The 60,948-nt window shown below is 39.0% G+C and overlaps 1 protein-coding gene across 1 annotated transcript; it reads left to right on the top strand.

The window, feature by feature from the left end:
- The first annotated feature begins 12,597 nt into the window (after positions 1-12,597).
- On the top strand, positions 12,598-55,449 carry LOC148296661 (uncharacterized). Its single transcript, XM_088248596.1, has 4 exons — positions 12,598-12,615; positions 12,711-12,791; positions 12,888-13,265; positions 55,429-55,449. The coding sequence occupies exons 1-4, from the start codon at positions 12,598-12,600 to the stop codon at positions 55,447-55,449; spliced, it is 498 nt and encodes a 165-aa protein (XP_088104722.1).
- The last annotated feature ends 5,499 nt before the right edge of the window (positions 55,450-60,948 follow it).

Below are 60,948 nucleotides of genomic sequence, written 5' to 3'. Positions count from 1 at the left end.
TTTTCTTCAAATTTAGGTTCTTCTTTGTGTTTCTACAGATATAAAATTCATACCCATCCTATTGATGATGCGTCTGTTTCAACTATTTTGTAATTATTATCTAATGGAAATGCTAGAGGCTTAAGCTGAGTTATGTATTGTTTGATATTTTGAACTAATTTAATATCTTCACAATTAAAATATTTTTGACCTATTTTACTAGTTTTACTATGCAATGCTGCAATCTTTCTTCCTAAATCAGGGATAAAACTTCTAGCACAATTTAATAATTCTAAAAATGCTTGTAATTATTTTTTATCTTCTAATTTATTTGGAAATTCTAACACTTTTTTAGCTATATGCTCTTGTAATTGTATAGTTCTTGACTTAGTATACATATCTAAAAATTCTGTCTTGTTTTTCAAGCTCTACTTTATTCCTACTTATAACTATATCATTGTCAATAAATTCTTTCAAAATAATTTCTAAATTTTTTATATCTTCATTTTTATTTTTACTATGAACAAATAAATCATCCACATATATACTACAAAAATTATCATACTTCTTAAAATTTGGTCCATCTTTCTTCGAAAGATCGATGGTGCATTCTTTAATCCAAATGGCATGACAAGCCATTCAAAATTTCCTTCCGGACAAGTGAATGATGTGCATTGGATTGATTCTTTTGCAAGTCTAATTTGCCAAAATCCTGATTTACAATCAAATTTACTAAAATATTTACTTTCTTGAATTTTATTCATAAGTTCATCTTTTTATTTGGTAATTTATAACTATCTTCACAAGTGTTATCAATTAATCTCCTATAATTATACACTATTTGATCGGTGCATATTTATATATCATTTTGTACCCTTCTAACTTATGATTTAATTATGTTTTTGAGTTAAACTTGTGCTTTTAATAAATTTTGTGTTTGTTTCAGTGTAATAAGCTTGAGACTCATTAAATGCATTTTGGAGACAAGTTAGCTCAAAACGGTGTCTGCAGATCAGTCAACTTCACGAATTGGACTGTACTTGCTCAGGATGAACCAGATGCTGAGCCCTATATCATTGGAAAGATGCAGAAGTCTTGTTTCTGGTGCATTTTACGGTTCATGATTCCGAGTCTCCTAGAGGAAGTTATGCAAGTTTTGGCAGCTTAAGATCAAATTTGGCAGCATCTGCGTTACTGGGCCAAAAATGACATTTGAAGGTCTTTTCGATTTTTTCTTGAGTTGGGCTGCATATGCTTGGAAAGATAATTGAAAGGGTTTGAAGATCCAGATTTTTCCAGATTTTTTAGGAGGGAAGATCAAGCCCAAAACAAGCCCACAAGCTGACTGCAAAGCATTGTCATGCATGACATAGCACTACTACAAAAAAGGCAAAAGACGACGGGAATTCACCGTCGTGAATTTGGTTTTCAAACCGTCGTAAAATCGATCGACGTCTTTTGAAAAGTAAAACCACGACGCGAAATCAACGTCGTTGTTATAACAAACAACGTCATTAACAAAAAAACAACCGACGTCTGTATACTGAAAAATGAACCAAAAAATTGTCCTGGAGAAGAATAGACGACCTATTTTATACAACCTCCGTCGTGTAAAAGAATACAATACGTCTTTAAATAAATAAAATATGACGTTATTAAATCATACGACGTCTAATATATTTATATAACCGTCGTGCAATAGTAATGCCACTTCGTTTTTTCCATTAATATTGACGTGGAAATAGCGGTTAGGGTAAATCACCGTCGTTGTTGTAACAAACAACGTCAATTACAAAACAAAACCGACGTCTGTACACTGAAAAATGAACCAAAAAATTGTCCTGGAGAAGAATAGACACTACTACATTTTTCTATTTGCGCGACGATAGTTTGCGCGACGAAGGACAAATCGTCGCATAAAAGATCATCGCGCGACGGATAATCATATGCGTAGCGCAAACAAGAGCGACGAAGAACTTTCGTCGCATAAAAGATCATCGCGCGACGGACAATAATATGCGTAGCGCAGACTAGCGTGACGAAGAAATTTCGTCGTATAAAAGATCATCGCGCGACGGACAATCATATGCGTAGCGCAAAATAGAGCGACCAATAAATTTCGTCGCGCAAAAAGCTTTGCGCGACAGAACAAACAACCGTCGCGTAAAACAAGGGGAAAAAACCGCGAATAAATATTCTGGCGCCTAATTCTTGCGCGACGACTAAACTTGTCGCAAATGACATCTTTGCGTGACAAAACACTATCCGTCGCGCAAGGTACGATATACAAAACCATTAATCCTAAGCCTAAATTTTAATTTTGCCATCTAAATCATATATTTTTCATTGATTTTAGTGAAGATCATCATTCATACCCTTTTAATTATGGGAATGGTAGAGGAGAATCTTGTTGTATGGTTATCAACCTCCATACGAATAAATTTCAGGGTTATCAATTTCCCTACGAAGAGAAGAGCGCGAAATATGTTTTGAAACTAAAAAGTGTTCATTCAACTCTACAAAACTAATTTGAACGATCCAACCGTTAAACGTGTTTGTATATACTGTGAGATTGTATACCCCAAAAATCGCAAATAACAAATATTCAGAGATCTAGAAATGGGACAAAATATTCAAATGTTATAAATGAACACGTTTGCGCGACGACGATGTATTCGTCGCTATAGGATGTTTTGCGCGACGACTAAACTCGTCGCATATGACATCTTTGCGCGACAAAAACTGTTCGTCGCGCAAAGTACGATATACAAAACCATTAATCCTAAACCTTAATTTTAATTTTGCCATCTAAATCATATGTTTTTCATTGATTTTAGTGAAGATCATCATTCATACCCTTTTAATTATGGGAATGGTAGAGGAGAATCTTTTTGTATGGTTATCAACCTCCATACGAATAAATTTCAGGGTTATCAATTTCCCTACGAAGAGAAGAGCGCGAAATATGTTTTGAAACTAAAAAGTGTTCATTCAACTCTACAAAACTAATTTGAACGATCCAACCGTTAAACGTGTTTGTATATACTGTGAGATTGTATACCCCAAAAATCGCAAATAACAAATATTCAGAAATCTAGAAATGGGACAAAATATTCAAATGTTATAAATGAACACGTTTGCGCGACAACTGTTTGCGCGACGACGACTTATTCGTCGCTCTAGGATGTTTTGCGCGACGACTAAACTCGTCGCAAATGACATCTTTGTGCGACAAAAATTGTCCGTCGCGCAAAGTACGATATACAAAACCATTAATCCTAAGCCTTAATTTTAATTTTGCCATCTAAATCATATGTTTTTCATTAATTTTAGTGAAGATCATCATTCATACCCTTTTAATTATGGGAATGGTAGAAAAGAATCTTTTTGTATGGTTATCAACCTCCATACGAATAAATTTCAGGGTTATCAATTTACGTACGAATGTTTTTGTAGGGTTATCAACCTCCATATGTTTTGAAACTAAAAAGTGTTCATTCAACTCTGGAAAACTAATTTCAACGATCCAACCGTTAAACGTGTTTGTATATACTGTGAGATTGTATACCCCAAAAATCGCAAATAACAAATATTCAGAGATCTAGAAATGGGACAAAATATTAAAATGTTATAAATCAACACGTTTGCGCGACAACTGTTGGCGTGACGACTAGTTATTCGTCGCCATATGATGTTTTGCGCGACCAAAAAATCCATACGTCGCGCAAAATAAATTGCGGGAAAACAAACAGTGTTCCAGGTATTTCGCGCCACAACTTTGCGCGACGAAAATAAAGTAGTCGCGCAAGGAGGCTAGCGTGGCTGCGTGCGTGTCAAACTGGACTTTTGCGCGACGGAAATTCTCTATTGCGCGACTAATATCATGTGCGACGAAACGATTTTGGCGTCGCGCAAAGGTGTGATGTCGGCACGTCTTTGCGCGCCAAGCATGTCGATTTTGCGCGACCAAATTTTTTTGTGCGACGAATATCTGTGTTCTTCGGGCAAAGATGTGATGTCGGCAGGACTTTGCGCGTCGCTGAAATGGAATTTGCGCGACTTATTTATTTGCGCGACGAATTAAGCCTTCGTCGCGCAAAGCCGTCTTCTATAACAGATTCATTTTAGCCATTGCATAGGCAAACTGAAAATTCAGTTTTGCCTTTGCTTCTGCCCCTCTCTCTCTCCGTTCTCTCCATTTTCTCAGCTGCAAATCATTTCAGGACATATTGAAGAAGATATTTTATTTGTTTTGTATTTATTTAAAATACCAATTTAATTTCTTTATATATTATTTTTGTGAAATTATATTTGTATTCTGTTGTTAAATTATGCACGGCAATGTACGAAGTTAATTGAAATTAACTTCATACATTTTTTATTGTAAAGCTTAGTTCCCGTTCGAGGTTAGTTGGACCGCGCATGGGTGGGTAAACCACGACTACGGTCCAATTAATTCTTGAATTGTCCCATATTTTGGACAGTTTGGAAATGTATAGTCGTGTCACGTAGTTTACAGCTACAGGATTAGGTTTCGATTGTGGAGATTTCGGTGTCATCTCGGTACGTTCTTCGGGTGGTACGTAGGTATTTGATATCTACTGTACACCTCAAGAACTGTAGCGAGATGCTGCCGAAATTCATCCACGTCGAAATCTAATCTCATGTAGCTGTAAATTACGTGGCATGACTATGCATTTCCGAATGGGATAGGGCCCTTACCGGAGGCATAAGGTGACGTTGTGATTTTCTAAGAATACAACATAATTGTTGTATTGTGATTGTGGTTCCAGGAATTATGAGCAGAAGGTGGATACAGAACCCTAACAGGTGCGCAGACGAATACTTGGATGGAATCGAGGAATTTATTCACTTTGCACGGTCACACAACCCGGGTGCAACTAGAATCAGATGTCCTTGTAGGAGGTGTAACAACATGTTGTGGGATACAATTGAAAATGTTCAATTTCATTTAGTAAGGAATGGAATGATTGAGACATACAGCAGGTGGAACCATCACGGGGAACAATTAGACATTGGTTCGTCTTCAAGGGCCACAAGAGTGGACAATGTTGAACCTATTGTGGATGCTAATGAACAAGTCATGGATATTATACATGATGCTTTTCCATTTGCATCAACCAGCAGCAATCAGGAAGGGGAAGATGACGTGCCTACACCAATGGATAGTGCAGAGTTTGAACAGTATGAAGAACTGTTAAAAAATGCCAACCAAGAGTTATATCCGGGGTGCGAGAGCTTTTCCGTTCTTACGGCGATTGTGGAGCTAATGCACGGAAAAATAAAGTATCGTATGTCGAACCTGTGTTTCGATTACTTTTTGGGGGTTTTCAAGAGAATGCTTCCGACGGACAATTGTTTGCCGAAAGACCACAGACATGCACAGAAGATGTTGAGTGGTCTTGGATTGGGTTATGAAAAAATCCACGCTTGCAAAAACAATTGCATGTTATTCTACAAAGAGTATGAAACATTGGATACATGCTCTATATGCAATGAGTCGAGGTTCAAACAGACGTCTCAGAATAGAATGACTAAGGTTCCACAAAAAGTCATGCGTTATTTGCCCCTGAAGCCAAGATTGCAGCGATTGTATATGTCGACGCATACTGCCACAGACATGAGATGGCATAAGGAAAAACGGGTAGACGATGATGTGATACGGCATCCTGCAGATGGGGAGGCATGGAAAGAGTTCGATCGAACGTTCCCCGAGTTTGCTGCTGATCCCCGAAATGTTAGGTTGGGACTTGCCACTGACGGATTCAATCCGTACGGGGTTCTAAACCAACACCACAGCACTTGGCCGATTTTCGTATTCCCATATAATTTCCCGCCTTGGAAATGCATGAAAAAAGAGTACATGATGATGAATGTTTTGATAACTGAGGATCCTGGCAGGTCAATCGATGTGTACTTAAGGCCATTGGTTGATGAGCTCAAGGATTTATGGACAAACGGTGTGCGTACGTACGATAAATCCACTGGGAAGATGTTCACTTTGCGGGCGGCAGTTATGTGGACTGTGAATAATTTTCCCGCATATGCAATGGTGTCGGGGTGGAGCACAAAGGGTTATATGGCATGCCCTGTATGCAAGGAAGATGTAACTTCTGGTTGGCACGCTGGAAAAGTGTGTTACCTTGGGCATCGAAGATGGTTGCCATGGGACCACGAGTGGCGGGAAAAGGATAAATAGTTCGATGGGAACAAAGAGCGTCGCGCAAGACCTAGAGAATCGTCCGGTGATCAAATCTTGGAACAGCTTAATGGTTTGGATTTTGCTCCGTTTGGGAAAACAGTTAGTCGGACCAGACCTGCTACACATATGAACTGGACGCACAAGTCTATGTTTTTTGAGCTTCCATATTGGTCGAAACTAAAATTGAGGCACAATCTCGACGTTATGCATGTTGAGAAAAATGTGTTTGACACATTGATAGGAACGATTCTAGATATCAAGGAGAAGACAAAGGACACGATAAAAGCTCGTCTTGATTTGGAAAGAATGGGCATACGAAGGGGTTTATGGCTGAAAAGGGGCACTGATAAAGCTATAAGAGATCTTGCATTTTTTTCAATGAAACCGAATGACAGAAAAGAGTTTCTACAGTTTGTCTCGTCTGTTATGTTTCCTGACGGATATGCTTCTAATATCGCACGTTGCGTGAATGTTGACGGGGGTAAATTTACTGGACTCAAGAGCCATGACTGTCATGTGTTTATGCAACGCCTACTTCCTGTGGGGATTCGACACCTATTGCCGGAAGATGTAGTGAAGCCAATCATATTGTTGTCCAGATTTTTTTCCCAACTGAAGGCAAAAACGTTGCGAAAGACAGACATTGATCAGTTGCGCCATGACATTGTCCAAGTCTTATGCAAGTTTGAGATGATATTTCCTCCGGCTTTCTTCACGAGTATGATTCATGTGATGGTTCACTTACCAGAAGAGGCATTGCTTGCTGGTCCAGTCAACTATCGCTGGATGTATCCAATAGAAAGGTATATAATCATCATCATTCGTGTAAGCATCATTATCTCATGCTTCCTACTTGCTAATTTGCATCTTTTCATTTTTTTTTGGCAGGCTACTCGGAGAGCTGAAAAAAAGCGTACGCAACAGAGCGAAGCCCGAAGGATCAATTGTAGAGGCTTGGGTTCAATATGAGGCGCTTACTTTTTGTGGAATGTATTTAAAAGACGTGGACACGGCTTTCAATCGACCTCAGCGCAATAATGACGGAGGTGTGAGAAATGAGCAGCTTTCTGTTTTTGCCCAAAGTGCACGACCCTTTGGAGATCCTGTACGAGGAGAGTCGTTTTCCAAAAATGACATGGAGGTGGCGCATTGGTTCGTATTGAACAATTGTGATGAGATAATGCCATATTTAGATGAGCATGAAGAGATGATGAAGCGAGAACATCCATCGCATTTGTATTCCAAGAAACACCGTGAATTGTTTCCAAAATGGTTTTTGGAATATGTAAGTTATAAGTGTTTTGTAATTGACATATATATTGTAGTATTTCATTTTCTCAAACTAACATGTGAATGTTGTTGTATAATATTAGGTGAATAAGTTGAAATCAGATAATTCCCCCACTTACAGTGAAGAGTTGTATAACTTGGCATTCGGCCCAATTCGAGCTGAATTATTCTCGGGTTGTCATGTTAATGGCGTCAAGTTTTTAGGGACTGCACGAGATGACAAGTTGTGTACGCAAAACAGCGGTGTCCATGTTCCAGGTGGAGGGGAAAGTACGGACATTGATTTCTATGGCAAACTCACAACTGTCATGCACTTGCTTTACAAAGACCGATACCAAGTCATCATGTTTAAGTGTCGATGGTTTGATACAAACCCAAATAGGCAGGGAAGTGTTAAAATCGATCAAGGGTTACTATCTGTGAACATGAACAGAACTTGGTACGATGACGACCCATACATTTTGGCAAACATGGCAAAACAAATTGTCTATGTAGATGACCCTAAAGCAGGGAGCGGGTGGAAAGTTGTTCAGCAGATGGATCACAGGAACGTATATGCTATACCAGAACTAGACCCATCTGACGTCGATGTCGCTGACCAACGGTCAGAATCTTGCATGGAAAATGATTCGGAAACGCTTCGCGATACAAATGTTGTTCAGGAACCATTTTAGCTCGAAGGAGTGTCTTCAAGAGAAATACCAATTCAATCCATTACAATTGACCTCGGTGATCTTCCTAGATACGATGTAGTTATGGAGGAGGAGGAGGAGGAGGAGGAGGATGAGGATGATTGGGAGACTGAAAGTGATGATAGCGAAGACAACGAAGGTTATTATAGTTCGGATGATGAATAATGCAATTTATTTGTTGCTTAATATATTTTAGTATTGGTAATTTCTTGTAATGTAATTACGTTAGTGTAAATATATTGGCAACTCTACTTTTGTTGAATATATGTACTTGTTATATCTAATTTCCAATTATATATGTATGTGGAAAAATAAAACGAAGTTTAAAAAATTTGGATATACTTACTGAGAAGATTAATGTAAAAAGCAATGAACTCAAGTCATTCATACTTTTGTAATTAAATTATTTTACATTTAATTATGGCGTAAATGCAAATTATTACGGTTAGGAAATGAATCTCGTGTCTGAAAAGTTGCACGTCTTCCCAATTGGTCAGCGACATCTCAAATTGAGAAAGAATCTCAATGCTCATGTACTTGAGTTGTACTAAAAAAAAAAAGTACTTTTGTCTAAAACGACCGGTCGTCATTTTTGCGGGACGGAAATCTTCATCCGTAACTGTTTTTGACTTTTGGTCCGCGCAATGTTGTTTGTTTTTCCGTGCTGAATCCAACCGTATAAAGAAATCGAAATTTGAACATACGGTCAGAAAGTTATAGATTAAAAACTGAACAGAGGTCGGAATTGCAAAAAAGGGCCAAAGAATCTGTAAAAAAACGACCGGTCGTCTGACCGGTCTCATTTTTGCGCGACGAATACTATTATAGCGTCGCGCAAGAGGGTTTTGCGGGACGAAATATTTCGTCGCTACAGTTAACAAATATGCAATAATATTTGATTAATAGAAAATAATCTTGCGCGACGAAAATATTTACCCGTCGTAAGAGGAGGTTTTGCGGGACGACGGATTTCGTCGCGGCAGTTAACAAATATGCAACAAATTTTTGAAATAATAGAAAATAATCTTGCGCGACGAAAAACTTTACATGTCGGGCAAAAGACATGTCCCTAAAAATCTCAACTTAGTGCGAAATAACAGAAAGAACCTTGTGCGACGAAGACTATCGTCGCGCAGTTATTTGCGCGACGATGTATACGGCCTCGTCGCAATAATCGTTTAAAAAATAATCAATATAAATTATTTATTATTTTCTGTTTCACTTTGCGCGACGTATATAATCGTCGCGCAAAGTGTGTTTTAAAAAAAAAGTCGAAATTAAACTGTAAATATTTTTAAATGAACATCAAATTCAGTTACTATATTCATACGGGGTCAAGGTTTGTAGACGTAAAAAATCATCAAATTTGGAGTTAAATTAATCGTTCAAATTTGATTTTTCATTTGTAACCGTCGAAAATGTTGGTCCCGTTACATCATGTGTGAGTGTATATTTTTTCTAAATTTTGGCGTGTACGATCTCTGAGTATAAACCAACAACTCTACCGGTTGGATCGTTGAAACTACTTTACTAGAATCCGTGTGTCATGAAAACACTATATTAAAAAGAAATGAATACATTTTGTTTATGTTTGTTAAATAGAACATACAATTTTGTGGTATCCACTATTGTAAATATCTTTAAATGACGATCCAATTCAATCATTGTATTCATATACAGTAAAGGAGTGCACCCGTAAAAAATCATCAAAATCGGAGTTAAAAAAACCGTTAAATCGTGATTCTTAGTTTATAACCGTCGAAAATTTTGATCCCGTAACATCATCTATGAATCTTGCATTTTTCAATTTTGGTGTGCACGATCTCTAAGTATAAACGAACAAGTTTGACGGTTGGATCGGTGAAACACCCATCGTACAATGCGTAGCCCCATTAAAACAACATATTCACTAACATGTTATATTGTTTACTTTTTGTAGTTTGCGCGACTAATATGGCTGATTTGTCACGCAATAAATGATAGCGTGACGTAATGAAATTGCCGTCGCTCAATGTACTTCTCAGGATTTAGGGTTCTGAAAGGGTTTAGGGTTTAGGGTTTATATTGCGCGACGATTTTGTTCATTTCGTCGCGCAAGTTCTCAAATTTTTGGCGGTTATAATCCCGCGTATTAAAAATTTCTTGCGCGACGCCATTTATTTATCCGTTGCGCAAAGTACGAAATTTAACTTTGCACGACCGATGTATTTTCGTCGCGCAAAGACGCAAACATTTAGGGGAAGAAACGCGCAGTTTTGGTGTATCTTCAACCTCTCTCACTCTCTCAGTCTCGACATCAAAAATCGCAGCCTCCATTTCCGATTCGAACCCTAACTCGCAGCCGCTCTCTCTCCTTTCCCTCTATCTCATCCCTCTCTATCCCTCTCTCCTCCGTCCCCACTCATCCCTCTCAGTCCCTCTCTCCCCGGAACCCTCTCATCCCTCGCATATCGTGGCTCCTCCGGCCCGCTCTCTCTCCTCCGTCCCCACTCATCCCTCTCAGTCTCCTCCGTCCCCACTTATCCCTCTCAGTCCCTCTCTTCTCCGTCCCCTCGCATCCCTCTCAGTCCCTCTCTCCTCCGTCCCCTGTCAGTCTGTCGCCTCCCCCGTCTCCGCTCATCCCTGTTAGACGGCGGCCCCCCACTCTCTGTCTCGCTCGCCACCGCCGAACTGCCGTGCTCTCCGGTCTCCCTCGAAACCCAGTTGGTAAATTTCCCAACGCTCCCCGATATTTATTTTTTCAATTTTTAAGTTTTATTTCAGAAATTTTCGGATTAAGTTTGGAATTGTTTTGCTGTTTCAATTTGTATATTTATTTTGTAATTGTTTAAATTGCTGCTTAGTCTGATGGTTGGTTAGGATTTGGATTGGATTTGTATTGCGGCATATTAAGTGTTTAAATTGCTGTTTCAATTTTGTTTTTTTATTGGACTTGTATTTTTTATTTCAGATTTGTTTTTGTATTGAAATTGCATTGTGGTGTACGATTTGTGAATTTTTAGGTGTATTGTTGTTGGATTTCAGATTTGATTGGAGCATTTGCTGCTGTTTTTTGTATTTTGATTAATTTTCGGGGGCTTTAAACTATGTGCTACTAACCAAACTATTTCAAAATTGGGCAGCAATTTGATTTTTCTTTATTATGTGCTTCTGATTTTTGTAAGATCATACATGTTTCTATTTTGTTTGCTTTAAAAAATGTGCTTCTGTTTTTTGCCATATAAAGAATACATGTTTCTGTTTGTTTTTTAAATATTGTATTTGTTGTTCTTTAGGCTTTGAGGTTTTTTTTTATACAAAATAATAATTTTACCCAAGGATGTTTTTTTAATTGTAAGACCTTATCAGATGTCACAACTTATCAGACGTCGTAAGACGGTGATGACTTCACCTAGTTCAGCTCCCCCGACTGCGGTGTCAGCTCCCACTAGTGTAGCACAGTCGCAGGACATGCCAGTTTCTCCCCACGTCTCCCGGGCCCCGGTGTCATCAGAGTCATCAGTGGCGCAACCAGTTAGTGCCAGGCGGCGTCACCGCCCTCCCAGCACGACCGACACCACGTCGCCATCTGCTGCTAGTGCGTCGGGGTCACAACCAAGTAAAGATTTTCCTTCAACTCTAGTTGTTTCAGACCAAGAATGTTAGTAGGATTTGTTATTTAATGTTAATTTTATATTTCTTTGCAGCCAAGAAGAACACCCGAGGACCCTGTCGCCAGTTGATGACGGCCAAAGTCACCCGGGTGAACAACAGTCGTATCAACATCGCATACGACGCGCGACATCGGGCTGCACCAATGGCTGACCAGTACAGCTCGTTGGCCCATGACATTGGATCCGTCGTTCGGACTTATTGCCCGATCAAATGGAAGTCCTGGAGGGTCATGCCTGATCAGGTGCGGATGGAGATGTTAGGACACCTGTCGGTATGTATTTTATACCTTTTCATTGTTTTTCCCTTCAAATTTTATTTCTAATATTTAATGTATGTAATGAATTTATTTTAGACAAACTACAATTTGGAGAACGTCGGCGAAGAGTTGTTAGCCTACATCAACAGACTCTTTGCTGACAGGTACAAGCAGTGGAAGAGCGACCTGCATCACCATTTTCAGGCATATGATGATACGCAGGTTGCTCTTCAAGAGGGTTGCCCTAAGGAGCTTGAGGGCCGGGAGGATAGTTGGCAGTGGCTCTGCGGTCATTTTCAAGAAGCCGATTATGTGGTATTTTTATATATTAAATTGAAACTTATTACATGTTTCTTACTAATGTGTATTTAATTTTTTTTAAATTCACTTTCAACTAATACTTTTTATTTTTTGTATAACAGAAGAAGGCCAAAGCAAATAAGGGCAATAGGCAGAGGAAGACTCTTCTCCACCATTCAGGTTCCAGGCCCTTCTCTTATAGGATGGAGGCGCGGCGCCAGGTAATAATAAAGTCGTTTTTATTTATTTTTTAATATGTCATTAATATTAATTTGTTTTTTTCGTACTAACATTTTTTTTTTCTGCTCAATTTAAGGGGGGGTCCAAATTCCCAGAGATTGACGTATTTGGCGACGTTTATGTTCGACCTGGGAATGAGTTGGCGGAGTCCCTTCATGTAAGTAGCCTTTAATTTAAATTATTATGTAAGCCTTCAAGTTTTTATAGTTATTATATGAATGTTTTAATTCATATTTTATGTTTTGTTCAACAGACGACTATGATTGAGAGGAGCCAGTTGGTTCTTCAGGAGTCCGCCTCCCAGCTTCCTCCCGATACGCCGCTCGAGTCCGTGGTTCCTCCATCGGATGTAGGGTTTCAAATCCTGACTGAAACCTTGGATCAGAGTCTCGGGAGGCGCTCAGGGACATATTGTCGAGGGATGGGGAATGCCAGGCAGCGGCCACCTAGACCCCGTGAATCATCAGAGTCAAATGAAGAGGTGACTGCTTTGAAGACAGAGGTGGCGGACCTCAAGAGTCATTTGTCTCATATTCTACAGTCCCTCGCTCACTCCGGCATTTCAATCCCGCCTTTTACTCCCCCGTCGACCTCCGAGCATGGCAACCACACCTCTCCCCCTGTCAACAATGTCCAGACCTCCGAGCTGCATTTGCCAGACGACAATGTAGATCTTGGAGGGTTGTTTGATTAGATTTTAACATTCTTAATTACATTTTAAATATTTCTATTGTACTAAATACATTATGTTATAACATTTTACATATTTCTCTTTATTACCTTTTTCTAATTGCAATTTCATTTCATTATTTTTTTTTATAAAAAAAAAAACCAAATTTATTTTTTTTACCAAAATAATTCAATTTAATTTTAAATTAAAAATAATATATTTATTTTTTACGCGACGATAGTTTCCGTCGGGCAAAATTTTTTTGAAAATACACAACCGTAAAAATAAATTTTAAAGAATTTATTTTATTTTGTGCGACGAAATAATTTGTCTCTCTAAGTAAATGCGACAAAAATATTTCGTCGCCCAAATGTTTTAAACACGAATCCACTCGTCGCACTATACCTGCGCCACGAACGTTACTCGTCGCGCAGTGTCCTTACAACGACTATATTTCGTCGCGCAAATATTCTAGACACGAATATACTCTCGTCCCTCTGCTTTAGCGCGACGACGGTTTCCGTCGCGCAAATTGTTTTTCAAAATACACAACCGTAAAAATAAATTTTAAAGAATTTATTTTATTTTGCGCGACGAAAGAAGTTGTCTCGCTAAGTACATGCGACAAAACTATTTCGTTGCGCAAATATTTTAATCACGAACACACTCGTCGCACAGTACCGGCGCCACGCATGGTAGTCGTCGCGCAGTGTCCTTACAACGACTATATTTCGTCGCGCAAATATTTTCGACACGAATATGCTCTCGTCCCTGTACTTTAGCGCGACGCTTATGATTCCTCGCGCTATGTTAATGCAACGAATGTATTTTCGTCGCGCAAAACTTTGACCGACGAAAAATCTCATCGTCCCGCGAAATAGTGTGCAACGAAGGTTTACCGTTGCTCATTTTGCGCGACAATTTTAATATGTTCGTCGCGCAAAGTGTATCTTTACGATCTTTGCGCGACATATTTTGCGCGACGAATATTCTGTCGCATTACTATTTGTGCGACACAAATGTACTTTGCGCGACCAAAACTCCTTCGTCGCGCAAATACAAAAATCTAGTAGTGAGACGACCTATTTTATACAACATACGTCGTGTAAAATAATACAATACGTCTTTAAATAAATAAAATATGACGTTATTAAATTATACGACGTCCAATATATTTATATAACCGTCGTGCAATAGTAATGCCACTTCGTTTTTTCCATTAATATTGACGTGGAAATAGCGGTTAGGGTAAATCACCGTCGTTGTTATAATAAATAACGTCATTTACAAAAAAAACCGACGTCTGTATACTGAAAAATGAACCAAAAAATTTTCATTTAGAAGAATAGACGACCTATTTTATACAAACACAGTCGTGTGTATGTATATACTACGTCTTTAAATAAATAAAATACGATGTTATTAATATTTACTACGTCTTATATATTTACATAACCGACGTGGAAAATATGTTAGGCTCATGACTTACGACATATTTATTTCTATAAACGACGTAGTATGTGATATACAACGTCGTGATCATGTAAAAGATAGCCGTGTTTCTCTATTTATACGTCGTCTTTAGTAAAATAATAGTCGTCTAATCCATCCAAGACGTCGTCTTTTGTAACGTTCAGGTTCAATATCTGTCCTTTTAGACGTCGGTATTATTGTACTGAAGTCGTGTTATTTGTAATTACATGTCGGCTCTTTATCCTTCTCCGACGTGATATCGTTAATAACTGTTTCACAATAACGTCGTCTTTTTTCACTTTTAGTTCGCTTTTAGACGTCGGTAAATTCAATGCCGTCGTTGAATGCTCCAAAACGTCGTTTTTTATTGACAATTTTATGACAACAGACGTCTGTTTTTCACAGTTTTATAAGGACCGTCGTTTTATAATACTGAACCAGTATTTTATGTACTGATTGTTTTGTGTCCAAAACCTGCATAATGAAAGTGAAGAAAACACATTACAATTTATTACAAAATTAATGTCATACAGTAGTGCTGTTTAGGGCATAAATAATTTCATAAATTACAAGAGCATCATTCAATCCATATATCTTCACACCCATCTCGAATATTTTGACTCCCAAACTCACCCACTAGTTCATCAAATGTGTCAACATTTGGCATCCCTCTAGTAAATGGCTCACACTCAATTCTCACATCACCTAAGACATCATCACCAATAACATCATCATTATATTCTCTATTAGGCGCTGATAACACTACCGACCAACCATGATGCATCGGGTCGTCAACAAAAAATACTTGTTTGACTTGAGAAGCCAAAACAAATTGGTCATTCCTATGTCCAATTTTACTCAAATCTACAAGGGTAAATCCAAGTTCGTCGACTACAAGGCCGGAAGTACTATCTATCCAATCACACCTAAAGACTGGGATTGTAAACTTTTGGTAGTCAAGGTCCCAAATTTCTTGAATGACACCATAAAAACCCATATTTGAGAGAATTGGGTTTTTATCCTTGGCACTAGCAACTTGCATGGTATGTGCAAGTAAATAAACTCCACTATTTTGAACTGTCCGCACATCATCTTGTGCCTTGATGTTAAATTTAACACCTTTAATAAGATAGCTCCTATATAATGGCACTGCCATGTTTGGACCAGCTGCTAGCCACCTTAAATTTTCTGATACCCCATGATTGCCTCCCTCATCAAGTTCACTTTGAACCTGCAAATTAATCATATCTTAATTCAATCTAACATAGAAAGAAGAAAATTAAAAGTCCAATATGTTATTGAATAACATATACCTTGAAGTGTAGCCATTGAATGAAAGTGCTATTGTGCTTATCTTGCAGCCACTTTGTTCTCTTTCTAAATTTTGGATAAGCGGCCTTGATGTGGATCATATGTTCCCTACATGACACGAAAAATTCAAGCATTACGGTCCCAAACATATAAGATAAACATAAGGAATAATTTAAAATGGAAACTTAAGGAATAAAACTCATACTCGATATAAGGTAGAACTTCCTCCGTATTCTCCAAGACATATAGATGTGCTTGGTTCAACAGGTCCTGATCAACTAAGCTCACTGTGCAACCTGATAATGGCTTTGAAACTCCTATCTTCTGACTTGATCGCACTCCAATTGTACTAATATCAGATAAATGTTCAGTGCAATATTCTACAGCTTCTTCAGCTATATAACGCTCCGCAATGCAACCTTCGGGATGAGTACGGTTCTGAACATACCCCTTTAGAACTTTCATATATCTTTCGAACGGATACATCCATCTAAAATAAACTAGCCCACATAGACGAACTTCTCTGACAAGATGTACTACTAGATGAACCATGATATCGAAGAATGAAGGTGGAAAGTATTTTTCAAGCAAACACAAAGTAACTACTACATCTTCTTCCAACTTGTTTGTACAATATCTGGCCAAGCATTTCCAAGCTAATCCAAGCAAAGGGAAGGGAGTCCCACATCGACAAAACACAAGAGAAGGGGACTCTCCCTTCCCTATAAAAGAAGACCCCTCTCCTTCAAAGGAGGGAGAGGAAGAAAGAGGTTGGGCAGGCTACTAGGGCCTCATGGGCTTACCCATGAGCCCATTTACAAGCCCACGAATCATCGGCCATCAGCCAGATCATCTGCCTTCGGCCATCAGCCTTCGGCATCAGTCTTCAGCCTTCGGCATCTGCCCTCAGCCTTCGGCATCTGCCTTCGGCCTTCGGTATTCTTCCTCTTCCCCTTGGGTCTAACCCTATGTACAATGTATACACACATTATTATAATGAGAACATACTTCTCTGTGGACGTACCCCATTATTCGGGTGAACCACGTACATTTGTCTTCTGTATGCATGCCTATTTATTTACCGAATGCTCCTACATACTAAGGGACCTCATCTTTAAGTTGGCCTAAATACTACCTATCCAGTTTTAGCGCAAACAAATTGGCGCCGTCTGTGGGAAGCGACACAAAACACTATGTCGTTCTCCTTCACGAGTGCTCTCGGCACCCTTTTGAGCCATGCCCTCGGAACCTCCTACAATCTGCCTTCGGCCTTCGGCACCCATCATCATTTGGCGCGTGCGATATCTTCACATCCCCCCAATGATTCGGCATCTGCCTTCGGCCTTCGGCACCCATCATCATTTGGCGCGTGCGATGTTTTCACATCCCCCCAATGATTCGGCATCTGCCTTCGGCCTTCGGCACCCATCATCATTTGGCGCGTGCGATGTCTTCACATCCCTCCAATGATTCGGCATCTGCCTTCGACCTTCGGCACCCATCATCATTTGGCGCGTGCGATGTCTTCACATCCCCCCAATGATTCGGCATCTGCCTTCTGCCTTCGGCACCCATCATCATTTGGCGCGTGCGATGTCTTCACATCCCCCAATGATTCGGCATCTGCCTTCGGCCATCGGCACCCATCATCATTTGGCGCGTGAGATGTATTCACATCCCCCCAATGATTCGGCATCTGCCTTCGGCCTTCGGCACCCATCATCATTCGGCGCGTGCGATGTCTTCACATCCCCCAATGATTCGGCCATCGGCTATCGACCTTTGGCATCGGCCATCAGCCTTCGGCGCCATCAGCCTTCGGCCATCAGCTTCAGCCATCAGCCTTCGGCCATCAGCTTCGGCCATCAGCTTCAGCCTTCGGCCATCAGCTTCAGCCTTCGGCCATCAGCCTTCGGCCATCAGCATCAGCCTTCAGCCATGCCGAACGGCACCTTCTAGGAGACACTTCTCTAGCGCCTTTTCTCAAAGCCATGCCGAACGGCACCTTCCAGGAGACACTTCTCCCTGACGGCGCCATCAGCCTTCGGCCATCAGCTTCAGCCATCAGCCTTCGGCCTTCGGCCATCAGCCATCAGCCTGCTGAAGAATGAGCTGAAGCATTACTTGGCCAGTGCATTAATGACTACAAGTCCCCAATCAAGAAGTACCTCCTTAATCGGGAACTTGGGGGACTCCTGTTTGTACAATATCTGGCCAAGCATTTCCAAGCATTTCCAAGCTAATCCAAGCAAAGGGAAGGGAGTCCCACATCGACAAAACACAAGAGAATGGGACTCTCCCTTCCTATAAAAGAAGACCCCTCTCCTTCAAAGGAGGGAGAGGAAGAAAGAGGTTGGGCAGGCTACTAGGGCCTCATGGGCTTACCCATGAGCCCATTTACAAGCCCACGAATCATCGGCCATCAGCCAGATCATCTGCCTTCGGCCATCAGCCTTCGGCATCTGCCCTCAGCCTTCGGCATCTGCCTTCGGCCTTCGATATTCTTCCTCTTCCCCTTGGGTCTAACCCTATGTACAATGTATACACACATTATTATAATGAGAACATACTTCTCTGTGGACGTAGCCCATTATTCGGGTGAACCACGTACATTTGTCTTCTGTATGCATGCCTATTTATTTACCGAATGCTCCTACATACTAAGGGTCCTCACCTTCAACATCCACCACATCTTTAAGTTGGCCTAAATACTACCTGTCCAGTTTTAGCGCAAACAGATTAATTTGTTGGCACTAAAACTGAACAGATAGAGATGAGTGCAACTTACAAGCGAGATGGACGATCGAGAGATCGATTGAGCGTTGGATGCCGATTCTCCCTGTCCTTGGATGCTGATCCTGAATAGAAAGAAGTCGAGACTCGTAAGGTCTATGGAACCGGTGTGGAACCAGCCTAAGACCCTCCGATGCCGAAGTAAGTTTGTTGTTTTAAGAGCTCTTGCTGTTGACCATATAGAAGTATAAAAGTCAAGCTGAAAAGTCTTACCCATGTATTGTAGTGGAGGGGCCTATTTATAGAGGGCATTTAGTATGCTCTTAGTACTCATTTTCGATGAGGGACTCGTGGGAGGGCCTTCTGAGGTCGACACGAGTCCTTAGATATTTTGGGCGGGTACTTCAAGGTTGATTCTCTACAATCGGTAAGGGATGCCGATTGTAGACGAGTTGGGCTCGTAATGGCTCTTCGCAGCTTTGAGACAATGCCATCGGTGGCCGATGCCGATTGTCCGAGGCCTTGGGTACTTGGGCGAGTTTATGAGATCCACGTGTTGTTGTACGAGTGGAGGGTCAGATATGGTACAAACAGTAGTCCCCCAAGTTGCCGATTGAGAAGCTTCTCGGTTGGGGACTTGAATGTGTATTCGGCATTCTGACCCGGACACAATGGTCCCATAGTTGCCGATGGTGGTATGTAGTCCCCCAAGTGCCCAAGGGAGTGAGCTTGGAGAAGAGACGGCATGATGTGCCGATTGTTGCAAGGGGTGAGTGAAAACTCATGAATATGCGGCTGTCGTTCGGCACGAGAGGTGAGTGAAAACTCATCGATGTGCGCCGGCCGTTCGGCACGAGATGTGAGTGAAAACTCGACAATGTGCGCCTGCCGTTCGGCACGAAAGGTGAGTGAAAACTCATCGATGTGCGCCGGCCGTTCGGCACGAAAGGTGAGTGAAAACTCAACGATGTGCGCCGGCCGTTCGGCACGAGAGGTGAGTGAAAACTCAACGATGTGCGCCTGCCGTTCGGCACGAAATGTGAGTGAAAACTCATCGATGTGCGCCGGCCATTCGCTAGTGGAGTTGTGCTCGAACGTGGCTAGATCTACCACGTTCGGGAAGTTGAAGCGTCTCTGAGGATTGGAAGCGTTGCAACTGAGGTTTGGTCTCCCCCATGCATGCGTGACACGTGTCGGCATGGCTGTGAAGAGCCGCGTCGTTTCGTATCCCGATGCGTCGCTTCGCTTTCCGATGCTAAATCGGCTTTATAAATGTGAGGAGGAGACGAGAGTTCAAATACTTGGAAATTTTGAGAGCAAAGAAAGCTTGTGAGAGGCGATTTCCGGCAACCGTGCGAAGGCTGAGCAGGCGATTTCCGGCGAGGTTGAACAAGGCGGAGGCGATTTCCGGCGAGCTTGAGCCACCGTGCAAACAAGGTATGTTGCCGTGTTTTCATATTCCCATGGATCAAAGTGTTGAATTTCAAGAATTTTTGTTTGAACAATGTATGAACGAGCATGAACACGAGGCCGAATCGACAAATAATATTCTTCCATATGAAATGTTCAACCCTGGCTGCAGTGATTGTTGCCAAAGCTTCGGCTTCGGTCCATTTTGTAAAGTAGTCGACAGCGACGATGGCGAATTTGACCTGTCCCTTTCCCTGGGGCATAGGGCCGATGAGATCTAAACCCCATTGGGCAAAAGGCCATGGGCTAACAATCAGAGAGAGTGGTTCAGCAGGCAGCTTTGGAACGGAGCCGAAACGCAGGCATTGATCGCACTTCTGGACCAGGGTGGTGGCATCGGCATGGAGAGTCGGCCAGTAGTACCCTTGCCGAATGGTTTTGAAAGCCAATGATCGGGCCCCAGAATGGTTCCCACAGGCTCCCTCGTGAATCTCTCGTAGGACGTAGTTTCCTTGCTGCGGGGTCATGCACCGAAGCAATGGTAAGGAGTGACCACGCCGATAAAGAATCTGATTCAGAAGGAGGTATCGTGCCGATCGGCGGCGGATATTCGTTGCTTCAGATTTGTTGTCAGGCAACATGCCGTTTGCGAGGTAGGCGTGGATAGGACCCATCCAACTTGGGTCCTGCCGAACGGCATGTATCTCGAGGTCGGTGGTGCTGCGCCGAGCGAGGATCTCGATCGGCACATGGCGCCCTACGGTGTCGTCGATCGCCGAAGCAAGGCGTGATAGAGCATCGGCGTGGCAGTTCTCGGATCTGGGGATCTGTTGAACTTGGTACGCAGTGAAGTGGTGGAGCAATCGGCGAGCGTGTGTTAAGTAGGCAACCATCGAAGTATCCTTGGCGTCGAATTCAGTCAGTATCTGATTGACGACAAGTTGTGAGTCGCTACAGATCCTAAGTTGCTGAGCGCCCATTTCTTTAGCGAGCCGAAGGCCTGCCAACAGAGCTTCATATTCGGCTTCGTTGTTGGAAGTCCGGAATTGGAATCGGATGGCATATTCGATGGTTGTCTGGTCAGGGGCCTTGAGTACCAAGCCAGCTCCGCTGCCCTGTCGGTTGGACGAACCGTCTACGTAGAGTGTCCAAAGGGGAATGGATGGATTAAAGATTCCTTCGGTCGGGTGGGCGACTGGTACCGTCGAAGATGAATCGGAGGCGGCGTCCTTCAGATCTGGCCCCTCGGACGCGGTCAACTCAGAGATGAAATCGGCTACAGCCTGTCCCTTCTCGGCAGGACGAGGGTGGTAGTGGATGTCGAATTCGCCGAGCTCGATGGCCCATTTGACTAGCCGACCGGATGTCTCCGGTCTCTGGAGTATCTGGCGCAGAGGCTGATTGGTGAGGACGGTAACGCTGTGAGCCTGAAAGTATGGCCGAAGCTTGCGTGCTGAAAGGACGAGAGCGTAGGCGAGTTTTTCTAGCTCGGGGTACCGAATCTCAGCGTCTTGCAAGGCATGGCTAGTATAGAAAATGGGGAGTTCTATGCCGTTCGGCTTGCGAATGAGCACAGAGCTAAGTGCCGTTGCCGAAACCGAGAGGTAGAGAATGAGTTCTTCGCCGGGAAGAGGAGTGGATAATAGGGGTGCTCTGCCGTTTGCTTCCTTTGAGGGCTTTGAAGAATGGAGCGCACCGATCGGTAGCCTTGGATATGAACCGGGCCAGAGCGGCGACACGCCTAGTCAGACTCTGAATATCCTTCTGTGTCTTCGAGACCTGCATGTCGAGTAATGCCTTGATTTTTTCAGGGTTGGCCTCGATTCCTCGTTGGATGATCATGAAGCCGAGAAATTTGCCCGAGGAAACGCCGAAGGCACACTTGCTCGGGTTGAGGCGCATGTTGTACTTTTTCAAGACGCCGAACATGAGCGAGAGGTTGTGGAGATGAGAATCGGCCGTTCTGCTTTTGACCAGCATGTCGTCCACATAAACTTCCATCGAGGTGCCAATGAGGTCGGAAAAAATTTTGTTGACCAATCGCTGGTATGTTGCCCCAGCGTTCTTTAAGCCGAACGGCATGACTTTGTAGCAGTAAAGTCCCTTGTCGGTGATGAATGCCGTGTGTTCACGATCGGCAGGGCTCATGAATATCTGGTTGTAGCCTGAGTATGCATCCATGAAGCTGAGAAGTTCATGGCCTGCCGTGGCATCTACCATCTGATCGATCCGTGGCAGAGGAAAGCTGTCCTTTGGGCAAGCCTTGTTTAAATCGGTATAGTCTTGACACATTCGCCAGGCGCCGTTTGATTTTTTGACTAAAACCGAATTTGCCAGCCAAATTGGGTAGGTTACTTCCTGGATGAAGCCGATGGTCTTCAGTTTGTCTACTTCGAGCCTCATTGCCTCGTACCGTTCGGCATCATAGGCCCGCCGTTTCTGCCTGATGGGTTTGAAAGTGGGGCAGATGCTGAGCTTGTGGCTAATGACGCTCGGGGCGATGCCGGGCATATCGTCGTATGACCAGGCGAAGACTTCTGCATTGGTGCGCAGGAAGGTGATAAAATCGGCCCTCAGTACCGGACTCAAGGTGGTACCGATTCGAACCTGTCTGTCCGGTTGTGCTTCGGATAGGATGACTGATCGGTTCATAATTGTATATCATTTTGTACCCTTCTAGCTTATGATTTGGTTATGTTTTTGAGTTAAACTTGTGCTTTTAATCCTTTTGTGTTTATCTTTCAGTTCATTGAGCTTTAGGTAATAATGATGGCTTTAGAGAGCATAATTCATGCAATTCAAGCATGTTAAGGCCTAATTTGGATGAATGGATGAAGAGCTTAAAGACAAACTCATTTTGGCTACAGCCCCCTGCCAGTCCAGTTCCGTAGGTCATATTGCAAGCTTTGTTTCAACAATCTACATAGCTCGAATGAGGCCACATTCTTCATGAAAGTTGTTCCAATTGGTGTGTACTATAACATATCCAAAATTCAGCCCCATTGGATAAATCTGGAGTCCGTTACCTAGCAAACACAGAACCATGCTCAGGATAGATCTTATCAGCACGGAAAATGAGTTAGCAATTTGTTTCGGCCTTAACTTCTTCCTCCGACCTTGGATTGGCCCAAATAACATATGGCTGGAAAGAAGACATTCTGAACTTCAATTTCGAGTGCTTAAAGTCCTAATTTGATTAAGAGAAGCCCAAGTTGTAAGCCCTTGAAGTTTCTGGTCATGCTGGCCTCAGCATGTGCTGGTTGGATGCTTGGTCATGGTGAGCTAGGTATGAGCTATCATTTCTGGTTGGAAGCTTGGTCATGGTGACATGAAGATGAGCTAGGGCTGCTGGTGGGATCTATTGGTGAAGTACATCAACCAATTCAAGATTTTCTAATACAAGTGCATCACCCAATTTAGATTTTCTAATACAAGTGCATCAACCATTTCAGATTTTATAAAACAAGTGTTGTATGCATTAGCCATATTGAATTCAGATTTTCACTTCCCCTAGGCCTATAAATAGGGAAGTTCTCTAAGCTTGTAAACACACCCCAAGGGGGGGAGCTCTCAAACACTTCTCTAGAGCTCCCCTCCCTTCTCTCCCTCAAATTCTCTTAGTTTTGCTTTCTAGTTCTCAATTCTAGCTTTCTTTAATGTTTTCTTAGTTGCAATTTATTTTTCTTGTAATGTACATTCTTTCTTAAGTATTCAAGTTTAATTAGTTTCCAAGTTTCAATTATGGTTTTTGTTCTTATTCATTATGCTTATAAGTTAATATGCTAGTTTGAATGATTGATCACCATTTAGGCTTGCATGTTAGCTATCTTGGTTTGAATTAAGAGTATACACCATGCTTTAATTCGAATTGAACTATGAATAGGAAGAGTATGTATGGACATTCGACAACAAGGATTAGATACATACTTGGTTGTTTAAAATGTTCTTCTATGCTTAATGGGTTCCTAATGCTTAATTTTAGGTTAGACAACAAATGATCAAATTAGGGAATTAGGAACACAAGGTTATGACCACACACCATGGCTTAATCATACTTTAGCTAGAATCAATCCATTAATCTAAATTGAACTTGGGAACTTATTTGCTTGAGTTACTTATTTCTTTCTTCCTTGTTTTATGTTCTTTGTTTTTGTTTCTATTTTGTATAGGGAAACTAAATTGGATCATTCAATCACCAATCCCTGTGGAATCGACCTCGCACTTACATATGCTATACTACCAACGGTTCGTGCACTTGCGAGTATCACAAGTTGAGGATGCAGCTTAATCCATTTTGGTGGAGCTAAATCTACATAACAATGACCGATTCTAAACCTTCGGCGGGTTGCGCTTGTGGGGTTACGGCCTCATCTCGGGGATCATCTAGTTTGTCCGTTCCCCTGCCGTTCGGTACGCCCAAGTTGGTGGCAACCGAGTATGTTTCGCGAAGCGCAGCCCTTGCCGATTCCTTGGTTGCCGAAACGTAACACGTCCGTGCACTCAATTGGTCCCCTCCCACTTGGCCGACGCCAGCGTGTGTGGGGAACTTGAGGAGGAGCATGTGTGGTGACAGCATGGCCTTCATTTTTGTGAGCGTCGTCCTGCTGATGATAGCGTTGTATGCCGTTGGGCAGTCGACCACCAGAAAATGAGTGTAGAGGACCGTTCGTCTGGGGATGGTACCGACGGTGAATGGGAGCTGGACACTGCCGATTGGTTCAACCACGTCACCAGAGAAGCTCAGGAGAAGGGTGATATCTTTGTTCAGATGCCGAGGGTCCACGCCGAGGGCGTTGAAAGCGTCGGCGAATAGCACATTGACTGAACTGCCGGTGTCTATGAGGATTCAGCCTACGTCGAAATCTGAGATATCGGCCCGTATGATCATGGGATCGGAGTGGGGGAAGATGATGCCTCGCTCCTCTTCTTCAGAAAAGGTGATAGGTTCCCAACCGTTTCGTTGAATTTTGTCATTGCGTCCTCCCGCTACGCTGAGGATCTGTGGATGCCGAACGACACGAACGTAGTTTTTGACAGATCGGTTGCTGGCTTCGGCAATGGGCGCTCCTCCACTGATCATATTGATCTGCCGATTCAATGATTTATCCGTTGCTGGCTTGGTGTTTAAATACTGATCCAGCTTTCCGTCGTTGATGAGGCGTTCGACAATTTTGCGAAGCGCGATGCATGATTCCGTATCGTGGCCGTTGTACTGGTGGTACCGACAGAAGACACCGGTGTCTTTTTCGCTCTGGCGAGGGAGTTTTCGATTGTTCGGCTTTGGTATCATATCCCCTTCGGTCAGGAGAACATGCTCATAGGTAGTGTTGAGCAAAGTGAAGATTTCGTCTGGCCGATTCCCCTTGTGGTTGCCCTTCTTGTTGTTGTCCTGCCGATCCCGGAAGTTGTCCTTCCGCTTATTTCGCTGAGTGGAAAAAGCAGGGACAGGGGGTGCCGTTCGGTAGGGGGCCTGGTTTGCCGATCGATCGACCGGGAATCGATCGTAGTTTTGCGTTGGAGGCTGATCGGTCGACGTCGTTTTGTTTATTAGGGTTGAAGCCGATCCCTTGGAGTTGAAGTGCTTGGCCTTGGCGTGGATAGCCGCCTGTTTCATTAATTCGGAGTAGGTGGTCCAGTTGCTACTGTTGGCCAAATAACGAAACTGAGACGACCGAAGGCCGCTTTTAAAGGCACCGAAGGCTGCCCTATCGTCAGTTTCTGGGCATCGGGAGTACTCATGGCTGAACCTAGCCGCATATTCTCTCAATGGCTCATCATCCTGCTGCCGAACGGTATAGAGGTCATCGGCGGAATACAGGCGATTGGTCTGAATCATAAAATGGTTGAGGAAGGTTTGCTTCAATTGGTTAAAAGTGTCAACCGTGTCTGGCTCCATTCGATAGAACCAATTCAGAGCGGCTCCGGTCAGGGTGGAGGGGAATAGCAAACATTGGCCTTCATCCGTCAGTCCCTTACAACCCAAAGCCGATTGGAAAGTATGAATGTGGGTAACGGGATCTTCCACCCCTGAGTAGAACGATATTCGAAGTGCTTGGACTTCTTTCTCGTGTCTGAATGTCCGGATTCGATTGGTGAACGGCCCTGGCTGTACCGTTCCCCATGTTGGTGTCCGAGCCTGGTCTTATTCCTTCTCAATGCGATTCATCTTCTGTAGGAGGAGACGAATAGTCGGATCGGTAGAGGGAAGATCATCACCAAAGGGCTCGATCGCTTGGTTCTCCGTGCGTTGGTTAGCATTGTGAACTCGTTTTCCTTGGTCTGCCGTTCGGCTGGGGCTTCTCTCGTAGTTTCCTTTTCGCCGATCATTGTCCTGGTTTGATCGGTGGCTGTGGCGTTGTGCAGAGGGCCCTGCTGATGAGATTGTGGTTCCTGGAGATGTTGGAACATAATCTGATTCGTCCGTTTCTTCTAGGCCGATCGCACTGTACCTCTGGCGTAGGGGGGATTTTGGTCCAAGCACCTCCAGGCGTGGATCGTCGAGCTTCGCCCGGACCTGGATGGGCGAGGACTGCCGTTCCCTCCGCCGATCGTTGATCCTCTCGCGGCAATAAGAATAGACGCGATATTCGGGATGGCGCTCCTTTGGAGTGGGCACGAACAGTCGTCGGGAGACAGTCGGTTCGTGTGGGGCCTGCCGTTTCCCTCGATCCTGGACAGTGGGCTTCCGTACGCTCCTGAACGATTTCTCCTTCCGAAGCTGTGTGGTTGGTTCCCGACCGTCCTGCAGCTGGGCGGAGATCGTTTGTTGATGATGCAGCTGCCTCTGGGTGTCATCCAGTTTGGAGGCGAGAATACTGTTGTGCTCCTGCATCCTCGCCATATCCTGCTGTAGGGTCTCCATACGAGCCTCCAGAGTGGTCGGTCGAGCAGGCGTTTCCATTCGTGGCGTCTGAAGCAAGGGAGCCAGGCTTGGCTCGCTGCCGAGGCCGAGGATAGGGCCATCGGAAGGGAGGACCGAAGATGGATTCATTTTTTGGTCTCAGAGCTTTGGAGATATGGGTTAATCGATAAGCGATTCCCACAGACGGCGCCAATCTGTTGGCACTAAAACTGAACAGATAGAGATGAGTGCAACTTACAAGCGAGATGGACGATCGAGAGATCGATTGAGCGTTGGATGCCGATTCTCCCTGTCCTTGGATGCTGATCCTGAATAGAAAGAAGTCGAGACTCGTAAGACCCTCCGATGTGGAACCAGCCTAAGACCCTCCGATGCCGAAGTAAGTTTGTTGTTTTAAGAGCTCTTGCTGTTGACCATATAGAAGTATAAAAGTCAAGTTGAAAAGTCTTACCCCTGTATTGTAGTGGAGGGGCCTATTTATAGAGGGCATTTAGTATGCTCTTAGTGCTCATTTTCGATGTGGGACTCGTGGGAGGGCCTTCTAAGGTCGACACGAGTCCTTAGATATTTTGGGCGGGTACTTCGAGGTTGATTCTCTACAATCGGTAAGGGATGCCGATTGTAGACGAGTTGGGCTCGTAATGGCTCTTCGCAGCTTTGAGACAATGCCATCGGTGGCCGATGCCGATTGTCCGAGGCCTTGGGTACTTGGGTGAGTTTATGAGATCCACGTGTCGTTGTACGAGTGGAGGGTCAGATATGGTACAAACAGTAGTCCCCCAAGTTGCCGATTGAGAAGCTTCTCGGTTAGGGACTTGAACAACTTATCTAGCTTGGAAACATCAACCATCTTTGCACATATAGCATTGAAGAAGAAGCACAAACGAGTTATTGCATACCTTGCAGGCTTCTCCAAAACAGAACGAATTGCCACAGGGAGCAATTGTTGCATTAAGGTATGAGAATCATGTGATTTAAGGCCAAGAAGTCTTGAATCTTGTAAAGATACAAGATTTTTTATATTTGAAGAATAACCTTCAGGGACCTTCATACCATAGAAAGAATTGCAAACCGCTCTCTTCTCTGCTCTTGACAAATTCCAAGGCCCTGGAGGCAAACGAGTACTTCTTTCTCCATACTCGGGTTGCAAATCAGTTTTGACCCCCATGTTCAATAAATCTAACCAAGCAGCAATCCCATCTTTATTTTTTCCAGGGATCTCCAGCAATTTACCAATGATACTATCACAAACATTCTTCTCAATGTGCATAACATCGAGGACATGCCTCACTGGAAGGTATTTCCAATACTCAAGATCAAAGAATTTTGACTTCTTCTTCCAACAAACTCTGTCACCATCATTTTCACCTCCACCTCCCCCTTTTTTCGATCCCCATATGTAATTAATATCTTCAACCATATACAGCACTTCTTCTCCCCTTAATGGCTCCAAAGGCGTGCCATATTCAGGTTTCCCATTAAAAGCTGCACGTTGCCTCCTATATGGATGATTAATTGGTAACCATTTTCTATGCCCAATGTAACAAATTTTGTGGCCATTTTTCAACCTGTGACTAGGTGTATCATCGCCGCATATTGGACAAGCTTTATATCCTTTAACAACACAACCAGATAAGTTTCCATAGGCAGGAAAATCATTAATGGTCCACAGTAATGCAGCTCTGAGTGTAAAATATTCTCCTATGTGTGCATCATACACTCCTCTAATCCCATCCCACAAAGATTTTAAATCATCAATCAAAGGCTCCAAGTAGACGTCTATATCATTTTCGGGTTGTTTAGGACTGGAAATCAATAAAGTCAACATCATGAACTTTCGTTTCATGCACAGCCATGGTGGGAGATTATATGTAACTAAGATAACTGGCCAGCAACTATATCTGCTACTTAGAGAACTGTGGGGATTGAATCCATCAGATGAAAGAGCCAATCTCAAGTTTCTCGGCTCATTACCAAACTCGGGCCATTTATCATCAACAAGTTTCCAAGACGGGGAATCCGCCGGATGAGACATCTGACCGTCAATTGATTTTCTAGCAGCATGCCAAGTCAAATTCTTAGCTGTCTCATGTGATTGAAACATCCTTTTAAACCTTGGAATTGGAGGAAAATACCACAACACCTTCGCTGCCACACCCTCTTTCAAGAATCCATCTTTGGTTTCCTTCCACCTTGAGATACCACAAGTAGGACAATTAGTTGAATCTTCATACTCCTTCCTATACAAGATGCAATCATTGGGGCATGCGTGGATTTTCTCATAACTCAGCCCCAATGCACACAAAGTCTTTTTTGCCTCATACAAAGAGGCCGGTATTGTATTTCCTTCTGGAAGCAACTCGCCCTGAAGTATCAATAATTCTGTAAAACATACATCACTCATCCCATGTTTTGCCTTCAAATTATACAACTTCACTAATGCCGATAACTTGGTGTACTTTCTACAACCAGGGTACAATGGTTGATCTCCATCCCCAATCACATTAGCAAACTCATAAGGATCGGATCCAAAATCACCAAAATCATTATCATCCATCTCTATTTCTTCAGACACAAAACTGTACCTACTATGGTCATCATCTTCTTCAACATTTCTACTAGCATTACTAGTTGCAATTGGTTCCCAAGGTTCTCCATGAAATGTCCAATTCTTATAGCTTTGGTCAACTCCATTAAAGTATAAGTGATCCCTTATAATTCCAACCCCAAACAATTTCAAATTCGCACATTTAACACATGGACAACGGATATGCGTTGTAGTTAGAAGATTTTCTACAGAAAATTGCAAAAATGCTTCCACCCCTAACTCATATGCCTTCGATCTTCTATCCGAGTGCATCCATGACTTATCCATCTCCGACACTATATCCTATTATCTATAATAAGGTGAAAAGACAAGCAATGACTATCACTATAGCAGATTATATAAGGTTTTAATAGCAAATAATATAGTAAACAGACGACGGTTTTTAAACAACAACAGACGTATTACACATATATAGACGACGGGTTTTAAAAGAAACGTCGTCTAATGCTAGCAAGAAACAGACGCCAGCGAACTTGAACCACGACGGTAGTTAAAAACTGCGTCGTGGTATATATTTACAAACGACGGTTTGTTAAAAAACCGTCGTCGTATGCATAAAAAGATATCGAAATCCCAGTTTATTTTCAAGAACCCAAAATATATTCAGAACACAACATATATAAGGTGAAAAGACAAGCAATGACTATCACTATAGCAGATTATATAAGATTTTAATAGCAAATAATATAGTAAACAGACGACGGTTTTTAAACAACAACAGACGTATTACACATATATAGACGACGGGTTTTAAAAAAACGTCGTCTAATGCTAGCAAGAAACAGACGCCAACGAACTTGAACCACGACGGTAGTTAAAACAAGCGTCGTGGTATATTTTTATAGACGACGGTTTGTTAAAACAAGCGTCGTCGTATGCATAAAAAAGATTTCGAAATCCCAGTTTATTTTCAAGAACCCAGAATATATTCAGAACACAACATATACATTAATACTAAGCACGAAACCAACATATACTAAGCATGAAAACATTAAATCCATCCCCGATTCATAATAACAGAGAGTATTAAAAGATCCGACAACATTAAACCCTAAACCCGATTCATGAAAACATTAAACATTAAATCCATTAACCCATACCGTCGACAACATTAAAAAATCACAAAACCCTTTACCACAGAACTGAATATCATTCAATGAATTTACAAGCATGAGATTAGGGTTTGCACTTACAGGTAGGCAGAGCTCACAGCTTATGGCCAACTTGGATTCGACGGAGTTGTAAACTTGGCCAACTTGGATTCGACGGAGAGACCAACTTTGAATTAGAGTTGAAGTGAGAGAGCAGAGCGAAATGTTTTAGGACACAGAAATTTTGGCAACTTGTATAAGAGTTAGAGCGAAATCTGAAAATTTTAGGTCGAGGTGAAATTTTTAGAAAGCGCGCTTTTTAAAAAACATCGACGGAAACAAAAACACAATCGTCGTTAAAAGTTCAACCTAAACATGCGCTTATTTTAAAAATGACGTCGTTGTAAATATCCTTACGACGCAAAACCAAACTACCGTCGTTAAACCCTAATAGACAAATATAACATAAACCCTAAACCCTAATAAATAAAACCACAATTATATATATATTTTTTTTAAAAATAATTTCTCCAAAGGGATTAGGGTTTTATGTCCTAAAATATCTCGTCCATAAAACCCTAAACCCTAATCCCTTTTCTAAATTTATATAAACCCTAAACCATGAAAGTATAAGTGATGTTGTGACTCATGAAAACATTTCTCTTTTTGGTTTTAATTTTAAATTTGTATAACTCAAACTTAATTTTTTAAAGCTTAAGGGGGAACAAAATATCTCAATGACTTCACAGGAGTTGACGTTGCATTTTTTGGATTTATTTTCAATTTATTATGAATATTTCGAATTAAATAGAATAAAATATTATTAATAAAACCCACAAACCATGTCGGCGTTAATAAATTAACGACGTTTTAAATTATAATAAACGACGTAATTTTTAAACAAACGTCGTTTAAAGTTAAAACCATGGCCATTTTTACACAGAAAACGACGTACAAACCATTTTCCACGACCTAAATGTGTATAATGTAATTAATACACGTCGGTATATTACAAAAAACGACGTGTTAAATAATATACCATGACGCGAGAGATTGATTTATCGACTTATTATTTTGGAGCATACTACGACGGTACCTACAACACTACTGTCGTGTTTATTTACCACGTCCTAAGTTCAAATTACCGTCGTATTTTTTCAATTTATACGTCTGCCTTCTCTGTAAACCGCCGTCTTATTTTTATAGATTTTTAAAATTAATTAATTTTTCTTTTATTTTGGTAATATCTTTCTTAACACAAAACAAAATTTAATTCTCAATCCTCAACAACATTTTCATCTTAAAAGGCAAATCTCTTCGTGTTAAATATTTACACAATATATGTACACAAATTTGGCAAATACATCTGAAAAATATATGTTCAACTGTTTCTTCCTCTCATATGCAAGCTGGGCCCTCTCCTTCCTCTTGTTCTCAAGCTCCTGCACAGCCTCGATTCCTGAAAATCAAAATCAAAATCAAAATCAAAATCAAAATCAACAAAGTGTGAACCCTCACTCCTCAATTCCTGGTTACATTGTAGTCCCCTTTTCCACAGTGATCAACTTCAAAACTCCTGTGTAGCAAGGTGGAACCAGCCTTAGAACCTGTTGTGGGTTGTGCCTTTGGGGTGAAGCTGGGAGAGGGCTTGAGGTTCAGAATGAATAGACACCACCTACTCATTTTGAACCTCAAGCCCACTCCCAGCTACAGCCACCACCTGAGTCCGTCTCTGCGAGCATCAGGAACACCCATGCAGGTTCTAAAGCTGGTTTCACCCTTGCTACACAGGAGGATGTAGCAAACCCATGCTTGGTCTTGTGAGGAATCATTCTGCAAACCCATTTGCTTTCAGAAAGACAATTTCTTGTGAGGAATCATTCTGCAACCCTAATTGAAAACTGAGAGTTAAAAAAAGCGTGAAAAAATCATATTTAAACAAATTATCAAAGTACAACGTCGGTTCTAATATACATAGCGACGTCATATTTTAATAATCCACGTCAGTTTAGATAAACAAGCGCCGTCATAACTACATCGGAAATCCAAAAGTCATTTGGTGAGTATTAAAAAGAGAACGACGTCGTTTTCAGAACCCCAAAGTAACCACGTCGGTTTATTAAAATACACAGTCGTTCGACAGTTGTGATAACTACGTCAGTTATGAATTATTTACCGTCGTTATACATTTATAATACGACGGTTTATAAACCCTTTTACGTCGCTTGGTAAAAACTATGACATTGTTATGTGTGTACAACGTCATTTTAAAGAAACCACGGTTTAGAAATGCGACCTTCGATAATCATCGACGGAAAACAAAAAAACCGTCGTTAACAATATAAATAAACATGACGCTTATTACATCTATACCCTAAACCCTAAACCATAAACACTAAATTATATATATATGTTTAAATAATTTTAGAAAAGGGTTTATGGTTTTACTGCCAAATATATATTAACCATAAACCCTAAACCCGAAAAATAAACCTTTATCCCCCTAAACCCTAAACCCTAAACCCTAAACCATTAAAGTATAAGTGATGTTGTGACTCATGAAAACATTTTTCTTTTTGGTGGTCATTTTAAATTTGTATAACTCAAACTTAATTTTTTAAAGCTTAAGGGGGAAGAAAATATCTCAATGACTTCATAGGAGTTGACGTTGCAGTTTTTGGATTTATTTTAAATTTATTATGAATATTTCGAATTAAATGGAATAAAATATTATTAATAAAACCCACAAACCACGTCGGCGTTAATAAATTAACGACGTTGTAACTAATAATAAACGACTACATTTTAACAACAAACGTCGTTTAAAGTTCAAACCATGGCCATTTTTACAAAGACAACGACGTACAAACCATTTTCCACGACCTAAACTCTTAACCTCTCGCCGTCTAATGTTAAGAACACAACGTCGTCTATATAACCAATAGCGTCGTTTTAATAATACTTCACGTCGCTTTTTAAAAAAATATGACGTTGTTATATGTGTACAACGTCATTTTAAAGAAACCAAGGTTTAGAAATGTGCTCTTCGTAAATCATCGACGGAAAACAATAAAACCGTCGTTAAATATGACATCTATACCCTAAACCCTAAACCCTAAACCCTAAACCATAAAATATAAACCATAAATTATATATATATTTTTAAATAATTATAGAAAAGGATTTATGGTTTTAGGGCCTAATATATATTAACCATAAACCCTAAACCCCAAAAATAAACCTTTATCCCCCTAAACCCTAAACCCTAAACTATTAAAGTATAAGTGATGTTGTGACTCATGAAAACATTTTTCTTTTTGGTGGTAATTTTAAATTTGTATAACTCAAACTTAATTTTTTAAAGCTTAAGGGGGAAGAAAATATCACAATGACTTCATAGGAGTTGACGTTGCATTTTTTGGATTTATTTTAAATTTATTATGAATATTTGAATTAAATGGAATAAAATATTATTAATAAAACCCACAAACCACGTCGGCGTTAATAAATTAACGACGTTTTGAATTATTATAAACGACTTAATTTTAAAACAAAACGTCGTTTAAATTCTAAACCATGACCATTTTTGCACATAAAACGACGTACAAACCATTTTCCCCGAACCAAGAGCGTCGTTTGAACAACCTTTTACGTCGCTTTTTTAAAAACTGTGACGTTGTTATGTGTCTACAACGTCTTTTTGAACAAACTACGATTTTTCACAACATGAAAACCTCAACAAATTTGGTTCAGCATGATCTTGGGTTTTTCACAACATGAAAACCTCAACAATTTACAGGGACGTTGATTTCAACAAAAACTTGCGAATTCTAACCAATTTTGTACAAAAACTTGTCTAATTCTAACAAAATTTGTACATTTTATAAAAATGTTTAAGTATGCTAAAATTCCTCTACTCCATATGAACACACACAAACTCTGCCCATTCTTTCCTAACTTCTTCAATGGCAGCTTGGGGGTATGGCGCTTGATCCTTTCCTTTGGCAAACTGCAGTCCATAAACAAAGATTAATCTCACAGACGACGCTATTATTCATTTACCGACGTAGTCTATATATTCAACGACGGTATTTTTAATTTACCGTCGTTGATAATATAAAAACCCACATAAAAATAAATCTTAAAATTTTCTTCTTACCGTCTTCTCAAATTCCAGGGAAGTATCCTTTATGATGTCTCTCATAAAGCGCATGACATAATACCCGCATTCTACACTGCTTGGTTGCTTTGGAGTGCCGGGCAGAGTTTTCCAAAGCGGTGTTTTACGGCCTACTCTGCCTATGTGTGTATTATACATTTTTAGAGCAGAGTTCACAATGTTTTTCCCGTCCTCATCCACAACCCGATTTCCAGGCAGTGGATCCAGAAAATAGACGGCCTCCTTCTTTGCTCTCACAATGATCAAGACCCAATGACGGCTGCACAAAATAAATATAAAGGTTAAATAGTTTTATATGCAGAGCATCATACAAACAAAATCCTGTTTTTTGTTTGGAGACTAACCCATGATTGTAAGGCATCAGGAAAATCTGTTCACCATCTGTTTTTTGAAGACGATTGGCTACGAGACGTGATCTTTCAGTTAATGAACCAGAGTCGGCACTAACTCCAGCAGGGTCTATAAAGCCAACCATATTCACCATATTTGCAGCTTTCAGATGATCAAACAGGCACCTAAATATATGAATTGAAACCATGAGTGTTTTTTTTTTTAAACATAAAGGAGAGTGTCAAATGAATATTTGATAAGGACAAACCTCATATATACTGCAACGACAGTAGCCCCAATTTCTTCCATGCCAGCAAATTGGGTAATATCTTCATGCAAGACGAAGGTGTTACGATCCATGCCAAACACCTCCTTCTCAATAATAAAGCTCATAGCCTTCTCCTGAGGCTTTAGTGTCGATTCAACATAACTACAAAGGGATTGTAAAGAAGATGGCAACTCCAGCTTTGAATAATCTGGTACTTCAGTACTCTGTTTGAACAAATAAAGCAACATAAAGTGACGTGGTAAATAAATAACAACGACGGTTTAAATAACAAAACGTCGTCTTAAAATGAGTTACACGACGGTAAAAACATACCGTCGTAATGAATACTTTATTATGTCGTTTAAATAAAACCGACGTCTAATTCAAATGCAAAATTCATAATTAATGAATTTACCTTTTCAATTTTCTTTTCTCCAACACTGGATTGCTGTTTTAATAAATAAAGAGATATATATATAAGAAAGATTGTACAACAATTTAAACATTCAACTAAATAAAAAATGGCGTAGAACAAACGACGGTTGAAAGAAAATATAGACGTCTGAAAATTGAAAAAGAAATGAAAAAGGCAAAGTTAAGAGAATTTACCTTTTCATCTTTCTTTTCTTCAATCTTTTCACGATCCCCAGATTTCTGTTATAAGAAATAAAGAAATATATATAAGACATAGTACAAAAAGGGCAAAAAAAAAAAAGTAAAAAAATTAAATTAAACCGTCGTGGTAATAATAACGAACGACGGTATTTAAGAATTACAGACGTGTATATTTAATCAAACGACGGTAAATAATAAACGTCGTGGTATTTCATATACTACGACGGTATCTAAGCTAGTACAACAATTTAAACATTCAATTAAATAATTGCAGACGTGTAACATTCATTAAACGTCGTGGTAATTCCTTTTTTGAAAAAAAAAAGTGAAAAAAGCAAAGTTATGAGAATTTACCTGTTCAACTATCTCAAGTATCTTTCCTTCTACTCTCTTTTCTACTTCCCCTGATTTCTGTTTTAAGAAATAAAGAAATATATAAATGACATTGTAGAAAAATTAAAACAAATAAATAAACCGTCGTGGTAAACATTAACAGAAGACGGTATGAAATAATTACAGACGTCTGAATAATATCAAACGACGGTTTAATAAAAAGCGTCGTGGTATAACTTTAACACGGCGGTAAATATAAACAGAGAAACAGAGAATTCAAAGTTCAAAGACGTTACCATTTCCTCCTGCTTTTCCCCATTCTTGGCAGTATCCTCCTCAAATTGTAGGGCTCTAACATCAAGTGCCCCAGAGCAGCTTGCTTTGTCTGACATTGGATTTTTGGGACTTTGCCCTTGGATTTGAGACAATGTATTCAGTTTCAGCACGCTTGGATCAAAATTGGGGATGATTTTTGAAAGCTGACTCAGCAAATTTTCCCTCTCAGCTTCTACCAATTGCTTGGTCCTAGCCTCCATCTTTAAACTCTCTTCCCTTGATCTAGCCTCCATTTTCAAAGTCTCTTCTTGAAGGACAAGTCTTACACTTTCCTTCAATTGATCAGCAAACCTAACCTTCTGTTGTCTAGGTAAATTGAAGTATTGCTTAGGGGAAACCCCAGCCCCTACCCCTCTAACTCTTCCTGGATGCTCGGGACCCAAAGCCAATGTCAAAACATCATTGGATCCTGACAGAGAAAGAGTGCCTTCAGAGACTTGCTTTTGCAAATCATCCTAACAAAAAGACATAATAAAAAGTCAGAATAAGGAAACAAACGACGGTTATTTATAAAAAAATAGACGTAATATAATATTTCACACGACTCAATAACATAACAATCGACGTAATATAATATTTAAGACGACGCTAACTAAATACCGACGTTATTAATATATTAACACGACGTCAATAATAATCCACCGACGTCTTATGGTATAATTACAAAAAAACAGAGCATGGATTCCAGATTCAGAGCTTTAACGACGCCTTTTAAAATATTTCGACGTAGTAAAACTTTTCACACGACGGAAAAATATAACAGCAGACATAATAAAATTTTTAAAACAGAGTGAATAGGCTTACAATTAATTTTGCTTTCTCTGCAGTCTTTGGATCCGGGATGTTACCATGTTTGTCTTCTCTTGCTTTTTTCCATAAGGTAGATCGATCAATATCTACCCCAGGCATGATTTCCTTCAAGTCCTCCTTAAAACCAACATATCCTTTTCGAGACAATCGATGATTGTACTCGAGTTTCTCCCTCCTCTGTGATTGTTCTTCATGCACAGCCTCAAATTCTTTAGATAACCTTGAAGCTACAAAGGCATCCCATTGAGCTTTCTCTATGAATTTGTATGTTTCAGGGGGCTGCCTTAATCTATCCTGCTCCTTGATGAATGGAAGGATATGAAACCTCGTTAGTGTAGACTTGAAATCTTTCCATTTCTTGGCGGCAGAAGATAGCACCATTTGCTTGCCCCCTTTACCAACCACAAAAGCCATGTCAACGGCTTCCCAAATCTGCTCTTTTATATCCTTGGATATTTGAACCCATTTCTTGTCCACAAGTGGGACTCTGGAGCGTGCCAACACACTAATGTAGGACTGCATCTCATTATGTGCACGGCCATAAGGTTTCCCTTCTTTATTGTACTCAACAACAGGCTTGATTTTTTGAATTTTTCTCTGCACAACACGGGGCATTGTGCTCATACCCCGACCTGACTTTGCCTCCTCAGAAATAGTTGCCGTGCTGGCTGGTTCTGTCTCAGAAGATGAAACAAACTTCATCTTCTTCGAGGCCTTGGTTTGAGGATTTACAACTCTAAGCTCCTTCTTCGAGGATTCATTTTTTTTTCAAGCCAGACTCCTTACTTTGGGATTGAGAAACCATGGTTACAGACAAATTAAACCTGCAAGTGAAAATATATCAGTGAAATTAAGAAAAACCACGACAATTATTTATAAACTACGACGTATTATAATATTTCAAACGACGGAAGAACAAAACAAACGACGTAATAATAAATTTACACGACGATAATTAATCACCGACGTGATAAAATATTACAACGACGTCAATAATAAACAACCGACGTCTTATGATATAATAAAAAACAGAGTATTAAATATTACAATGACGTTAATAATAAAAATTCGCCGTGGTATTGAAAATAAAACGACGTAAATATTAATATACCGTCGTCTATACCACAAAAACAAATTAGGAACAACGTAAAATATTTTCAGCAGAAAAATAATTAAAAAGATTTTCGAAACAAAAACCATTGTTCAGAGAAATCAAACATGCGATGAATATATCCTTAAAAATCAAAAACAAAAAAAGGATATCATTTTAAAAAACAACGACGAACACTTTCACACGACGCTAGGGTGACTGACGAACCGTCGTGGTCTATAAATCTAACCACGTAAATAACAAGCCACCGTCGTCTTATTTAGTTGAAGTAAAAGAACCAGAGTAGTGTTCAAACTTGGAAACTTTTCATCTTTGTCTGCAAATTTTATCAAACTTGGAAAGAAAAAATGTAAAAAGATTTAAAAAAATGAAAATGATATGCGCATGCAAAACAGGAACAAAAATCCTTCCAGAAATGCTTACCCTTTGCTTGCGATGAAAGCTTTCTTCTGGAGTTTGGTGTTTCAGTTCAGAGATGAAGACGAAGAGGAGATAAGCTTGAAAGTTTGAAACAATTCTTGGAGAATGAAAAATGAGAAAAGCTTGAAAGTTTTTCTCGGGTTTGGAAACAGTGCAAGTATGGGTCAGGAAGGCGAAAAGTTTAAAATAATAAAAAACCGTTTCATAACAACGACGCTATTAATAGTGTGCGCCCTATTATGATACATTATACGGCGCTATTGTTAACACTGCCCTATAATATTACTTTAAACGACGGTATGTTTTAATGAAACGACGTTTTTAAATCGAATTACACGATGCATGTTTCTTCAAAAAAGATGAATCGTCATTTTCCAATTTACCCAACGACCTTATATTCAATAATAACGACGTGAAAAATTAATACCACGTCGTTTTAATTACTCATACCGACGTGTAAGTTTTTTAATTACACAATAAATTAATTTTCCAAAAAATTACAACGTCGTTGTTAAATAATTTATACGACCTTATTTTAAATTTAAACGACGTGTATGTTATATATAAACGTCGATAATTTAAAAAACCGACGTGGTATATAAGATTTGTTTATAAATAATGGGTTTTCTGTCTTTCTGTCGTCTTCATTTTTCAATTAGGGTTTCAACTTTTTCTCAATTCTCTGGAGGCACATCACCTCTCTGTCTCATCTCGCTTTCATTTTTCAGTTTGGATGTTGATGTGTGTGCGCGTTTGTGTATCTGAAAGACACAAACACGCACACATCATCTAAAAAATTGTCTTTCTGCACAGAAGGAGAACAAGGTCTGCATCAGCCCTCTTTCTCAGCTCCTCCATGATGGGGTTCTCTGGGTTGATCTCCATGGTCTTCTTGCTCGACATGTACCCAGCCGCTCTGTTATCCCTCAAGGCCTGAGCCTTCATGATTCTTTCCATGTTGGCAGTCCAGCACGGTCAGACGGTCAGACACCACAACCTTCTCCACTCTGTCACCCAAAACATCCTTCACAACCTTGCAGAGTCCCTCAAACTTCTCCTTCAACTCTTCCTTCTTCTTTGCCTCGTCTTCACTCTCATCAAGCTTGAGACCTTCCTTGGCGGCTGAGACAAGCTTCTTGCCCTCAAACTCCTTGTGAGAGTAATTGGCACATCATCCACTTCTAAAACATTGCCTTTGTTCATTCTGGTTCGATTATGATGAGGAACAGAGTTCATTCTGGTAATGATAGACGAATAATGGCATAAAATTTGTACGTCGTTAATTTAACAAACCGTCGTGGTTAGTACAATTATGCGACAGTAGAGTTATGGATACCGTCGTAGTATATTATAATTAAAAAGTCGATAAATTTATATTTACAATCGTGGTAACTTAATTTAAATCGGCGATTTTTTTTGTAATTAACCGTCGTAGATTCCTTTGAATTTATGCGTCGCTGACTAAGAAAATTGGGTCGTGTTTATTAATTAATTAACACGGCGTCTTATTTTTATATCGTTGTCTTTACTTTCTACGGCGGTGATTTCATAGATGCAGTCGTTGTTTTTAGGTTCAGATTTTAACTCTAAAAATACCTTTGTAATAAGACGACGCTTTTTTAATTTGGTGCGTCGTGGTTTCAAAATATCTATACGTGTGCCGTTTTTTAGGTGTTTAAAGTATGTTTCTACGACGGGTTTCTATTACCGTCGTCTTTTAAAAAACAACGACGGTTTTTTGATCTACCGTCGTTGTTTACTGGTCGTCTTTTGCCCTTTTTGTAGTAGTGTAGGCATTCCAGCTATGAAAGTCTAAAGGAGCAAAAACAAGGCATTGTGGGAAACATGTTTGGATAAATCAATAAGCACTTTCCAGGCTGCTAGTGGGATTAGTTGGTACATGCTGGAGCTATTAAAGAGAAAGAATGCGCATGCATGTGAAGCAAAAAGAAAGGAAAGAAAAGAAATGAAGTCATTTCCAGTCTATTTTCGGTAGTCAACTTGCAAGGCCCAAAACATGCACTTGTACTGCTTATATGGGAATACATTCTTCATAAAAGTTGTTCCAATAGGTGTCTATTATGACATATCCAAATTTGAGCCCCATTGGATACATGTTGAAACCTCAGGCCACCGTTTTGGTCGAACCAGGTCTGGATCTTGAACCTCTCGAGCTGTTTTAGCTGTTGGTTGTGTTAGATTTGAGAAATTTCTACGTTTTGGTATTAAGCGATAGAAAATCTGCCTGTTTCGGCTTCCAATTTTGGTCACTTCCGGCCACTTTTTGGGGTAGGTCCAAGAACAAAAGTGGTTCCAAATTAGGTGTTTTACCTAAGGTAGGAAGCTTGGCCAGCGATGTGGAGATTTTCCGATCGCCGTAAATTTCTTTGGACACCCACGCTCTGCCGACGCATGGGCCACGTGTTGGCTTGTCATCGTGTCCTAAAATGATCTCCTGGTTCTTACGAGTGCGTATGTACTTTCAGATTCCAATTCAGATAACGTTTGAACCCCGAACGGATTTTGCCTATTTAGCGATTTCCGGGTTCGATATGTTTGAACCGTTGGATCGCTTCCAATTTATTATATGTTGATCTAGGCATTCCTAGGATCATGTAGGATTTCATGAAACGTGAATCGGAGCGCCAGATGTTCCGATTCAATAAGTTAAAGTTTGTGTTTTACGATAACCGTCCGATCGTGCAATTGCGAGTGATCTAACCGTCCAATCTGGACCAAACTTACAGGACGTGTATCCTAGACCTTGTGGAACCCATAGGAACTTTCGGATCGTAACATGGAGGTCGTGGGCCCCGCGGGCCTGGTTGACCAGGTTTGGGCAGTTGACTGTGAGTCTTCCGAGGTAGTTTCACTGTTCGAGGAGTACTAGAACGACCCTTTTGGACGAGTCTTGACCGTCATTTGATTTATGTTTATTATGTGGGTCTATGAGATTATTTGTATGGTTTTATGTGGAGAGTTTATGCATATTGTTTTAATGGTTTATTGAAATATATTATATATTTGATTAATGGAATTAATGTGTTATGAAGTAATTGTGATATATGTGGGTTTGACATATTCGAGTATCTTGCGTCATATGTTTAATATTTGAGAAATTGCTACCTATGTTGGATATGTGTGGGGTACTTGGGTTGTTGATGTGAGATGCTAGAAAGACATGAGTTAGAATGTCAGTTTGAGTGCTATTAGCACTACCTTAGGTACCTCCCTGGATATAGAATATGCTTGAGAGTTTATTGTCTATACTATGAATAGGTATTGTGGGAAAATTGAGTTAAGGAAGGGAATATTAGTTTCATAATATTTATATAAGGGATTACGAACTCCACCATCATATGTACCTCCCCTTGGATGATGACACTTGGAAAAAGTGGAAACGGATATTTGGAAATAGTGGATATGGACATTGGGATACATGGAAATGGATTTATGGAAATTGTGGATGTGGTATGGATATGACGGAACCCGGGGCATCCTTGACGGGATGTTGCTGTAGACCCTTGATTGGGTAGTCTGCGCGCGTAGGGCTGTTTTCAGGTGTACGGGTCTTGATTCTTCATCCATACGTGCTGGCTGAGAGTTAGTCCCCCGGTTGGACGGCTTGTCCCTAGCCACATAGCCGTTTGAGGGCTGTTACGTGTGGACTAGTCAACAATCCCCGGTTGGATTGTTTCCCCCAGTACATGATGTGCATCCTCACATGTACCCCCCTTGGATATTGGTACTTGGACACAGTGGATATGGATACTTGAAAAGGTCGAAACCCGGGGCATCCTTGACGGGATGTTGCTGTAGACCCTTGATTGGGTAGTGTGCACGCGTAGGGCTGTTTTCAGGCGTACGGGTCTTGATTCTTCGTCCGTACGTGCTAGCTGAGAGTTAATCCCCCGGTTGGACAGCTCGTCCCTAGCCACATAGCCGTTTGAGGGCTGTTACGTGTGGACTAGTCAACAATCCCTGGTTGGATTGTTTTCCCCTGGTACATGATGATGGTGAGAGGTGGGTGTTTTATATATACTTATATACTCATTTATAGGCATACATGTTACATATTGGTATATGTGGTTTTGATTCTGGATTGAGATTCATGAGTTTGTGCTTTGTGAGTACCCTGTGTTGGTTTTAAAACATTTTTAAGAAGTTGATTTGAATATTAAACATGCATTTAATCAAATTAATCGCAGCGGAAGTCTAAGGTGGTTGTTTAAATCCAAAAACAAAACTTCTTCCAAGTATCTTAAGCCATGAACATTGATATGTTTTTCATAAATGAAAATTCAAGAGAAAGGATAAGATCTAATTACCCTTGAAGCAATTATATGAACCAATTTGTGTTTGGTCTTCTCTTGATGATTTCCTCTTTGTTGATCTCCTCTTTGATCTTTGATCTTTGCTCCTTGATCTTTCTCCTCCATGTGAGCCACAAAAGTATATGGCCTCTAAGTCTCCACACCAATGGAACCTTGAGATGAGAAGAAGTATCTTGAGAATACTTGGATGCTAGTGCAAGATTCTCAAGATTGGTTTCAATCTAAACCACTTTGAAAGATGAAAGTGTTTCACTCTTGAAAACTCTCTTTTTTCTCTCTTTGATCTTCCAAACCCATTTTGTTGATGTTGGATTGTGTTTGTGTGTTAATGAGCTTATGGAAACAATTCCCATACACATTCACTTAAGCATTTTCGGCCAAACCCCATTGGGCTTCCAAAATTGGGCCTTATGACACTTAAACCATAATATTTAGTTGTCTTAAGCCCTTGGGCTTGATACCCAACCATTTGGGCTTTCCGTTAACTATTACTTAGCCCAAATACGGTTTTACACGTAGTAAATCATCCACATCAAATCAATCAAATTGATTTCCTCATTCTCATTTGTATTACTCAAAGTTAACCATTTAAGGTGTGCGATCCATTAGGTTCTAATTAGCAAGGCAGTGGGAAAATATTAGAACTCTTTCTAACCAACTGGAATTAAAACCCTATTTTTAATTCTTCCTTTATTTGGATCGATCACAATCAATCCTAGGACTTCCACAAGCCAAGAGTGACATCTAGCAATATATCAAGGCTACCCAAGCTAACCAGAATAGATGAAGAACCTATTCAGTTGGAATTGCAATGCAATACGGTCCTTCTCTTATACAATGTTTCAAATCATATTATTAGGGTACGGATTGTTTATGTCAAACCCCTAATATGATTTATAACCTCATGTGATTCAAAAGAACATGATTAAGAACAACTTTCTAAATCAAGCTCAAAATACTTTCGCCAAAGATTTACTGAATCACATCTTGAAACATTCTCCTTCTTTATCGAAAGTAGAGATTCCTTATTGTACATTCACATGCCCCTATGATGAATTAAGAGATCCCAACAACACTTAAGACAAATCTTTTACGGCTTGCCTTTAAGAGCTATCAAAGATCAATAACGCATCACAAGACAACCATGATGCCTCAGGTCTAAGGACTAATTTGCATTATTGCAACTATGAGTTCTCGTTTGACATATAGATAAATACTCCATACGAGAACTACGGTTGATCGCGTTCAGTGTACTCATTCACTAATGAGCACCCACATACTTGTATTAGTGTCAACTACACAAATGGTTTGAGACTAACCATCATCCCAATTGAGCATACATAATATGTGCTAATCTTGACGGTTTATCAATGTCCATTTGATAACCTATGATTAGGAACATTTTGGGATACTACAGTTAGAGATTAAAGGTCTCATGAATCTAATCTTCTTTAGATTACTTTATCTCTTATTTAGCATACCCTGGACATTTGTTTCTTTACACAATGTAAAAGATAACAAAATAAGTTTGCCCTTTATATATCATATACGAAATGTATTCTAAGGAGATTACATCAAATGTATTGGCTCTTAGGGCACATTTCTAACACCCTGTACATGTATGAATGTTTAAGCCCTGGATTGGGAAGTGTTGTTCGGCAACATACGCCTTGAATAGGGTATGGTTACGGGGTTGAACTGATATAAAGAAAGAGATTGAGAATGTGTTCATTTTTGTTTTGTCGGAATCGGAGTTTTGACCATTGAGAAAGAACTACGTGTGGCTTGATCCCTCACCCAAGGGTACGTAGGTAGTCTGGGGTCACACCTAGGTGCAGCAGTGAAATAGACTATATTTAAAAAGGTTTGACCAATTCTAAGTTTGAATATTGATTTTGAGGTGGTTATTGGATGTGAATCCTAATTATTATTTTTGGGTTCGGGTTTGAATATGTTGATATGCCTGAAGCTTGATTTAAACTTGAGCGAGATTAAATGCTTGTTTATTCCTCAGTTATTACTTGATTGAATTCTATTAAACAATGTGCATGGTTTTGACATGTCTGAGGACCTTTTCGAAGTAAACGATTGATTTTTAGGTTTGGTTATTTTGTATGACAGCTCGTGGTTCTGCCTTGATTTTATCTGGAGGTGTGATGCCTATTCTGTAAATTGTGTTTATTACATTGTGTGTGCTGCCTGTTGGGTTTTAAATTGTGATTAATTTTCAGGTTGAAAATTTGGGAAAAGGCTAATTTATAGGGGAGCCTCTGCCGAAATTTCGGCAGAAAGTCTCGGTTCTTAGTAAGTGGGCCCGGAATCGGTGTGATGTCGAAATTTCCACAGGATTCGTCTCGAGTTTCGAGGAATTCGGGGCGGGTCCTGTCATTATCTGTCATGGGAATTGTTATGATGATGAGTCATTTCTCGCTTGTTTTTTTCTTTCTTTTCAATGCTTGAAACAATTGCTACATGCTAAGAGCTATGGTGGGAGTGCATTGGTTTCTTCCATAAATTGTTTTTGCCTCCATTTGCAATTTTTAAGGTCTATATGTAGGAACAGATAATTGTGTTACAAAACCCACATTCTCCAACAGCAGCCCCACATTGTGGTGCTGTTATTTGGCTTGGCTCTATTAGCATGCTACTTTACTAGTATCTCCCACGCACATAGAGTACACTTCTAGAAGGTCTTAAGGATCTTAACTTCGTTTCAGCAATCAGATGACCTGTCCCTTCTTCCCCAAGACCCAAGCTCTACAAACTAAACTAATTATTCATAATATTGATGGCACACCTTATCCTTGACTATTCTGAAGTGAAACGTTCTTAGATGTGGAAAAATATTTCTTTGCTTTTACACAATTGTATCCAATTGTTGTTTTTTTTTATAGCTATTTGTTCCATATGCGGACTAGTTAATTCACCATACAAAACATAAATATTAGAAGCAATTTCTTTTTTCGTTATAACTCTATGATAAATATGAAAAAGATAAATACTATTCATAAAATAGATATTAAAAAAAAGTAGATAAAAGTATGTAAAACTCTATGATAAAAGTATATGAAAGTATATCACTTAACTTTATAAAATATGTAAAAGTCATTAAGAATTTGTCAACTCTATAAAAGTCATTCAGTTACAAAAAGTCTTTAAAAGTTAGAATTGGATACACCCAATAATATTTTATTGGGGTGACACCAGTGGTGGAGCCACTCCTGTGCCTAGAGTAGCCCAATATAAAATTTGTAATAAACAGCTTATAATTTAAGTTATAGTTCCCTCTAAAACAAATTAGACATGACTAAATTATAAATATTTAGCTCTAAACACCAAACATGTAATTATTAAATACTTAGGTGTTTTATATACTTGTATTTTCTACTTCGACCCCCTAACTTTACAATTCTAGTTCAGTCCCAGGGTGACATTATGTGCGTTTGACTTCAGATCATCAGATAGAACTATTTTTCATATAGGATAAACGGAATGCATGCTAATCGACTCTACATCCTACTTGTTTACATCTCTAGCTACATATTACGATTAATTTTACTAATAAAAAAAAAAAAAAAAAAAAAAGAAGCTTGGCGCAGGATATATTTATTCAATAAATGGATCGGTACAATTTATTCAATTAACCAAACTTGGCGCAGGATATTACAACGACTTCCATCAATATCAGCCGTTGTTCGATGCTGTGTGGAATGGGGATCCGAATCAAGCGAAGGAGTTTCTTACCTTACATCCCAATGCAGTTAGAGCAATACATCCGTACTCAAACAAGACAGCTCTTCACATGGCAATAGAACTAGAGCACGAGCATATTGCGGAAGAGGTTGTGCAGTTGATGACAGAAGAAGACTTGGAAATAAAAAATTTAGGCTGGACCGCTCTTGCTCTTGCTGCAAATCGAGGAAATATTAGAATGGTAGAATGCATGGTTAGGAAGAGCAAGAAAATACTTACTATTCCCACTGAGAACAAAAATTTGACTCCAATTCTCTTGGCTTGTTTCAATGAACATTGGGATGTCGTTCGTTATCTCTACTCCGTCACTCCAATTCAAGATCTAATGCCTGAGAAAGGCCCATACGGCGCTGGACTTCTTTGCCAATATATTTGTGCCAAAAATTTTGGTATAAGTTTTAGGGAATATTTGTGCCAATTTTATAATCTTAACTAAAAATACCACCCCTCCCCAATTTTGTACAACTATCACCTATAAATATAAAATTATTGTCCACTTATTGCTGAATTTTCACAAGTTCAGAAATTTTGTTCTCTCTTAGGTCACTCAGCTCTCTCTCTCTCTCTAGCACAGCTCTCTTTCTCTTTGGTTTCTGTCTAACGCAGCTCTCTGTGTCTCTCTTGGCTCTCTCTCTCTTGGCTCTCTCTCTCTCTAGCGCAACTCTCTGTCTCTCTCTTTGCTCTATTTCTCATAGCGCAGCTCTTTCTCTCTCTAGCTTCGTTATGTCTTTTTCTCCCTCTATTCGGTCTCTTGCTCTCTGTTTGGAATCGCGAACCCCTCCCTTTAGGTATGTCTTCTGAATAGCTGCTTGCAACCTTGAAGCTTTAGTGGATTGCCGACCTCGAAAAGGTAGTGTTGATGGTTATTTTCTTAAAATCAGTGGGATTATGTGAAATGGGTTATATTTTGATTGTTTGGGTTTGTGTTAAATTCGTTTTGGCTTTAATTGCTTTGGGTTAGGTTTTGTTGAATATTCATGCTCAGTCATCTGGGTTTGTACCAATTGCACTTAGATTGGTCTGGATATGTGAATCTTGAAACTTGGGATTTTCCATTTGATGTAGTAGATCTGTATAGTGTGATTCTGATGTGTTATTGGTATACTGCTGTTGTGTTCCTCTTATTTTACCGTCGTATTGCTGTTATATTGCTGTTATATTGCCATTGTATTGTATGGTTATTGTGGTTATTTGTTCTATTTCTAAGTTGATTCAATTCTCTTATGAAAATTTATTTGAAGTTTTATACATAGTTTTTGCTCTAATTTTTCGTTTTGAATTATTCGTTAAAGTTTATTTATTTATTCATTTAAAATTTTGGAATTGATGAGATATATGGTCTGGGCTTGAGATTACCCTAATTTATTGTTCTTTATTGTGATTGTGATTTTAGCTAAGGATTGGGTGATGTGTTTTTGTTTTGGGTCATTTGATATGGTTTTGAGATTGGTTTCATATCTATGATTTTGGTTAGTGTTAAAGTAAATAAATGGGTATTTCATTCCTGTGGTTTTTGTGGAGGTACACCATTGTATCATACTTATTTTCTCTTCTGATGATATGGTTCTATAATGTATTTGTTTGGTCAGGCTGGTTTGATAAGTGCATGAGCCGTGCTGAAAAGTGGCAAAAAAAACTTAAAATGCAGAGCAATAGGGTCCTTAAATACACAAGTTGAAATGCCTCAGCAGGTTTGTACCTGTCAGTGCATGGATTTAAATGTGTTATTGACTCTTCAACTTTCATAATATTTTTATATTGTGAAAAATGAAAAGATTATGTTCATTGTATCAAAGTTACCTGTAAGTAATAAGATCATGTCGTAGTGAAAGATAAGCCCCTGCCATCATTTAATCTCACTCTGTTCTTTACCTTTTACTGAGGCCCTCAGTATAGTCTCTTATGTAGTGTTTTTTGGTATATATGATCACTGCTCTAATTAATTTTTCTACTTGCAGACGAAACTTAAACTTACTGGGAATCCACGTGGTCGTTTAGTGACATATTCAGAAACTCAGAGTCTGATGGTTTGTTTCTAAGAATCTTTTTTCTTCTGGTTGCTGACTTTATCCTGGTTGAAAATATTGAACAGAGGTCTTCGCATTTATTAATTATTATGGACTCATGTAAAGCATCTGTGCCCATTGTTTTTCACAACAAGGAAAGAAAATAACCTATAGATCACACTGCGATTAGATGCTAAAATTAGTAAAGCATTGATGGAGCGTTATGCTTTAGGTTTGCATTCCCTTTGTTTCCAGTTAATTTTACACCATGAGATTGGGGGAAGGGAAAGAGGTCAAATAGGGATTCCTTTAGAGCTATTCCCAATTAATTTTTTCTTTCCAAGATGCAAGCAGGAGGCTTAAGGCTACTGAGAATCATATGCCTATGATTTCTTTCCCATGCCCTACAAAATTTCTTAGATTTATATGGGGGTGGGTTGGGCCATGTTGTGTATGAAGGTTTGTCTGTCTTTAATAATGATTTCTCTCAGGGTGTAATTCCATTCGGAGCTATCTCATTTGCAATATGTGTTTTTTGAACCATTGGGAAAGCATGATGGCATGTAAGTGAGCTCCTGACTCGTGCTATGTTTTGTTTTTGGCATCTCATGTGCCAATCATAAAAATGGTATATTCTTGATTCTGTTGTTCCTAACAATTTCTCATTTCCTTAGAATAATCATATCAAGGTTAATATCATTTATTGTTGTGAGTGCATCTAGTGATAGACGTTGAGGACAGAAAGTGCATGTGAAGAAATTGTTTTGTTCAAATAAAAGAAACCTGCATAGAGTGATGTAAAAGATAATGTTTACGTGATTTTTTTTTTTGTGTGGTTAATGTATTAAATATCTAAGAAATAAAAGCAGATTTCAATTACAAGTCTTTGGATTCAACATAGTAGAGTAGTTCAACCTAAAAAAAAAAAAAGCCTAGTATCTATAAGCTAGACTATGAGCTAATATATTATGTCTGCTATCTTTTGATTGAGTACATCACAATTTTTCCATTCTCGTGAGTATATTTTGCTCAAGGAGAAAATTCCCATAGGAAATAATATATATAACTCTCATTTTACCTGCAAAAAGTAAATTCTTGGTTGACGCTTGGTTTTGTGTGTGTTAAATTGGTGGATGCTTCTCATCTGGTTTTGGTTGATAACATGTAATATTGTCTGGTAGTAAAGATACACTTTTTTGTCCCTTCTACTTTATTGTTTTTGTTCTTCCTTTTAGCTAGTAGTGTACATGTTTTGTTACAACATGCTTTTCTTCATTCTTTCTCTCTTTTATCAGGTTTGGTAAATCATGTTTGTGTCATTCAGTGCAACATTATATTACAGTGCACTACGAGCAAAAAGAAACACTAATTGTTATGTGTTACGAAGATAATGGAATCTAAACTCATATTATACAATTTTAAAAGCTTTGGAGAATTTAGGGCTCACCCCATATGTGTATGAATCCAATCAATAGCCATTCTTGTCACTGAACTAGTTTCTAAGATTGGTGAATTTTGAATATTCTTCCCTCTGAAATTCTGCACATACAACCTTATATTTCTTGAAATTGGTGTCTATTACAGTGTTGGTGATCTTTGGTATGTTACTAAATCCGCTAGAACCAAAATTCTTTCATGTTGTGATTTTGCTATACCATGAGTGGACATTTTTGAATTGCCTATTTTAAATTTGCATTCCTGTTTTCTGCATATTATTTGGTTGAGATTCCTCTTCTTCATATCATAGGGTGAAAGGAACAAGATATTTCAATTGCCCCCCACTTCATGGTGGAATCGTTCGGCCAGACAAAGTAAAGGTTCGTATGCATTTGTATTCTAGAACACTTCGAAATGATTTTTTTTCCTAATTTTCCTATCAAGATGTGGAGTATATTATTGTTTGGTTTGATTGGCTGTTTCACAAGGAACATGAATGTGTTTGTTTTAAAGTTTAATATGACTTGTTACCTCATAGCACTACTACAAAAATTGAAATAGACGACGGGGAAACGCCGTCGTCTTTTTCTTTTTCAAACCGTCGTTAAATCGACAGTCGTCTTTTTGAAAGTCAAACTACGACGGTAATTCACCGTCGTCTATTATATGTAAAAACGACGGTTTTTAAAAGAACCGTCGTCTATTACATGTAAAGACGACACTTTCTCTGAAAAAACCGTCGTTATTGAATGTAAAGACGACACTTTTTTTTATAGAACCGTCGTCTATTAAATATAAAGACGACACTTTTTCTGAAAAAACCGTCGTCTATTTAATGTAAAGACGACACTTTTTCTGAAAAAACCATCGTCTATTTAAATGTAAAGACGACACTTTTTATGAAAAAACCGTCGTCTATTTAATGTAACGACGACACTTTTTCTGAAAAACCATCGTCTATTTAAATGTAAAGACGACACTTTTTCTGAAAAAACCGTCGTCTATTTAAATGTAAAGAGGACACTTTTTCTTAAAAAACCGTCGTTTATTATATCCAAAGACGTCTATTAAATCTAAAAAAGACGGTTTTGTTCCAAAAAATCGCCGTTTATTATCTGTAAAAATGATGTACTAATTTCATTTTAGATATCCTAAAAAATTATTTCTTTCATAAAACTTGAAGATTCAATTGTAATTACATTGTTTACCAATCTTGATTCCTACTATATCCATACAAAATACCATATTTATAACATTATAACCTATAATTACAAAATACCATATCCAAAGCATTAACCTATGGTTGTTGTATCTTCCACAATTTGTACTTGTTCTCCACATTCAGCTGTCATCTTGGAGTAGTGTTCTAAGTCATCTTGGTCAAATGGATCTTATATTCTTCTAAGTTGTCATCTTGGCCTTTGAGCTACACTTGATATAAGCTGCAGCACCTATTTGCCATGTCATCTTACCTGAGCAATCAAAAACCACAATAAGATTACATTATCTTGCTGTCATTTTAACTAACAAAAAATATGCATAAGCTTATGCAGGAAAAGTTCATTTGTAACACAATACAGAAGAACATTTTGACTAACTTAGAGTTTCTTTTGTGACGTGGATGGGGAGCTCACCAAGAAGGCGCGATGGAGATCTGTCATCGAACCTCAAGCGACATCGAAGACCAAATCTGATGTTCTAGGATTTTCCCATCTCGCAAGGTCTCTAGATCTGTTTTCAAGGTCATCTTAACTAACAAAAAATATGCATCATCTATACAAGCATAAGCTTATGCAGGAAAAGTTCATTTGTAACACAATACAGAAGAACATTTTGACTAACTTAGAGTTGCTTCTGTGATGTGGATGGCGAGAGCTCACCAAGAAGGCGTGATGGAGATCTGTCATCGAACCTCAGGCGACATCGAAGACCAGATCTGATGTTCTAGGATTTTCCCATCTTGCAAGGTCTCTAGATATGTTTTCAAGGACATCGTCGTCGTTGACTGTGAATATGGCGTCAATGGCGGCTAGTGATGACTGATGCGAAGAACGATGGCGTTGATGGCGTCGCTGCGTCGATGGCGTTGACGGCGTCGCTGCTTCGATGGCGTCGATGGCTGGTAGGTACGTATGAGGAGTAGAAAGGTGAGAGATGGAGTGTTTCAGATAGCTCAGGAGGGTTTCAAGAAGAGAGGAGCTCAGGAGGTTTCAAGGAGGGAGAGATAAAGTTTTCAGAGACGGGGGAAAATCTGAAAATTTGTCGAGCGCGAATTCACTTAAGTGGCCTTTTTTTAGCGTGTTTTAAAAGACGACGCTTGTTAATGAGAGATAAGGTTTTCAAAGACGGGGGAAAATTTGAAAATTTGTCGAGCGCGAATTCACTTAAGTGGCCTTTTTTTAGCGTGTTTTAAAAGATGACGCTTTTTATAAAAACATCGTCATCTTTACATATAATAGACGACCCTTTTTAAAAAAAAAAACCGTCATCTTTACATATAATAGACGACCCTTTTCATAAAAAACCGTCGTCTTTACATAATCCGTCATTCGTTTGTTTTAAAATTAAGTCGTTTATTATGATTTACAACGTCTTTAATTTCTTAATGCCGACGTGGTTTGTGGGTTTTATTAATAATATTTTATTCTATTTAATTCGAAATATTCATAATAAATTTAAAATAAATCCAAAAAATGCAACGTCAACTCCTATGAAGTCATTGAGATATTTTCTTCCCCCTTAAGCTTTAAAAAATTAAGTTTGAGTTATACAAATTTAAAATTACCACCAAAAAGAAAAATGTTTTCATGAGTCACAACATCACTTATACTTTAATGGTTTAGGGTTTAGGGTTTAGGGGGATAAAGGTTTATTTTTGGGGTTTAGGGTTTATGGTTAATATATATTAGGCCGTAAAACCATAATCCCTTTTCTAAAATTATTTAAACATATATATATAGTTTAGGGTTTATATTTTATGGTTTATAATAAGCGTCATGTTTATTTATATTGTTAACGACGGTTTTTTTGTTTTCCGTCGATGATTATCGAAGAGCGCATTTCTAAACCATGATTTCTTTAAAATAACGTTGTACACGCATAACAACGTCATAGTTTTTTAAAAAGCGACGTAAAAGGTTTTTCAAACGACGCTATTTTTCAAACCGTCGTCTTTACATATAATAGACAACCCTTTTTATTAAAAAACCGTCGTCTTTACTTAATAATAGACGACCCTTTTTATAAAAAACCGTCGTCTTTACATATAATAGACAACCCTCTTTTATAAAAAAAACCGTCGTCTTTACATATAATAGACGACCCTTTTTATAAAAAACCGTCATCTTTACATATAATAGACGACCCTTTTTATAAAAAACCGTCGTCTTTACATATAATAGACGACCCTTTTATAAAAAACCGTCGTCTTTACATATAATAGACTACCCTTTTTATAAAAAAACCGTCGTCTTTACATCTAATAGACTACCCTTTTTATAAAAAACCGTCGTCTTTACATATAATAGACGACCCTTTTCATAAAAAACCGTCGTCTTTACATATAATAGACGACCCTTTTTACAAAAAAACCGTCGTCTTTACTTATAATAGACGACCCTTTTTATAAAAAACCGTCGTCTTTACTTAATAATAGACGACCCTTTTTATAAAAAAACCGTCATCTTTACATATAATAGACGACAGTTCTTTCAAAACAACCATGTCTTTACCAAAAAAAGGACACTTGATTTTTAAAAGACGACGCTTATCATACCTGCTGTCGTTGTTTTTTGGTCAGATTTTAACTCTAAAGAAAAGCTTTTTAATAAGACGACACTTTTTTATTTGTATGCGTCGTTATAAAAAAATTCTCAACAGTATCTCCATTTTTTAGTTGTTTAAGTCACTTATCCACGACGGTTTTTTGTTACCGTCGTCTTTTTAAAAACAACGATGGTTTTTTGTTCTACCGTCGTCTTTTTCTGGTCGTCTTTTGCCCTTTTTGTAGTAGTGTAGGTTGTCACCCATCTGTGGTATTTCAACCGCTTCATGAACAGAACAATAGTTTGGGGCTCACCTTTTAGCCCTGGATAAGCTGAAAGTTCACCTATATCCTTCTTGGTATGGACTGTCATCCAATGTTCAAACTGTGATAACTAAGTGATATGTCTCTGGTAGTTTTGTTAAGAGGGACTCGTAGATTTTGTATTACTGGGAACTGTTGCAAAAGTATGATAAATGAAATTTGTCAATGATTAAGCTAAAATTCGATATATGGAGTCCTATTTGACAATTTAATCTAGAAGGTGTGAGTGTTTTTCAATAAATAAAAAATTAAGACTTTTACTGTTATACATTAGAAGAAGAACTCAAGGTTAAGGCGGGGAGTTAGCTTAGGAACTATTCCTCAATGATGACTTGGTTAATTGCAAATCGTGGAGTCAGCAATGACTGTTAAATGCAATTGGATTCCTACCATTCTAGTGCACATACCTTTTCCATCTGAAGTGTCTTATGTGAAATGAAATTGCTTTTAAAGACCTAATTGAAAGGGTTTCTTTATATTCATTCACAGCGGATAAGTAATATCATTGTAAAATTCTTAACTTCAAACCTTTTAGCTAACAGTCTATTGAGTGCCTTTGTGTATTTCCTGCATGACTTGTTCATGGAGTTGACTAATGTGACTAATGCAATTTCAGGTTGGTGACTACCCTAAATGAGATCCATTCGAGGAGGATGAAATCTAAGCAGGTCTTAGGGAGAGTACTTATGTATTTCATGTTTCTACATAACCTTTTTGGGGCAATCGCCCTGAAGTTTCCTTATATTGTTCAAGTTGTTATATTATTGGGAGGGAGGGTCCAGGAATGAAACCGAGAAACCTGTTGAGGTTTGAATAAGAACTCTTTTATCTAGTATTTACATCATTCTTGAACATTGTAATGGAGCCAATCTGCTTGTATGCATATCTGATGCTTTCTGCTGAGGTTCCCATTGATGTCATGCCTCTTTTTTCTTTTTTACTTTGCTTTTTTTCTTTTGGCTTGTCATATATGTGTGCCAGATAGCTGCATTTGGCACTATGAACTGACTCGGTGGCAGTTACAAATTAACATAGGTCTTAATTCTGGAATTGTCATTCATAAACTCTATCTCTGTACTTAACCCAGTTTTTTTTGCAGGTCGGTCTCAACAAAGTGTTGATTGCAATATTCTAAAGAAGATGACCATACACTGTTATTTTATGTAGGCATACATATGAGATGGCTTAGCTTTAATTGGTTTGGTTGTTCCAAGTTTTATGTACACAATCTCACAGTCACTGCCGAGTTGTTTTTCATTTCATGTATTTCTCCGTGGTTTTTTCCCCCCAATATTCTGATTATGGAGATGAAGTAAATATTACTGTGGAGCTTATAGCATGTTTAGTTTATTTTGTGGGCTTAATTGTGTGAGAGATGCCCTTATAATGTCAAACAAACAGTATTGACATCAATCTTTTGAAATAATTGAAATCACACCGTTTATTATTATTTTTTTTTTTGTTTCTTCCTCCAAGAACAAGCAAAGTGGTTACAAATATGAAAGATTCCGAATAAGTTTTCTTCTTTCAAATTCCGCATGGACCTAGAGTTCTACGGTACCATCCAATGATACTTCACACTGGTGTTGGAAGGACATGTAAAAGGGTTATTGTGCGTTCCATTGTACAAGCTTGAATGGATTTTCTTTTCTGTTGTATTTGGCCCTTCTCTTTTCAAGCATGCCAAAAATCATCCTGGTTTTGTAATATGTGGTTTGTGCCCAATTAATTTACCGTGGATATTGCATTTTTGTACCCAATATTTGATAGCTGCCTTCTTTTGAACGATGATTCATTGAGGGAGAGAATTACTTTCCTTTTGAATATGAATCGATGTGCAACTCCAACTATCATTTGAAAGGTCAACATCAATTCATGGTAATATAAGGATGGATAACAATTGTCGTGTCCGTGATATTTGAATTCAGGATTACTTTGAACGAAGTGGAGACTGTTATTAGACCAAATGCCATGACATACGATATAATAGCAATATTAGGCCAATATACTTACACTATATAGGCAATATTATAGCAATATAAGGATAATACGATAGCAATAGTATTACAATATACATCCAATAGGGTGGCAATATGCATACACTATCTATACAATACAAAGGCAATATTAAGCAATATACATACAATATAACATCAATATTAAGTGAATCTACATACAATAGACACACATCCATTACAGACTACATTTTACACATGCAAAACAAATCGCCACCGAACCTTAACAATACTATCCCGCGAAGGGAAAACGAAGGCAACAAAAGATCCATGTACTCGGGTGAGATGAACTGAAGCAGCACTCACCCTTACTACAGGTCCATCAAAAGATCCATGTCTTTGTCCTTTCACTTGGGAAACTGTCTTCGGATCAGCCTTCCTCAGTAACAAGCTGTGGACAATTGGCGAAGTCCACTTCAGCTACTCAATCAGTAGGAGATGACCAAAACAGCTCTCTTCAAACCTTCGTAGCTGTTGCTGACTGAATTTCTCCTTCATGGTACTGATTGCAGTCTTTGTATGGGACAGGGACAATGCTTTTCCTTGGAACTTTTCTTCCTCTGCAATCATCAACTTAATTGGAGAAACCATATTTCCTTACACGCCAATATTATAAAAATAATTTCAGTCCGTTGCAATCTAGACAATAACAAGCAATAAACAATTAGCACTTATCAACAGCCTATTATAGGATATTAAGTGAAAAATAAACAAAAAATACAGGCATAAACAAAACCCCAGCTATTTACAACTGACCTACTAATTCAACGGCTCAAAGCCATTTAGAAAATTGTCATATCCAAATAAATAGTGTTGGTTATAACTCTTTTATTGGTTACAACTGTTCAGTAAGCCAGTTGAGGTTAGCTGTAACTATAATAAGACGGTGCAATGTAATTGAACAAATCAGAATATCTAATTTCTTAGCACCTCTTATCTCTATAACCACTCTGTCAAAGTTGTGCTCACAATGGGGTCTTCTTGGACACAAATGCTAATAACTAGCTACTAGCAATACCAATATCCTATGATCAAAGAGTCGTTGTTCATAATGTATGCATGTTGTTTTTCTATTATAAATCAATTGTTCAAAAATATTGCATTCAAATTCATAATTAAGCTCACATATTTTTTTTTAAAAACAAAACAAAACAAACTCAGCACTTATCAATAGCCTATTATTATATCATTGTATTCAAAGAGCCTATTACCCTACTATTGTATTCAAACGAGCATTTTTTACACCAAAAAGCACCTTTTGCTATGCAAAATTGTGTATTTAAGGAGCCTATTGCTCAGCATTTTAAGTTTTTTTGCCACTTTTCAGCATAGCTCATGCAATTATCAAGCCAGCCTGACCAAACAAATACATTATAGAACCATATCATCAGAAGAGAAAATAAGCATGATACAATGGTGTACCTCCACAAAAACCACAGGAATGAAATACCCATTTATTTACTTGAACTACTCTACTATGTTGAATCCAAAGACTTGTAATTGAAATCTGCTTTTATTTCTTAGATATTTAATACATTAACCACACAAAAAAAAAAATTCACGTAAACATTATCTTTTACATCACTCTATGCAGGTTTCTTTTATTTGAACAAAACAATTTCTTCACATGCACTTTCTGTCCTCAACGTCTATCACTAGATGCACTCACAACAATAAATGATATTAACCTTGCTATGATTATTCTAAGGAAATGAGAAATTGTTAGGAACAACAGAACCAAGAATATACCATTTTTATGATTGGCACATGAGATGCCAAAAACAAAACATAGCACGAGTCAGGAGCTCACTTACATGCCATCATGCTTTCCCAATGGTTCAAAAAACACATATTGCAAATGAGATAGCTCCGAATGGAATTACACCCTGAGAGAAATCATTATTAAAGACAGACAAACCTTCATACACAACATGGCCCAACCCGCCCCCATATAAATCTAAAATTTTTTTAGGGCATGGGAAAGAAATCACAGGCATATGATTCTCAGTAGCCTTGAGCCTCCTGCTTGCATCTTGGAAAGAAAAATTTAATTGGGAATAGCTCTAAAGGAATCCCTATTTGACCTCTTTCCCTTCCCCCAATCTCATGGTGTAAAATTAACTGGAAACAAAGGGAATGCAAACCTAAAGCATAACGCTCCATCAATGCTTTACTAATTTTAGCATCTAATCGCAGTGTGATCTATAGGTTATTTTCTTTCCTTGTTGTGAAAAACAATGGGCACAGATGCTTTACATGAGTCCATAATAATTAATAAATGCGAAGACCTCTGTTCAATATTTTCAACCAGGATAAAGTCAGCAACCAGAAGAAAAAAGATTCTTAGAAACAAACCATCAGACTCTGAGTTTCTGAATATGTCACTAAACGACCACGTGGATTCCCAGTAAGTTTAAGTTTCGTCTGCAAGTAGAAAAATTAATTAGAGCAGTGATCATATATACCAAAAAACACTACATAAGAGACTATACTGAGGGCCTCAGTAAAAGGTAAAGAACAGAGTGAGATTAAATGATGGCAGGGGCTTATCTTTCACTACGACATGATCTTATTACTTACAGGTAACTTTGATACAATGAACATAATCTTTTCATTTTTCACAATATAAAAATATTATGAAAGTTGAAGAGTCAATAACACATTTAAATCCATGCACTGACAGGTACAAACCTGCTGAGGCATTTCAACTTGTGTATTTAAGGACCCTATTGCTCTGCATTATAAGTTTTTTTTGCCACTTTTCAGCACGGCTCATGCACTTATCAAACCAGCCTGACCAAACAAATACATTATAGAACCATATAATCAGAAGAGAAAATAAGTATGATACAATGGTGTACCTCCACAAAAACCACAGGAATGAAATACCCATTTATTTACTTTAACACTAACCAAAATCATAGATATGAAACCAATCTCAAAACCATATCAAATGACCCAAAACAAAAACACATCACCCAATCCTTAGCTAAAATCACAATCACAATAAAGAACAATAAATTAGGGTAATCTCAAGCCCAGACCATATATCTCATCAATTCCAAAATTTTAAATGAATAAATAAATAAACTTTAACGAATAATTCAAAATGAAAAATTAGAGCAAAAACTATGTATAAGACTTCAAATAAATTTTCATAAGAGAATTGAATCAGCTTAGAAATAGAACAAGAATAACCATACAATACAATGGCAATATAACAGCAATACGACGGTAAAATAAGAGGAACACAACAGCAGTATACCAATAACACATCAGAATCACACTATACAGATCTACTAAATCAAATGGAAAATCCCAAATTTCAAGATTCACATATCCAGACCAATCTAAGTGCAATTAGTACAAACCCAGATGACTGAGCATGAATATTCAACAAAACCTAACCCAAAGCAATTAAAGCCAAAACGAATTTAACACAAACCCAAACAATCAAAATATAACCCATTTCACATAATCCCACTGATTTTAAGAAAATAAACATCAACACTACCTTTTCGAGGTCGGCAATCCACTAAAGCTTCAAGGTTGCAAGCAGCTATTCAGAAGACATACTTAAAGGGAGGGCTTCGCGATTCCAAACAGAGAGCAAGAGACCGAATAGAGGGAGAAAAAGACATAACGAAGCTAGAGAGAGAAAGAGCTGCGCTATGAGAAATAGAGCAAAGAGAGAGACAAAGAGTTGCGCTAGAGAGAGAGAGAGAGCCAAGAGAGATACAGAGAGCTGCGTTAGACAGAAACCAAAGAGAAAGAGAGCTGTGCCAGAGAGAGAGAGAGAGCTGAGTGACCTAAGAGAGAACAAACTTTCTGAACTTGTGAAAATTCAGCAATAAGTGGACAATAATTTTATATTTATAGGTGATAGTTGTACAAAAATTGGGGAGGGGTGGTATTTTTAGTTAAGATTATAAAATTGGTGGCATATAGGGCTATTTCCCTAAGTTTTAACTTAAAACAACGAATTTTATTAATATGTTTTGCGTTATAAAAACATCTTTTCTCTACTACAGATATGGCACAAGAATTAATTCGGCGTTGCCCGCAACTGGTCCTTACTCAAGACACCTTTGGGGTATCCCCGATACATGCTTTGGCATTTT

Source organism: Prunus avium, chromosome 2 (genome assembly GCF_965620075.1).
Source record: "Prunus avium chromosome 2, drPruAviu1.hap1.1, whole genome shotgun sequence".
Taxonomy (NCBI): Eukaryota; Viridiplantae; Streptophyta; class Magnoliopsida; order Rosales; family Rosaceae; genus Prunus; species Prunus avium.
This window is presented reverse-complemented; position numbering and strand designations above follow the sequence as displayed.

What these genes read in the sequence shown, in the direction of transcription:
- LOC148296661 (XM_088248596.1), top strand. An exon ending in AGTTGGCGGAGTCCCTTCAT is followed by an intron (nt 12,792 to 12,887) that starts GTAAGTAGCCTT and finishes TTTGTTCAACAG; the next exon opens with ACGACTATGATTGAGAGGAG. An exon ending in CCTCTCCCCCTGTCAACAAT is followed by an intron (nt 13,266 to 55,428) that starts GTCCAGACCTCC and finishes ATGCAATTTCAG; the next exon opens with GTTGGTGACTACCCTAAATG.